The sequence below is a fragment of the Trichomycterus rosablanca genome, chromosome 2 (assembly GCF_030014385.1).
Source record: "Trichomycterus rosablanca isolate fTriRos1 chromosome 2, fTriRos1.hap1, whole genome shotgun sequence".
Taxonomy (NCBI): domain Eukaryota; kingdom Metazoa; phylum Chordata; class Actinopteri; order Siluriformes; family Trichomycteridae; genus Trichomycterus; species Trichomycterus rosablanca.
This window is the reverse complement of record NC_085989.1, coordinates 44222093-44294181: the sequence shown is the minus strand read 5'-3', so window position 1 is coordinate 44294181 and position 72089 is coordinate 44222093. Positions and strand designations below refer to the sequence as shown.

General features: G+C 38.5%; 4 protein-coding genes across 5 annotated transcripts; all 4 read right to left on the bottom strand.

Moving 5' to 3' along the window:
* Nucleotides 1–4530: 4530 nt before the first annotated feature.
* On the bottom strand, nt 4531–10621 carry LOC134309226 (nuclear body protein SP140-like protein). The gene is made up of 6 exons (XM_062990870.1): nt 10558–10621; nt 9254–9393; nt 6067–6114; nt 5597–5626; nt 4745–4792; nt 4531–4647 (listed from the first exon to the last, which is right to left on the bottom strand). The coding sequence occupies exons 1-6, from the start codon at nt 10583–10585 to the stop codon at nt 4615–4617; spliced, it is 327 nt and encodes a 108-aa protein (XP_062846940.1). The 5' UTR covers nt 10586–10621; the 3' UTR covers nt 4531–4614.
* Nucleotides 10622–23377: 12756 nt separating this feature from the next.
* LOC134309225 (uncharacterized) lies at nt 23378–27257 on the bottom strand. Of its 2 annotated transcripts, none has more exons than XM_062990868.1 (6): nt 27116–27257; nt 26686–26939; nt 24898–25008; nt 24631–24775; nt 24257–24301; nt 23378–24167 (listed from the first exon to the last, which is right to left on the bottom strand). In XM_062990868.1, the coding sequence occupies exons 1-6, from the start codon at nt 27201–27203 to the stop codon at nt 24076–24078; spliced, it is 735 nt and encodes a 244-aa protein (XP_062846938.1). In that variant the 5' UTR covers nt 27204–27257; the 3' UTR covers nt 23378–24075. The 2 variants fall into 2 exon arrangements, with proteins under 2 accessions (XP_062846938.1, XP_062846939.1); XM_062990869.1 differs by having other exon boundaries at nt 24257–24298.
* An 11719-nt stretch (nt 27258–38976) lies between these two features.
* lrfn4b (leucine rich repeat and fibronectin type III domain containing 4b) lies at nt 38977–42057 on the bottom strand. Its single transcript, XM_062986614.1, has one exon. The coding sequence runs from the start codon at nt 42055–42057 to the stop codon at nt 38977–38979; it is 3081 nt and encodes a 1026-aa protein (XP_062842684.1).
* Nucleotides 42058–43625: 1568 nt separating this feature from the next.
* Nucleotides 43626–59422, bottom strand: LOC134301751 (ankyrin repeat domain-containing protein 36C-like). The gene is made up of 9 exons (XM_062986601.1): nt 59279–59422; nt 51607–51781; nt 50589–50798; nt 49381–49587; nt 48401–48607; nt 47511–47657; nt 45771–45914; nt 44544–44639; nt 43626–43684 (listed from the first exon to the last, which is right to left on the bottom strand). Exons 1-9 carry the CDS (start codon nt 59420–59422, stop codon nt 43626–43628), a joined length of 1389 nt encoding a protein of 462 aa, XP_062842671.1.
* Nucleotides 59423–72089: the final 12667 nt, after the last annotated feature.

Below are 72089 nucleotides of genomic sequence, written 5' to 3'. Positions count from 1 at the left end.
AGCAATAAAAGGCTTTCCTTCAGTGAATTATTGTTGATAAGGTGCAGGCCTGATTAAAGAAACTTGTAAACCAGCATATAGACAGCCAAATATTACTCTTACTCAAAAATGAAAGTGAAAATGGCTTTACTTTCTTAGTGCTAGGTTTGACATTTATATATTCATTATGGTTCAAAGACGTGAAGTAAATTTTAAAAAGACCAGTACGTTTCTACGGGTTAATCTGAAATTCATCCATTAAAGCACACATACATATTTACACACACATATACACACTCTCTTCACTCATTGTGCATACTACTAGTCTGTAATTACTCTTACCTGATTAAAATATGATTTCTGATCCAAAATTTCCAGCTGATATAAATTTACCACCGTTGCTTTTTGTTTACTTTCTTCGTCTCTTTTTTCTCGGTGCTCCTGTTGTTTTCTTCTCATCAGCTGGGTGAACAAACGAGTAAAGAAACAGAGACAGGAATGATTTGCCTTTCACTCACCTGGTAACGCCCTTTTACCTGCTGCTATTAAAATAAATCTAAATTTAAAGGGAAAGAATATGGTGATCAGTGATGTTGGGTTGCTCTTTTTAATATCAGATATCAGGGTCAATAAAGTATCCATTCATTCATCCATCCATTAGTGGTGGTAAATTTGGTTAATTTTATAGACTCAGGTTAATCTGAGTCACTCAGTAATATGATCTGGTTCACTTGCGTCAGTTGAGTCACTTGTACTGACGTCTTGATTGCGATTGATTTACTGCATGAAAATGCATCCAAATATCACTTGTCTTCCGTGCTCTAATCTTCTGTAAATAAATCCTTCTCTCTTAATTCTTTCACACCTCACACTTCTTTTATCAGTGACAAGTTGACACTTTTTTCTAAGTGGAATCTTGATCATGGGGGAGAGGGGGTGGACCCACCTACCATGGGGGCTATGATACTCCTTAAGTGGTACAGTACTAAAGTAGCCTGTAAGCATTTGCATTATAATAATAATATAACTATATTTTGTTGTTGTTTTGCTTACAAGAAAATATGCTGTATTACTAATCTATACCTTGACTACTGATAATAATAATAATAGCATGTGCATAAAATCAGGCACATAACGAACACCAGTGTGTTTAACTGCTTGTTTATTGGAAAATTTAACTTATTACTTATATTCACAGACTGAAGTCGGTTCAGCCAAATCATCTGAGTCTGCGGTGTTTCGGTGAGCCTGCTCACCCGCCTTGTGCAGCCAGTCAGAGGACTCATAGGATCCGGGTTAACTGAGATTTCGGACTCGTGATTCCTGATTCAGTACAAAGATTCGAAACATTAACCCGGATGATTCAGGAATTATTGATGATTTTTTCATATCATATTTGAACTAAATTTCTTGGTGGATCTGACATGAACTTTTTCAACCACCTGAGGCTAAAGCCCATAGGTTTGGGGCTGCTATGACTGCAATACCATTACTGATGGACTGCTGGATGTGATGGGAATCTGCAGTGACTGCACTTACAAGGTGCAAAACTCACCAACAAAGTTGATTTTACCACAGACTGAATTTAAATATTAATACTTGTGAATTAATTTAATTTGAATTATTAATTACTTTCATTATGTTTTTATTTGTTATAGCTTTTTAATCTCTGGGCCACCCAAGGAGGATGGGGGTTCCTGTAAAGTCTCAAGGTTTCCTTTTTAATATATTTAGGGAGTTTTTCTCCTAGAATATGTTAAGTTGATTTGAGACCATGTCCATTGTAAAAGGCACTATACAAATGAATTTAACTAGACTAGACTTGACTTGTCCATAGGTATGTCACCATTTGCCAGATTAGGTACCCTCTGCCTTTGTTCTCCAAGCAAGAAGCTGATGTTGGCATCTCTTAAGCCAGCAGTTCATCTAACGCTGCAAAAGAATAGGGCCGGAGGGCTTGCAACACCGTTAAGGTCTAAAATGACCAACAATTCTAGAACAGTTTTGAAGAAGGGGTAAATCCATCTCTATAGATTACAATCTACCCGGTCAATGCGGATAAATCAGATATTACACATATTATGCTTCAATCCAGTACTGTGTAGCCCCTTTAGCCCCTCCTCTAATCCCCAAACCCCCACCCCAACTAGTAGCTGGTAGTCTGTCAGGTGTCCGCTCAACATTCAACATTCAGGTGAAGTGTAGTGCCCAGTAACTAGTCGATTTGGAGGCATACGGCCCAATACTGTAACAACTAATCCTGTATTTACATTAGTTTACAATTGATCCTATTTTCACAGGAATTTAAACTAATTCTGTATGCACAGAAATTGAAACTGATCCTGTATTCACAAGAATTGAAACTTATTCAGTATGCACAGAAATTGAAACTGATTCTGTATGCACAAGAATTGAAAGTAATCCCGTATTTACAGGGATTTAAACCATTCCTGTATTCACAGGAATTTAAACTAATCCTGTGTGCACAGGATTTAAAACTGATCCTGTATTTACAGGAATTGAAACTAATCCGGTATGCACAGGAAGTGAAACTGATCCTGTATTCACATGAATTTAAGGTAATCCTGCATTTACTGATTATACCTTAAATGTAAGAGATTCTTATTGTCAAAGTTGGACCACAAAATATAAACAAAATTCACTAACTGACTGAGTGTTACCCAGCAACAGGCTAGATTTTAAGGTGTAATTGAACACTCACCTACATGGCATTAAAATATGAAATGTAAATGCGAATGCAGTTTTTTCTAACAGAAACGTGGCTCACTGGCAACATTCCAGATGCTAACTTGAACATTCACCTCTGTGAGAGCAGATGGTTGCACCATCTAATGTTTACATCATGTACACATCAGATAGTACAACCCAGGACATGTAACAGTATAGAAGGTGATCTGCTGTGATGATACTGAACTGCTAGCGATGAGTCTATGACCCTATTATATGCTCAGGGAGTTCTCTCTCACCATTGCTGTATGTGTTTATGTTCCACCATGGGCTGATGCAGAGACTGCCTGTAACGTCATACTTGCAACCATTGTGAGGCTTCAGACCCAGCACCCATGCGCTGCTATTTCAATAACAAGCCTTAGATAATCTGTGATGTCAAGAACCTCCTGAATTTAGGGACAGTGGTGGCCTAGTGGGTAGAGCTTTGGGCTATCAACCGGAAGATTGACGGTTCAAATCCAGGCTCCACTATGCAGCCACTGTTGGGTCCTTGAGCAAGGCCCTTAACCCTGTCTGCTCCAGGGGCGCCGTACAGTGGCTGACCCTGCGCTCTGACCCCCAGCTTCCAAACAAGCTGAGATATGCAAAGAAAGAATTTCATTGTACAAACACCTGTACACCATGTATATATGACAAATAAACTATATCTTCTAAATAAGAAGAGGGCCTTCAAAAACAGGAACCAGGAGGAGCTATGAAGCATACAGAAGGAGCTCAAAGTCTGCTTGCATGAGGCAAAGGAGTCTTACAGGAGGAAAGCAGAGCAGAACCTGCAGGAGAACAACATTAGGGAGGTCTGGGATTCAACCTCTTTTAAAATCACTTTCTTGCCCTGTTTCAGAACTAACTGCTAGTGTATGTCCAGTCATCACGCCCACATTTTGTTTTGTCCCATTCTTCCTGCAAATACAGCTTCAGATGTGCAACAGTACGGGGTCGTTGTTGCATTTTTTTATTTCAAAATACTCCACACATTATCTGTTGGGGACAGGTCAGGACTGCAGGCAGGCCAGTCTAGTACCCGTACCCTCTTCTTCCACAGCCATGCCTTTGTAATGTGTGCAGCATGTGGTGGTTGTGTGTGTGTGCCTTGTGATGGACTGGCAACCTGTCCAGGGTGGTTCCTGCATTTTACCCAGAGAATCATACCAACCGCCACCCTGAATCGGATAAACTGATGGTAAAACAATGACTTAATGAATGGAAATTTAATGTTTGCACATTGTTTCTAAATATTAGCTACAAATACGAAAACATGAATTTTGTTTATTCATTTAGATGTTAACAACAAAGTTATGAAGAAGTATAAAGATTTTGAGAAAGATCACTGCTAATGTCAGATGGTTTTTTTATTTTAATTCAGATATGTATACTGACCATTTTCATTGTTAATTGGTGTTAGAGAAAAATGGCTTGAAAGATTTTCAATGATACTTCCATATCCTCTATATGTTAAAACTGATTAACATAGTAAGTACAAAAAGATTACATTTACAACAGATGCTTTTGTCTAATGCAACTCACAATTGTACAATACAATGCAAGCAGTTGAGGGTTAAGGGCCTCACTCAGGCCCAACAGTGGTAACTTGCTGATTTGTGGAGCTTAAACCAGCAACCTTCTGCTAATTAGTCCAGTACCTTAACCACTGAGCTACCGTTCCCGAAAACTGATACCATATTATTAGTAACTAATTGCTAATATGAATAATGATAATGAAGAAGTCTAAACATGCATATTTGTCAAAACTTATTAATAATTGAATAAATAAATTATTTTTAAACATTTTATTTCCATATATACAACACATCCAACCTATTTTAACCAGGTCACTAGTATTGAGTAAAATATTATATCCCTTTTCATTTTGTTTGTGCTGATCCTTCACAACTGAATGTTGACAGTCACATTCTGAGTCTGCAATGAAAGAAACAATTTTGTTTACTGAGCAAAATCAACTAAAAAGAAGAAACAAAAAAATGTAAAGATTTAAATATTAACATGCATATATCACCTTCTGAAGGCTGCTACGGATTGTATGTGAACGCTGCTGTTGGTCATCCTTATGAAAGGAAAAAATGAAAGGGGAGACCATTTTTAATACATTCACAACTTGAAAATGCAATAAGTACATTCCTATTTTTTTTTATCAACCCACTACCACCCCATGAACTAATTGATTGAATACACATTCCACAGTTACCATGGTCTGTTTTACAATAATAATAATAATAATAATAATAATAATAATAATAATAGTAAGAAGAAAAATAAAAACACACAAACTATTGGTCTATGACTACTAGTAAAAAAGATTTTATACACCAAATCATATAATCAGCATTACATTGAATGAACAGCTGAATTTTTTTTTAACATTTCTTAGTATGGCACAATATGGCACAGGCACAGACATTAATATAATAGGTGAGCAATGGCTGCAAATTTATTAACTTCAACAAGCTTCTGATCAATAGATTGCAGTTGTCTGAGCATCTGAAAAAGAAAAAAGGAATGTCCTAAAGAAGTCCTGATGAATTTACATGGTCAGTTTCACTTTCGCATTACATTTGCAAATTACATTTGAGAAAAATGCTAAATAGAAGCACGACAAGCATTTGTTTGACACAAAATTAGCACTCTTAATTATAGATTTTTTGAAATATTAAAATAGTCGAGTATGTAATAGGTGTAAAAATATAGTTAAAGCAACTAGCATTATGTGCAAGTATATTGATTTTCAGAAGTAAAACTGACATCACTTTTGGCTTTTGCAAGAATGAAAACAGAATATTGTCTTACTGAACAGAAGCATTATAAAGAAAACACTGTGAATTAAGATAAACAGTAAAAAGGTGAACAATACCCTCTGAACTGTGTTATTCTTTGTGCGACGCTGCAGATGGTCACCCATATAAAAAGGAGAAAAAGGTTTTATTACTCACAGTTAAAAAAAAAACATTTTAGTTTGCAATATGTATGTGCATGTATGTGGCAAACAAAGATCGGGCAAAGAAAGTCAGTACGGGTTGTCCTGCGATAAGTGAGCTTTTTGTTTGTATTTCTACATAACCAGTATTGTTAAATCACCTTTATTAAAACCTCAATTTATACACATTTAGGCAGTTTTTATCATTTCTGTTGCTAAAACATATTAATACAAAACACTACACGATTAAAAGTTGTTTGTAAGAAGTCTATCATAATTATATATTTTTTTTCTACAACAGAAAGTTTACAGTCACTTTCTGTAGCTGCAAAGACAAAACAAACAAATATTATTCTAATAAACAAAATGACAAATAAAAAGGACAAAAAGTTAAATAGATGCATCACCTTTTGGACTGTACGTTGCATCATGGGTGCACACTGCAGATGGCCACTCTACAAAAAGAAATGTAATGTACTATAATACTCACAATTAACAAAAGTAAACATCTGAAAACAAAGGTTTTTTTATATGGTGCCTTGCTTAAAAAAACACAGTTTTAGCAGAAACTGTAATTAGTGTACAACTATTTTATTATGCTATAAAAATGATTTTAGCAGTTTAAAATAAAAAGAAATAAATACATAAAATTAATCTTGAGTAAGGCAAAGAGTAAGTAAATAAAAATAAAAACCTCATTTTAATTTTAGGGATTTTTTGTTTAGCTGCCTATATCAAGATATAGTATAAAAGAAGCATCCATCATAGACTGTGCAGGCAAGAATGGGTCGTGATTCACCACTTTGTGTCAAACTTTGTGAGAGAAATGTCATTCAGGTCAAAGACAATGTTTCTCAGTGCAAGATTGCAAAGAATTTAGGTCTTTTACCATCTACAGTTGATAAAATCATAAGATTAAGGGAGTCAGGGGAAATCTCTGTGTGTAAAGGCCAAAGATGAAAACTGCTGCTGAATGTGTGTGAATCAGGTCATCTGCATATATCTAAAGGTATCATTGATGCGGATGCATTTACTGGTGGAGCGGAAAGCTGCTAAAAGGACTATTCCATGAATTATTCTTTAACATTTTCTCTTCATCTGTCTATGTTGTCCTGAGGCCTTCATGCATTCAATGGACCCCTTCATGCTTAGGGTCTGTTTAATCTCAGAGTTTTACAACCCTGCACCTATGCCATTTCCCATGTACAGTATGACCTCAAAAGCCACGAGTGTCACAGCTCAGAAGAACTCTGTTCCTTCATCTCAAGGGATAACTTCTTTTACAATCTCTTTATGGGAAAGAGGCACCAGAGACTAGTACCAGAAGATTAAAGACAATTTACCCTCCATTCTGTATGTAAATCAACCCTCCTTTACTACAGAATAAAGTATGGACTTTCAATTAACAGAGTGAGCGTGTTTTGGAGAGACATATGCTGCCATCAAGACAATGTCTTTTCCCAGAAACTCTATGTCTATTTCAGCAGGACACTGCTAGGCCTAATTCTGCCTCTCATTCTTATTGAAAATGTATTACATCATAAAAACAGGGACGCCCACAGATTACTGAGCAGCTCAAGGCTTGTATTAAGCAGGAATGGATGAAATTCAAAAATATTAAAAAGTGTAATTAAAAGAATCAGATGATTTGACCCTGTGGTAAACATGCCTCTGTTCCAGCTTTTTGTTGGGAGCAAAATTTCCAAATTGGAGATAAAACGACTACACTCAACAATTAGGCAGGATGCCCACATACAGTGGGGCCAAGAAGTATTTAGTCAGCCACTGATTGTGCAAGTTCTCCTACTTAGAAAGATGAGAGAGGTCTGTAATTTTCATCATAGGTACACTTCAACTATGAGAGACAAAATGAGAAAAAAAAAATGCAGGAAATCACATTGTAGGATTTTTAAAGAATTTATTTGTAAATTATGGTGGAAAATAAGTATTTGGTCACCCACAAACAAGCAAGATTTCTGGTTCTCACAGACCTGTAACTTCTTCTTTAAGAAGCTCTTCTGTCCTCCACTCGTTACCTGTATTAATGGCACCTGTTTGACCTCGTTATCTGTACAAAAGACACCTGTCCACAGCCTCAAACAGTCAGACTCCAAACTCAACCATGGCCAAGACCAAAGAGCTGTCGAAGGACACCAGGAAGAAAATTGTAGACCTGCACCAGGCTGGGAAGAGTGAATCTACAATAGGCAAGCAGGTTGGTGTGAATAAATCAACTGTGGGAGCAATTGTAAGAAAATGGAAGACATACAAGACCATTGATAATCTCCCTCGATCTGGGGCCCCACGCAAGCTCTCATCCCATGGGGTCAAAATGATCATGAGAACTGTGAGCAAAAATCCCAGAACTACACGGAGGGACCTGATGAATGACCTGCAGAGAGCTGGGACCAAAGTAACAAAGGCTACCATCAGTATACACACTACGCCGAGAGGGACTAAAATCCTGCAGTGCCAGGCATGTCCCCCTGCTTAAGCCAGTACATGTCCAGGCCCGTCTGAAGTTTGCCAGAGAGCATATGGATGATCCAGAAGAGGATTGGGAGAATATCATGTGGTCAGATTAAACCAAAATGGAACTTTTTGGTAAAAACTCAACTCGTCATGTTTGGAGGAAGAAGAATGCTGAGTTGCATCCCAAGAACACCATACCTACTGTGAAGCATGGGGGTGGAAACATCATGCTTTGGGGCTGTTTTTCTGCAAAGGGGACAGGACGACTGATCCGTGTTAAGGGAAGAATGAACGGGGCCATGTATTGTGAGATTTTAAGCCAAAACCTCCTTCCATCAGTGAGAGCATTGAAGATGGAACGTGGCTGGGTCTTCCAGCATGACAATGATCCCAAACACACCGCTCGGGCAACGAAGGAGTGGCTCCGTAAAAAGCATTTCAAGGTCCTGGAGTGGCATAGCCAGTCTCCAGACCTCAACCCCATAGACAATTTGTGGAGGGAGTTGAAAGTCCATGTTGCCCAGCGACAGCCCTAAAACATCACTGCTCTAGAGGAGATCTGCATGGAGGAATGGGCCAAAATACCAGCTACAGTGTGTGCAAACCTGGTGGTGAAGACTTACAGGAAACGTTTGACCTCTGTCATTGCCAACAAAGGTTATGTTACAAAGTAGTTGAGTTTAACTTTTGTTATTGACCAAATACTTATTTTCCACCATATTTTACAAATAAATTCTTTAAAAATCCTACAATGTGATTTCCTGGATTTTTTTTTCTCATTTTGTCTCTCATAGTTGAAGTGTACCTATGATGAAAATTGCAGACCTCTCTCCTCTCAAGTAGGAGAACTTGCACAATCAGTGGCTGACTAAATACTTTTTGACCCCACTGTACTGTTGGGCATATAATCTTTTATATCAGTCTTCTTTTTTATTTTTATTAATAACTTTCTCCTGGTCAGGTATTTCACTGAAAAACACTGGGTGCAAGGCAGGAATACAGTGGACAGGGCAGCAATCCAGGGCTAACAGCAATCCATGGCAACATCCAAGCCTTGGCCATATAGTGCATATTTTATTCAAAATTTTATATATGGCATCCATAGTGACATCAAACATTTACCTCTATAAGCTCTTTCAGTGTTATGTTATTGTGGCGAATGCTGGTTTTCCAGTTCTTGCTGTTTCTTCTTCCTGAAAGCCTCTCAAAACTATTTGGGGTGTACCAACGGCCATTTGACTTACACTTAATACACTTGACTCCTGTAAGACCAAAATCAAAGTCCATTTTAATTAATCAAAAGAATAATTATTCCAGCAGTGTAGTAGATTGTCACATAGCCAATCAAGAAACTGTTCAAAGTTCAAAATAATTCGACAAATAGATGGTGAAAAAAACACAACTTCAAATACCTTAAGGATGCTCGGCAATGATCAGTTATGTAATGGCAATCTTGAGGTTTTAATAAGTTCTGTTCTTTTTCTTAGACTAAACATATTTTTTTTCAATAAAAACATACATCTGAGTCACTTTAATGTATAACATGGAATTTCTTTTATAATATAGAGTGGATTTAGAAAATATTCAGACAGTTTAGAAATGAAAGAAGTTTGGCACAACTTCCATCTAGTTTGGCACAAGTTGGCCATCTAGACAAACTAAGTATTCGGGCAAGAAGGGCCTTGGCAAGGGAGTTAGAAATTAAGGAAGTTCTGTACAGAGATGGGAAAACCTATTGGTTGAACAACCATTTCTGCAGCTCTTTATAAATCAGTATAAATCAGGCCTTGATGGCAGAGTGGCAAGATGGAAACCACTGTTAAGTAAAAGGCATATGACAGCCCAGTTTTATGCAGGCAACGCACATCACCTGGCTAATACCCTCTTCGTAGTGAACCATAGTGATGGCAGCATCATTCTATTTGGGTGCTTTTAGAGGCACAACTTTTCAATTAGTAGCCCAAAGCTCTAACCACTAAAAGAAAATCTCAGACTTCAGACTTCAAAGTTCAGACTTAAACATCTGTGGTGAGACCTGAACATGGCAGTTCTCATACATTTTTTTTCATTTGATAGAGCTTTAAAGGATTGGCTATGAATAATGGGGTAAACTGCTTAAAGCTGGTGTGCAAAGTTTGTATCAAGGAACATTTGCAGTTGTAATTTCTTCCAAAAGCGATTTTACAAAGTATTTAATAATGGGACTAAATACTTTGTAAAAAAATAATAAAAAATTACATTTTTGATTTATTAACAATTTTTCAAAAAACATATTTTCACTGTCATTATGGATGATTAAATGTAGAATAATGAGTAAAAATGGCAATTATATTTATTTAAATGTATCATATCTATTAAAAATTATTAGAATTCTTATTTGTCAGGATTTAATAATTGTAAAGAAAAAGTTTAATACATAACTGTACCTTTGAGTAGCTTGTTTTTATGCAGCATGCCTTCTTTATCTCCACAGGTAACAAGAAGTTGATTGTCATCTAAGAAACATATATGCATAATATTATTAAAAGAATCTATACACAGCATGTAATTTTCGTTAAAAACAATCTAAATGTAATTCAAAACCAATTTAATAGCACTCGCCGGGGTTGTTTTTGTCAGCACCAGTTCTAGTCATCACGACTGTGCTGTTATGATGAACAGATGCAGTGAATGATCCTGCTGCTGTGTAGGCTGAATCCGCTTGATTGAAGGATGTCGATGCCATGCCACTGGAGCTGCTGCTGCTCGGTTGCGATTGGTCAGTGGTGTCTGCATCGATTAGATCTGCATTGAACAGTGTTCAGATGCTCCATTAGCCATTAACTCACTACACTGTAAAAAACCACCTATAGGATCTACTCAAAAAAATTGAGGTAACAATTTGCACCCAGTTTGTTTGGGTAGATTTTACTCAAATTGAACATCTCTGAAATACTAAATGAAAGTAGGTAAAACCTACTTAAAACATTTTATTACACAAATAATTACTTTAAAAAAGTGTGTAACATTTATTCTTCAATTGCCAGTAGATAATATTAATCTATTTAATAATTATATCTATTAACTAATCTATATAACTAGCCATTACTCATTCAGGAAAGCTTAGCTTTAGCTAAAATTACTGTCTACATAATATTCAGTATTTATATTGTAGAATTAATCATGTCTTAAAACAAAGAAAACAAGCACAAAAGACCCTCTGTACTTAATGCATAGTTTACTGAACAACTCAAACTCTTATAAATATACTAAACACAGATTATTGTTGCATCTGTGTCAAAGAAACAGATGAAAACACTTTTATTGAGTCATGGGGATACCACATTCAATCATATCAATGTATTGCTCAGCATAGCTGCACCATTCCCAACGCTGAGCAGCCCGGTCACGGTAGATCTGGATATCACTGCCGCAAGTCCTTCTGGGTAAGCTCCGCCCCCTTCTAGTCCACAGCAGCGGGTCGCTACCCAATGAATATGGTTAACATGAGATGTTTTTAAAATTATGCAGCGCTTATGCTAATTATGTCTAATTAGGTACAGAAACTTAATTGAAGCATTATCTATAAAACATTTAAAAGACAAAACCAAAACGTTATTGTGGAATTAATTATATTCTCCAAAGTTCTCACTAGTTTTACTCATTTCACTTTAACAGTGAAGATGGTGCATTGCTTCCACTTAAAACCTGAGCTGAATGTATATACATCAATACATCACATCAATTAGTTTAAATTCTTGTCTTGCACAGCCGACTACATATCTTGTGATAAACCTTAAATACATTATGCAATAAACAGAAAATATGGTAAATACCAACCTTACATCTAACACCACAGTCTGACAGAGATGTGAGGGGAAAAAGAAGCTCGTAACTTCCCGGGTCGTGTGCATGTGCACAATGCGGTGCAGAACCAACAGTTTTTGAGTAAAGTTTATTAAATTTTTTAAGGTTGTTGTTGTTACTTTTAACAAATAGGTAGTATGGGTAAGATTTACCCGTTGTTATTTACTTTTACATGCTGACTAATAAACATAAGTACATTTTAAACAATTTGTATGAGTTTTTTCTACAACCCTCCAAAATCATTTTTTACAGTGTACTGAACTCACTACTTTATTCTGCTGGTTACATACTTAGTTATATTTGTCTTACAAATTTGGGTTCTTTTCTCTCTAGACAGTGACTGAAATGTTACTCTTATTGATTTAGCTGAAGCTTAATCTTTTAAAATATCTTTCAAATATGAACATGAAAAATGTTTAAGGAGTTGTTCCTTGTCAATGTTGCCTTGCTTGTTTATTAGTGCTTTTGGACTCTCTAATTAATGTCATTAACTCATCCTGGTTAGGGTCACGGCAGGTCCTGGAAGCACAGGGTGCAAGGCAGGAATACTCTGGACAGGGCACCAATCCATTGCAGAGCTTGATATTCTCCTCTCTTTCTCATCAGACATAGCCAATAATTGCTATTATTACATGTTTGGCATTTAGAACATTGGAAGACAATTTGCAGGGTTAAAATATATGTACAGCACATCTTATATTAGGTTATGTTGCTATATGTTACATGATGATTTTGATACCCATCACTAAGCTTTCAACACAGTTCTGGTATACCTGACAGAAATTGTACAATTATACTGGTTTTCTGATTTTCTTTGACTTTTTACACTCCACATATTGTTGTTTTGGGATAAAGGTAATTTCAAAAGTTTTATTTTACACTTATTTAGCCATGACAAAAACAGATTTGATTACTGAAATTTGGGTCATTGCCTTTTTGGAACATCCAACATTAAACCACTTTAGGGACTTTAGGGCAAATGTGTCTCTAAATCAACAATTGTGAATTTGGCCTTTTGGTTTAGCTCTTGGGTTTGGAAGACACATTAGGGCTGGGCGATATGGATAAAAAATAATATCTCGATATATTTTAGCTGAACGGCGATATACGATATATATCTCGATATTTTTTCATCCCATACAGTAATAACAAAAAGACACTTCTGAGACAAAGTACATGTTCCAAATGTTATACAGGCACTTTTATTAACATTCAGCTGTAGATGAACATGAGAAATTCCTCAAAAATAAACTATTGGCATATATTAAATCAGGGGTCACCAACCTTTTTGAAACAGAGGGCTACTTTAAGGGTGCTGAGTAAGCCAAAGGGCTACTTGTAGGATACAAACTTCCTGAATACCAAAGTTGCACGGTTCACCTTTAATGATAATATTATGATTAATAATAATAATAATAATAAATATTTATATGTGAAGAGACTGTCTGATCACATGTTAATTATTTCTTGCAATAATTATTAACAATGATTTACCATGGCAGGAAACACAGACATATTTAAACATGTAACATTATTTCTGTTCATCTCAATCAGTTTCAATATTTGAAAGTCAGCGCGATCTCATCTCTGATATTTTTGTAAATATTGTTCCTGACGGTTTTGTATGAATGAGCACATTTGTAGCATTTTGATCAAAATCACACAATTTTTATTTTTTTATTTTTACAAATTATGACTTCTGTAGCATTTTTTTTTAGGAAATCATTAACAGTCCCATCTTCAAATAATGTCCCGTTTGTACTGATCCCGTTTGTACTGATCACTACTTTTGTTTTAGAACAAATCATGAACTCTGTCCCATGTTTATACAAATGATCAGTTAAGTAAGATTTTTTAAAAGCTACGATTTAAATGGACGTTTCTGTGACACGTACTGAAGCCTCTCTCCACATTGTGCCGCTCTCTGTCGTCGTCCCGCGAATGAAACACTTTTCCTCCCAATCACTGTGAAAATATTAAGTTCTCTTTTGCTTTTCTTGTGTGTGTTTTCATTATTATTTTTTCGGGGTAAAACCCGCATCTCGCTCCCCATAGTAGCTGCGCTCGCTCGCTCGCTCGTCTCAGCGTTCTGCGCCCGATATAAAACTCTGCACCCAGACCAGATCAAATCTCATATAAACATCAAACAGTTTTGTTCTTGAAATGTTATATTCAGTATTGTCATTTTCAAATCTACATCAATGCAAGTGTTATTGATTCAAAGAGATCAACAACGAAAATATCATTTTTAGACGGAGCTCTGTAGTCACTAGAGCTGTTTAGAACATACCCTGCGGGCGACTCACGTGGTGGGGGAGGGGCGAGTTGTGTTCAGTGAGGGAGAGGGGCGGGGCAGGTGAACATGTGCAGAGACAAACTGGGAGAAGAGAAAGTCGAACTGTCGGATCTAACTGGAATGTAACATCTATATCGATATACGCGATATTGTCTTATCTTATATCGCGTATGAAAATATATCGATATATTATAAAATCTCGATATATTGCCCATCCCTAGTTCACATCCTCTCTTCAATATTGCCAACCTGTTGACTAAACTAAAAAGGAAGCACCATAACCCTGTTTAAAACATTGTCAATATGCCTTGCAAAAGTAAAGACTACTTTTTTTGTCTGGTTCCTCGACCAAGTGCCCTGATTTTTCTCTCCCTGTTTTTGTTGTGTGGTTCTAGGTGGTAAAGGGAAGGAGCATCAGGACAATATGTGCAAGCTTTTCAAACACTGTGAGTAAGTAGAAGGTGTATTCAATCTTATACTTTTTTTCCCCATTGTGTTGTCCTTATTGTGCATGTGTGTGTGTTCTAATATTGCAGTAAAAGAGTAGAGTAAAATTAGTTAGTAAATATGGTACTTGCTGTCTCCAGCTCCCCATATGTTTTCCTTACTGAGCACAGCCCCCCTTCCCTCTCTGCAAACAGCAAAGAGCTTACTTTTTACTTTTCTCATTGAATGACCATCTTTGCAACGTCTCCATCAGCTGTTCTGCTTTTTTGGTTGTCAGATAAAATAGATGGCAAGAAAAGATGATTAAGAGAAAATAGAGGAAATCTAACTATCTGACTGCTTAATCCCTCAAATCACTTTTGATAACAAGATCTTCTCTTATTTATTGCATCCCTCATTAAAAACTTCTTGGCAACTAGACTTCAAGCTGTAGAGCTTTGAAGATGCAAAGCTTGACAATGCTTGTTGAATTTATACCCTCAAACTACTTTAGACAATTGGAGCTCAGTGTACATCCCACTTCATAATATACATTACAGCATTGTTTAAGTTAAATGCCAGTAAGGCTTAGCTAATCAGAGTTTCTAAAAATTTCCATCCCTTTGTGTGGATGTTTTGCACAACCCTCCCTAATTTGCATATGTTTAAAAAGAAGCACAGTCTGTGTGTGCACTAAGCTCATATCACATGAACTAATGCTTAAGCCTATGCTTCAGTTTTTTTTATAAAACACTTTATACAAATCAAGCAGTTAAATTGTACAACAAAACCCTTAAAATGTAAAACTGATAGGATGACTGACCTTGCTGAAGCTCATTTTTGAGTAAGAGCAGTGGAGGATATTTCTTTAGGATGTCATCCTTAAACGCAAACCTCCAGAACTGCCTCACAAAATTGTCTTGGTTCTCCAGCTGGCTGAAAATCTGATCCAAACACTGCTTCATTACCTCCTGCAGAGAGAGATTAGGGTTTATTTAAATACAGTAGACCCTTGAGTTACGAACCGTTTACCATACGATCATCAGAATCAGAATCACTTTATTTCACTTTATTTCACCATTTTCTTACACAAACGAGGAATTTGCTTTGGTGATACACACAATAATACACACAATAGTCCACATAGTAATACAAACAATACACATAATAGTACAGATAATTACACATGTATGACATGTAACAAAGAACATATTTAACAGACCCGACAGCACACGGACTGTTAACCAGTATTTACCAACATTTGCCCAAGAGAACAACTTTGGTTAAAAGGTGTTACAGCTCTGGGGAAAAAGCTGTTAGCGTGTCTTGATGTGTTTGTTTTTATTGTCCTGAGTCTTCTGCCAGATGGAAGAGTCTGAAAAAGGTGATGTCCAGGATGAGAGGGGTCTGCTGTAATTTTGCCGGCACGCTTCAGCACTCTGCTGTTGTAAATGTCCTGAAGCGTCCTGATTATACGCTGGAGTTTGGCTCGTTCATGTGATGTTGAGGAACCAAACCAGATGGTGATGGATGATGTAAGGATGGACTCTATTATTGCTGTGTAGAACTGGATCAGCAGACTCTGTGGCAGGTTGAATTTCTTCAGCTGTCTCAGGAAGAACATTCTCTGCTGAGCCCTCTTGGCGATGGAGAGCGTGTTCTTTTCCCACTTTAGGTCCCTGGATAAGGTGGTGCCCAGGAACTTAAGTGACTCCACCACATATAGCCATTTATTGTGAGAGGGTGTAAGGAGGGCACGTTGCGCCTGAAATCCACCACCATCTCTACAGTCTTTTGTGTGTTGATCAGCAGGTGGTTGGAGACCAACTGCTCGACTTCCTTTCTGTAGGCAGACTCGTCACCATCGGTTATGAGGCCCACCACAGTGGTGTCATCAGCAAACTTAAGGATCTTTACAGCTGGTTCCTTAGAAACACAGTCATTGGTATAAAGACTGAAGAGAAGGGGTGAAAGCACACAGCCTTGTGGTACACCCGTACTTAGGTTCCGCTGGTCTGAAATGTGTTTTCCTAGCCATACCTGCTGTGTCCTATTTGTCAGAAAGTCCATGATCCACCGGCAGATGGCATCCGGCACTGACAGCTGGTACAGTTTGACCTGCAGCAGCTCTGGCACTATGGTGTTAAAAGCCGAGCTGAAGTCCACAAACAGAACTCGAACGTAGGTTCCTGGACTGTCGAGATGCTGTAGCATGAAGTGCAGGGCCACGTTGACTGCATCATCGACAGATCTATTTGCTCTGTATGCAAACTGCAGGGGATCCAGTAAAGGATTTGTGATGGTCTTCAGGTAGGCTAGGATCAAGCGTTCGAAGACCTTCATGACTACAGATGTCAGGGCTACAGGTCTGTAATCATTCAGTCCAGAAATGTTCGTTTTTTTGGGGACTGGTATGATGGTAGTTGTCAGGGTGGAGTTGGTGAGTTGACGGTCATTCAGGAGAAGTGGGGTCTTTCTCACCTTGTAGTTAGTGATCTCTTCGAGGCCTCTCCAGACTGAAGTTGGGTCGTTAGCAGCAATCTGGCTTTTCAGCTTTTCTGATTATTCCTTTTTTGCTGATCGGATACCTTTCTCCAGCTTGTATTTGGCCTCGTTGTAGAGAACGCTATCTCCACTCCTGAATGCTGACTCCTTTTCCCTCCGAAGCTGTCTGAGTTCAGCCGAGAACCATGCTTTATTGTTGCTGTATTTTACCCTTGTTGTAGTAGAAATACAGCTGTCCTCACAGAAACTGATGTATGATGCTACAGTGTCTGTATATTCATCCAAGCTGTCCGTCGCCTCCTCAAAGACAGACCAGTTTGTGGATTCAAAGCAGTCCTGTAGCATTTCAATGCCTTCACTGGTCCACTTCTTCACTGTTGTAATGACAGGCTTGTTAGTTTTGAGTCTCTGCCTGTATGTGGGAATGAGGTGAACGAGATTGTGGTCGGAATGTCCGAGAGCCGCACGCGTGACGGAGCGATAGGCATTTTTAATAGAGGTGTAGCAATGATCCAAAATGTTCCCTTCTCTTGTAGCACAGGTGACATGTTGCTTGTATTTCGGCATTTCTTTTGTAAGATTTGCGCTGTTAAAGTCTCCCAGGATGATGAGCAGTGAGTCCGGGTTCTCCCGTTCTACTTTCATTATCTGATCAGCCAGCAGTTTCTGTGCATCTCTCGTACGCGCATCCGGCGGAATGTAAACAGCGACCAGAATGAATGAAGAAAACTCTCTGGGAGAGTAGTACGGTCTACAGTTAATGAAAAGTGATTCTAGATAAGGAGTGCATGATTTTAACAGTACCGTTGCGTCTTTACACCAGCATTCATTGATGTAAAAGCACAGTCCTCCTCCTCTTGTTTTGCCGCTAAGCTCCGCGTCCCTGTCCGGTCGGTGCAGCTGAAAGCCGGGAAGATGCAGCGCGCTATCCGGGGTCAGCTCCGAAAGCCAGGTCTCCGTAAAGCACAGCGCAGATGTGTTTGAAAAGTCCCTGTTAGTTTGGTTGAGGAGGAGTAGTTCTTCCAGTTTGTTGTGTAGAGATCGCAGATTGGAGAGGAAAAAAGACGGTAACGGTGTTCGGACTCCACGTCGCCTCATCTTTACGAGCGCTCCGGCTCGTCTGCCTCTCCGCCGCTTTCTTGCCAGGTTGAGTAGAGCCAGCGCACCTGTTGTGAGGATTTCCCAAAACTCTGAAGGATTTTGAGAAAACTCAGAATAAAAGTTGGTGAAACATTGTCTCTGAAGGTCAGTAACTGTTCTTTGCTCCAACTGACCGAGTTTGACGCACAATGAATTACATTAACAAACAAAAACCAACACAAAACACAGAGAGCTCTCACCGAGGCAGCCATCTGCGGCGCCATCGCCGTTATCATGTTGGGTTACGAGTGATCTTATCCAACTTACGAACAGAAATTCGCGAAACATGTGATGTCACGAACAAGTTGACTCCTAGCGTCTCTCTCTCTCTCTATATATATATATATATATATATATGAGTCATTCTATAATTTGGGGTACATTCCATGTCCAATGATAATAATTATACTTATTCTAACTATTTTCTTTAAAAATGTCATATTTTACCTATTAATGGAAAACATGTTGTAATATCACAAAAACATTATGTGCATCCTATGCTTCATTTAGCTTGAAATTTGTCAGATGTTCCTAAATGAACAGTTTTTGCTCTGTCCGTTTTTTAAGTTGAGGGTGCCTTGGTTTCAAAATAATGAATAAAATTATTAAGGGCAACAACATCTATTTTTTTTATTTATTTCAATAGTTTAAATACTAAAGAAAAATAATATTTTTTAAATTGAGTTCCTCTTTTAAATAATTTAAATATCTTTATTTATTATTGTCCGCAAAAGTTCTGTCAACTATGTTACTAACAGAACTCCACTCAGCAACTCAAAAATGGTTTGTTCTAAAACTATGTGACCAGCATTACATGATATATTTTTCTCTGTGGAGGGTATATTGAACAAACTGTGGTGAATGTCCTCTTATTTTTAAAAATATTTTATCTATAATAGAACATTATCAATGAGTAAATTAATTGACCGTCAACTATGTTACATACATTGTTATGGTTACAATTTCTTTTATAATTTTAATTCAAATGTATGTTCAAATTAGACATTATTCTGTTCAAGAAATGACATGTGGTCAGCCAGGCAAGGTCTACCACTGAAGTTATGGGTCAAAATAGGGAAATTGTCAACTATGTTACCTGTCAACTAAGTTACCTAGTAGTCTACATCTACTGTCCCTTTTAAATAAAATAAAAAATAATTATGTTTAAGCTTTGCAACTAGTGGATATGTTACACTAAAGGAATATATTAACTTGAACCACTGATTGTTCTGTTGAGAAAGAACATTGTTTTTGTACTTTTTGGTGATGTGAAATGTACCCCAAATTATAGAATGACCCATATATATATATATATACAGTATATATATATATATATGTATATACAGTGAGCGAACATTTGGACAGCGGACAGTGTTTTTTTTCTGTGTTTTCTTTATATTTTGTAAAATTCAATATTAAAATAGCCCCAAATAAGGTGCAGAGAAAGCGTAGTCGTGAGAAAATGAACAAATCTATTACTATTTGGTGTGTTGTATAATTACTCCTGCCAGTAGCTGAGTAAAGTATTCTTTCTTTCGCGCAATTACACCTACAAAATACAACACTATTGAAATAAAGAAGGAAATAATAGAGAAATATGAGAGTTATTGTTGTTTCTGGTAGATACATTTTATTTAAAAAAGAAGGAAATGTATTATGGTGTATGGTACTGCACACGTACTGTACTGAAATGTGTGTGTTTTTTATGTAGAGTACAGTACTATCGTGTATTGTTGTTTATTATTGTTTATTACAGGAATGTCTATTCTATAATTTAAGATTTAAGGGAAAATATACTTGTATTTATAACAAAAAAGAGCATTTAAGACACTAGAGAGGTTAGGTAAGGAGGTGGTTTGGGAGGTCTGGCACGGATGAATTCTATTTACATTATTTCTTATGGGAAAAATAGGTTTAACTAACAAACATTTTGACCTAAGAACAGCCCTTTGGAACCAATTAAATTCATAAGTCAAGGGTCTACTGTACCTTTATTGAATCAGTTTACAAAAAATGTTATATATGGATATAGCTTTAAAAACTCTGTTCTTATGGTTGTGTTGATATTTTATTTACAATCAAGCAGCTCTAATAAATCTGGTCAAAAGTTTAATCACACTTCTAAATCCATGTTCCCCATATAATGGAACCATGGTATTAGATCTGGTCACATTTTGCTATTGTAGGAAATTAAAGGAAACCGATAAAGGAAACAGTTAACAGGTTTTAATGTCTTATTCTGATTAAATAAAACAAGTATAAACAAAGTACTTTATCTCATGCTTTCAGTAGCAATGCTGAAATTCCAGCAACTTTTTGTATGAAGCTTGTGGAGGGCTACTCAAAAGATTTGATCCACAATAAAGCGAATATGAATTGCTACAAAATATACAAAATACCAACCATGTGTATGTAAATATTTGAGCCACTAGGATTGTGAAGAAATAAACAAAAGATTAAATGAATCATTGTGTCTAGTAGTATTCTGACATTTTACATGACATTTAAAATATAGTAGTGCACTAGGATTAAATGTTAGAAATAGTGAAAAACTAAGTTAAAATGAATGTGTGTATGTAAGGTATATGTAAACTTAGGATATGACTTTAACTATATAACCAGTTCTCATATTTCAGACCAAAAAAACTACAAGTGTGTTTGTAAAGGAAGGGTTTTTTCTTGGTCTGGTTTTTCCATATCAGATATATCATTCTTCTTGAGCAAAAAAAAACTATGCAGCTCCTCATCTGTTTTAAATTCCAGTGGGTCCATTTTGTCGTTTAATAGTCTAAACAAAATGAACATATCTGAGTTATTTAAAGTTTTATGCTCTATGAACAATCCTCTAAATAAAATACAAAATACGACTAAACATGGTAGTGGTGGTTTAGAGGTTAACGTCCTGGACTAGTAATTGGAAGGTCCCTAGTTCAAGCCCCCCACCACTGCCAGGCTGCCACTGTTGGGCTTTTGACACTTAATTGCTTGGATTGTAGATGATCACAATTGTAAATCACTTTACAAAGCGCCTGCTAAATGCTGAAAATATAACTGGAACGTTATCAGACTTTTTAATAGCATGGCTAGCAAAACTTATATTAACTTATATTTATTTAATTAAAAAAGTATTGACCTTTGAATTGTAAATTATAGCATGGAACTATAATTTTCCCGTTGTTTTGTTAACCGATAAAAGGCACATTGTTTGCATTGTTTGTGCTTAAAATATAAAACATTGCTTTCAGTAATCATTATTCAAGATTCAATTAAGTTTTTTCTTAGGAGAATATCACATTATGAACTTTGTATTGTAAACTTGATTGTAAGCTGAGGCACTAATACTGATACACCCCTATTGTAGCATGTCAAAAAATTTAAGTATAAACAAATTTAACACTACAGTAGAAAATTGTAAATACTAGGTGACTAAAATAAAACTAATGCTAAATAATAGTGTAAATATTGTGCAATTTAATACTAACAGACTGTTATCAGAAGTGTTATGTCTTTAAAAAGCACACAGAATGGCAAACGACAAGAAGAATTTTGAGCTGTGGTCGTGCTGTTACTATCTTGTTGACCTTTACCAAGAAATGATAGTGAAAGTTACTTTTCTTACTATGTTGGAGTGAGTTAATGGGTGAGTTAGCAGGTGTCCCTGTTGTTCCATTGTTTTTAGGTGGTACTCTAACCAGAATAAAGTGACATTAAATTAACAAACTCTTACCTTGTAAATGATAATAATATATCCAGTCCAGCCGATATAATGTGTCTTTTTATTTGTTTGTCTCCTTCCTGGGTATACCTGTCTCTCTAGGTGTACGTCTACTATCGTCTCAGCACCAGTGACCTCTGTACCCTATAGATGGGTTATATTTTAATTTCATATGCAGTTATGTAAGTTAGTACAAATAAACTACAGCCTCTCTGTACTACTTTCCTCTTCTCACCCACAGCTGTGTGTATAAAACAAAAATGTCGGCTACAAATCCTTGTACGCACGTGGCCACACCCTAATACGCAAAAGGATTACTCACCTTTAACCATTACTCAACTTAACCGTTTCCATTCCACATTCTTCTTATTAATGGGAAATCTGTTTCATAACAAGGGCTGGGTATGTGTTATTGTTTTACCCCAACTGTTTAGTACACAACACCATTTGGACAGGTGAAAGCTAATGTGCTACTTATAAAAAATGTAAAGCCTCTTTTTGAAAATCCACAATCTCTTAAAGTGTATGGAGATCACCAAAGTTATATAATAAATGATCAAATTGGAAACTCAAAACCTGCTACTTTGGTAATGCATCACCCTTAAGATCCATTATTTCACCAGATACCATTTTGCTTTGACCAATCTTCACTAGGTTTTGGGAAATAATTGTGTAGCTGTTACATGCATGGATCTGTATCGAGCACATAAATATGTACTCAGTGCAATGGACGTTGATAGAGACAAGAACATCGATAAGCGGCAACCGTTGACATCGTAGTCATGGCAACTAACTTTGACCTTTGCTAAGAAGCTATGTCACAAAAGAACGTAGAGTAAAGTCGGTAGCGTAAACAATAATAAATAGAAGTTAATTCTCTTGCAATACAATACAGAAGCACTGTTGTAAGTAGTAGACATTTATATTCTCAGTTGGTTGTAAATGTTTAGCGAGTATGTTACAGCATTTCAGTTATGAATTTATCGTAATTGTGTAATTAAATATGTTTGTCACTTAACTACAGCTATGTGCATGTACTGTAATAAGTTTTATATTGTTTGTATTGTTTGTATTTTGTAGTTTTACTCTGTCTGAGAAAGGGGGAAAGACTCTTAGCGAGGGCAGAACAATTGTCTTAAAATACACTGTAAAGTCCTACATTAACTGCATCTCCCACAATGCATGCTGATTTTGTGACCTGCAAAGTGACCGCATCCTGCCACTAGATGATGTTGAGAAATATTTAAAAATAATCCCAAAGTGTACAAAAAGAAAAAACTGAAGCAGAAGGAAGGTAATTTAATGAAAAATGGGAAAGTGAATAAAAGTTTGTGCTTCAAAAAGAAAAACCGGTACGTCTCTTTTGTTATGAGCCATATCTATGGTAAAGGTGTACAATATAAATGTACTGTAGATATACAGAAAAAATATGACATTTTGACACCAAACACAGATTTTAGCCTCCAAGAAAAACAACAAATTGTCCAATAAAGTGGGTACATGATTTCTTGGGTCATTGCTGGGGTTTAATCTTGCAAGTGTTTTTAAACCTTGCACCTGTGTAGCAGAGGTCTAAACCTTTATACCTTTACCACACCAACAATGTGCTTACTTGATTGATGATTACAAATGTTGCTGTCTCACTTTTGTTACATTTTTTACATGCCCAGTAAACTAAGTTATATATTTATGATTTGTCCACTTTGTAAGTATAAAACAATTACAATACAATTGTAAAATTGATACAATTATACAATGATCCCACACAACATTGAAAGTGACTACATGAGTATTTACACATAATACAACTCACATGGAACTTTACAGTGTGTTACCATTAGTTTTAAAAGTCCAGTAACTCTCATTTAGTTCAGATCAGATCAGCCACTAATAAAGGCTGCTTCTCCCTAAGGATTTTATAACCCCCTGATTTTTTTACTTCTGTGTTAAGATAATTGTACAGGGTCCTCATTTGTTCTTGGGAGATTTTTTCCACTCTAATCATGTCAATCTTCATTACTTATTCCTTAGTAAACTGTCTGCCATTTCCATTACTGAAGAGACTCTCTGAATTAGAGCTTCTCTGTGTCTGTCCACAAATTCTGCCCCTGAAATAGAAAGAAAAATACATTTGTACAATGAACTCTGCTTTTGTCCTGTAAGAGTATTGAAAGAATATTTCTGCCAAACGTCTTGCCTGCGTTTTGAATATTAGATGTGGCTGCATCCTGACTACAACCTGCTGTGAAATAACAAAAAATAGTGCTTTGTCACTGACATTGCATAACTTATATCAATACATGTTTTCTAATGAGGAAGGTCGTGTTTTGCTAATGAAGGGTGCTTGTCCAAAGTAGAACAGTACTGTGGCTAAAAAGCCACTAATAAAAAGGAAGTGAAGGAGAGTAACACTAGTAGCCAAAATAACAAAAACAAAGTAACAAATAAAAGACAAAAAATTGAAGCCTGCAACAAACAAAGTAGATAAAACAAGGACAGCACAGAACTGAGACTTGATTAAAGATAATCTTAAAATGAGGAATGCTAATAGGCGGCACACCACTTGTTTACCTGTTAGAGAGAGCTGTCGTGGCTTCCACACCTCCTGGTCATTTTCATCCAAAAGACCTACTGTAATTTCTTCAACCTTGGTATTAATGTGTACGCTAAATGTGGGGTGATAGTTGGGGCCATAGTCTGTATCAAATGTTTTAATCTATGAAAACCAACGAGAGTTGAAATCATTATTCAAATATATCAAATGTCAACATTGTTTTTCCACAGATTGCTGCAGTGTTAATACATTGTAAATAAGGAATTGTGCAGGCTGTAGTTTACCTTTGGCTGAGGTTTACCAGTATCACAGCATGGTTTGTATTGTGTCCAAGGGGTTAGTTGACATCTGGAGCTGGTTGTAATGTATGTACAGCTCTGATGATGTTTCTTTACCTTTAAGAGGAGGAACAAAATAAGTAGTATCTAACTTTAAATTCCAAGGTTGTGAGTAGCCTAGGGTAGTTGTAGCTTAGCGCTTAAGGTACTGTGATTGTGATGTGATTGTGATGTGATTGTGATGTGATTTGGTGATGGTGATTTGGTGATGGTGAGGGTGAGGGTGATTGATGTGATGTTATTGTGATGTGATTGTGATTGTGAGTGATGTGATTGTGATGTGATGTGATGTGATTGTGATGTGATTGTGATTGTGAGTGATGTGATTGTGATGTGATGTGATGTGATTGTGATGTGAGGTGAGGTGAGGTGAGGTGAGGTGAGGTGATGGTGATGGTGAGGTGATGGTGAGGTGATGGTGATGGTGATGGTGAGGTGAGGTGATATAATTTAATATAATATAATATAATTTATAATATAATATAATATAATATAATATAATATAATTTAATATAATATAATATAATATAATTTATAATATAATATAATATAATATAATATAATATAATATAATATAATATAATATAATATAATATAATATAATTAATATAATATAATATAATATAATTAATATATTATAATATAATATAATATAATATAATATAATACACTGCCTGGCCAAAAAAAGGGTCACACACTCTAATATTTTGTTGAACCGCCTTTGCTTTGATTACAGCATGCATTCGCTGTGGCATCGTTTCCACAAGCTTCTGCAATGTCACAACATTTATTTCTGTCCAGAGTAGCATTCATTTTTTCCCAAGATCTTGTATTGATGATGGGAGATTTGGACCACTGCACAAAGTCTACTCCAGCACATCCCAAAGATTCTCAATGGGGTTCAGGTCTGGACTCTGTGGTGGCCAATCCATGTGTGAAAATGATGAAAATGATGTCTCATGCTCCCTGAACCACTCTTTCACAACTTGAGCCCGACTTCCACTTTTTAATAATGCATTGGGACAGTTCTTAACCCGATTTTAGTAGTTGTTAATAATTTGACCTTTCTGAAACAGATTAACATCTTTTCCACGACCACAGGATGTGTCTTTCAACATGGTTGTTTAACAAATGAGAAGCTACTCACTGCATCAGTTAGGGTTAAATCACCCATGCAGTTATTGTTCAATAGGAGGCTTTTACCTATTTGCTTAGTTAAATCCGGGTGATGTTTTTTTTGGCCAGGCAGTATATAATATAGTATGATATGATATGATATAATTAATATAATATAATATAATATAATATAATATAATATAATATAATATAATATAATATAATATAATATAATATGATATAATATGATTAATATAATATAATATAATATAATATAATATAATATAATATAATATAATTAATATAATATAATATAATATAATATAATATAATATAATATAGGTCCCTGGTTTAAGTCCCACCACTGCCAGATCATGTCATTGTTGGGCTCTTGAGCAAGGCCCTTAACCCTTAATTGCTTAGGCCCTATACTGTCACAGTACTGTAAGACACTGGATAAAGTGTGTCTGGTAAATGTAATTCAGTTTATCTTGAAATTATCCTGACATTTATCTTTGAGGTTTTACAATGTCTAAAAAGGTTACCACTTTTTAAACACTTCATGTTTAAGCAACATTCGGTGTGAATTAAGACATAAAATACATTAAAGCTTGTTACCTCTTCAACTGGCACATTTCCTGGCACCAAGTGTATGTATAATTTACTTATTTGTATGTCAGTCAGTTCTTCATGGAAGAACAAAACCTGTGCATTGATGGGTTTTGTGGGAAAGAGCATATTTTTCAAAAGCCCAAAGAGAGAGAGCCCCTGGACATCTATGATCACATGTGAGTCCGTCACTTTGAGAGGCTGTATGATCTCTAAATTAACACCAGTGAAATGTGCCACAGCCAGTTTAACTGAATGCTCCCCTGTAACACAAGTATAACAACAAATACATAATACATAATTAATTGAATTACATTTTTGTATATTAGTAATACATTCTAAATAAAATGACCAAAAATGTATAATACACGCTTTATAACAGAAGTTGTATAATCAAAATACAAACAGTAAATTCAGTATGAAAAAAAATAAAACATACCTATATTTGTCTCACAGTGTGGGAAGTGCAGATGATGAATTACACCTTTAAAGCAGTCAATTTCATACAGGGGTCCTGCAGGCTGCATTTCACCTATGCCCTTCAAATGACTGCTTTCCCAATTGGCTACTCTGTACTGCACTTCTGCTTTCCCTTTCATCTTAAAGATAAGGTTGGTCATTGTACACTGAAAGTGACCAGCATTAGAGCACGAAAACCTGCAGAGCAAAATACCAGCTTTTAAATTTGTAACATTAAAGAAGAGCAGGTCATCTATTAAACAACTAACTGTTATTTGTGTGAGGGGTAAAATGAAATAAGCTGACATTGTACCTGTACACATGACTGCCATTAAATGTTGTTATTTTAGGAGTGAATACTTCTGCTTTTCCTAAAAGCTGTAAAAAAAATAGTTAGAAAATCCAAACTTTATCCAAAGTTTATCAAAACTTACCATTCCTTTGTAAAATGTATTTAAACATTATTACATATTTTACAAAAACAATAAAAACATCACAACATTCTTATCTATGGCATCTGTTAATGGTTGTAATTGGATATAAATTGGTAGCTTTGCCTGACTCACAGTGAAGTTCAGTGTCTGCCATTTAATCTTGTCATTTTCATTATATTCATTAATTTATTCATTGTCTGTTTTACCACGGCTTTGTCCCGGTCAGGTTTGCAGTGGGTACAATTCACAGGGTGAAAGGCAGAAAAAAACCCAAACAGGTTGCAAGTCAATCACAGGGTAATGTTTTTATTGAATACAATTTAGGAAAGAGCCTTTCCTGATCCAGCATGGATGTGCACTGTTTAATATATAAATAATAGATAAAGCCACTAAGATCATTTGTAAATGATAAGTAGAATCAGGGAAAAGGTAAAACAAGACAATCCCATTCTGATTGGGGAGAAAGCCCACTAAAGTATTTTAAACTCTTGACTGGTAAAAACCAGATTGGGGTTCTGGCGCTTGTCAAGGTTTCTTGTTTCTTTAGAGCTGGCAGTGATGATGGAAATGTCGTGGACAGTGACTACACTTCAGATAAATGGCAGATGATACACCAGACAATTTTATTCTTATACGGCTGTTTACAGAAAAACAAATACAACAGTTTAAATCTGAATTAAATGTTAAATCTTTGTAAACAGTTATCTAACATGATTTTTCATAGTAAAGAAGAGAAAAAAAAGTCATAATCCATATGTTGTGTTGTAACTCTGTTGAGGGTTTTAAAACAAAACAAAAAAACCAAAACACCAATGCAGATTATTTTTATTTTGTATTTTAAGTTTTATTAGGTTCCAGCTCAGAGGTGACACATTCTACTCTCCTTTCTCACCACCACACTTTCTGTGAATCCATGATGCAAGTCACATGGTCAAGATTGCCAGTTCCTGTAGCAAAATAAAACACCCTCTCATTCTATCTGACCCACCTCCAATCTTAAACTTGGGCATAGTATTCTACTAGTCAGTAGCCTTGCCTTTTCTGAACCAGACAAATCCATACGGCCAAACAGTTCCAGTTTTGACTAGTCACTCCAAAGAACTGTCCCAGGACTATCCAAATTCTTTTTGGTGTATTTCAGTCAACTTATGTGTTTCATGGTCAATAGTGGCGGCTTAGTGATCTCCATATTGTTGCCATTTACTCATTTCTTTTTTTTTTTAGCCAGGCAAGTTTGCTGCTGAGCCATATGTTTACATTTTGTACAATTCTCCTAGTGGTGTCTCTAGGAATGTTCAAGGTTCTTATTATATAGTATATAAGGTTCTTAAATCTTATAATACCCACTTCTTGTTTGGTGCAATGAAATGATCCACTCTCTCAACTCTTGTGAGCAGTTCCTTAGTTTACCATGGTTGCAACACACATTGACACTTAAAGCTCTGGGTGGTGTTTATGTAACACATTTTTAAGTTTCCATTATCGAGGTCATACAGACTAGCAGTAGGTCTACAGTATACAACAGAAGTGAGTACACCCATGTGCAATCACTTAAATGTCAAATAATTAAAAATTGTATCAACTTACAGTAACTGTATTAATTCTGAGTTGAACAGTAGGGTGTTTGTTCTAATGTAAAAAATAGAAGAAAAAAAAAACTAACAGTTTAGAATTATTTTAATAACAATAAAGGGCCCACAGTAGGTACTTAATGCAACAAAAGTCAGTACACCTTTCATTACTGAGATTCAAATCTTTTTTTCAATTTTTCCACCCTTAATTTTGATGGCAGGCTTAATCCTCGTCGGGATGGGAGATACCAATGTTGCACAAATATCTGGAGAGATTTTCTGCTATTACTCAGAGACGTTTTTTTTTTCAGCTGCTCTTTGCTAGAGGGGTTGCTTTGCTTTACCTTTAAAATGCCCCAAAGGTGTTCTATTGGATTCACAATTTTTTCTTCTTCTTTAGAAACCCTTGCATTATTTTTGCAGTGTGCTTTGGATCATTATAATGTTGGAATATTCCTCTTTTGCCAAGCTTCTGGAGACTGGGAATCATCTTGTCAGCCAGTATTTTGGTATATCCACAGGCATTCATGGTGCCATCTATAAATGTCATCTCCGCAACACCTTTTGCACTCATGCAGCCCCATATCATCTGACCAAAGAGCTCCCATGTGCTCCCAATATTTATCAGGCTTCTTTTCATGTTCCTTAGCAAGGTGCAATATTGCAGTTTTGTGCTAAAGAGTAAGCAAGGGTTTTTTTTTCTTAGATGCCGTCCATATAGATTGACGTAATGCAATGTTCTTTGCACTGTCTGAGCTGTCACTAAAACTCTATTTCCACTGATAACCCCTGTGCCAAGTCTGAAGCACTTGCCTGTCTCTTTTTCAGAGGTAGATTGTGCCAGTAGCAAACTGCCCGTGGCATCATTTTAGGAGGACGGCAACTGCAGCTCTGATTAGTGGTGCTACAACTCTTTCTATAGCTTCTGATCACTGCTGCAACAGTCTTTCAACTGACTTTCAGTTGATCACCAATCTTCCTGTATCCTGTTCCATTTTTGTGAAGCCTCACAATCAGATTTTTTAATTATTTTCCATGTGGAGCCACTCAGGTGTATTCACTTTTGTTGTCAACTTAGAAACAATGCAATACTATGTTAAAGAGTTGATTCAATTTTGAGTGATACTGCACAAAGGTGTACTCACTTTTGTTGTATACGGCAGAGGTCCCCAACCACCGGGCCGTGGACCGGTACCAGTCCGTGGGCTATTTATTACCGGGTCGCACAGAAGGAAAGAATAATTAAAGATTGCTAGAAAAGCAGTTTGCACTCCTTCTGTTTCGGGTGTTATTGCTTTATTGCCTTATTGTCACCCCTATGTGTCTCGTTGTAGCGATAAAAGCTCATTTTACACCGTTTGTAAGCAATGTTATTATATCTTCCCTTTATTATATCTGCAGTGATATAATGCCTATAAACAGTAATATGTGGTGATGATATATTACTGCATAAGTGCTAGTTTAAAACCATATCTATAAATGTAGCATTTGTCTTAAACTTTACATTCTCTGTGCTCTGTGTATCTTACTTCTACTGATTGTTAACAGAATTACCTCTTGTGTTACACTTTCCTCTTGAATAACCCAGGGATCCTCAGTGGGAATGTACATATCACATATGCCTGCAGCACACAAACACACATGCTTGAAAATATGCTAAAAACTAGGGTTGTATTTCGTAGCATGAAAATAATAATGTCAAACACAAATTTTGCTTGTAAAAAAATTAACTTTGTGTAAAGTGTTTAGTCACCAGAAAGAGTTTGTGCCTTTGAGTAGGGTATTTCATTCAAAAAACTGGATTAGTCATAATAATGTGTTGAAACCAGATGTGACAGAAGTACACAAGTTCCTTACTTAAGTAAAAGTACTAGTAATCTGGTAGAATAATTACTCAAGTAAAAGTTGAAGTATGCATATTTTTTTTACTCAAGTAGAAGTATAAAAGTACATCACTGTAAACGTATTTTAAGTAAAAAAGTAAAAGCAATTTTAGAAAAAATCATTTTAAATTCAGTTTTGTGAACAGGATATCTTTTTTGTTGGAGTTGGAGGTACACAAGCACCATCACACAAAAGCAGCACTTTTTACACTTAAGTTCACATGAGTCCACTTCAACCATGTCAAACAACATCTACAAAGAAACCCAGAATGTCTTATTTAGTGCTCTTAAAATAAATAAATAAAATTAAAAATAAATTTGTGGTTCACTTTCATAGATCGTAAGCGGTTCTTGCAGCAAGCACGGAGAGACATCTGAGAAAAGAAACTTGCACTTTGCTTCATATGAATCGACTCACTTATATCAATACTGTGAACAGAGCACCTCCCACTATACACCTATCTTAAAGACAACAGTCACCAGTTCATCTTCACTGTTAGCTCTATTTAAGGGGGTTTTTTTCAGACAGAAGTGGATAACATTAAACGTGCGTGTGTGTGTGGTCAACAAGATTAATACCCCCCCCACCCCACCCCCCACTTTACATTCAGTAGGATTCCGATTTGCGCATCATTAGGTGCCTGAATAGAACTGAATAGAAATAGAGCTTCATTAGGTGCCTTAATAAAAAGTAGATAAAGAGATAAACAGATCAAATCAATAAATAAATTTTTTTAGTTACAACTAAAGTAACAAGCCGGTTTCGATATGTAGTTCGATATGAGTAAAAAGTACAGATTTTTAGTGAGTAAAAGTAAAAAGTATAAAGAAACAGAAATAAAGTACAGACACCTAAAAAAACTACTTAAGTACAGTAAAAACTATTTAAGTACTTGTTACTTACCACCTCTGGTTGAAACAAAACAATTTAATACAAACAAAAAAATAGAATCTCATAGAACTTTGTTTATATAACAACAATTATTATCTTTAAGTACTGGCTAAATTCTTCTGAATTACTGTGTTGACTAACACTACTGTAATTACAAAATATGTCAATTTATAATGCACACATTTACTATATGGTCATAAGAATGTGGAAACTGTTTCCTAATGATGTTTCAGCCACACTCATTGCTAACAGATACAAAAATAGTCATTTAAAATAAATGAAAAGGCTACAAAGAACAGTTGTACAATAAAAACATTTTTAACAAGCATTAATGATATTACAGCAATAAATCTGTGCTATTTGAGAAACATTGTACTGATCACCTACCTGTCACAGAAGGATTAACTGGTGTTCTTTTTTCTTCATGTTTCTGTACACTAACATCCTTTAAGCTCTGCTTCTCTGGGTCATCTTCACTCGATTCATCCTCACTAGAAATTAACACTGACAAAAACAATGAAGCAACACACAAACAGATATAAAACAATCTTGTACGAAATCATTAATCATTAATATGTCAATTTATAATGCACACATTCACTATATGGTCATAAGAAAGCTTTTCTAATGTTTTTTTAGGTGTTCTAGACACACCCAATTCTAACAGATACAAAATTGGTCATACTAAATAAATGAAAAGTATTTTTAGGAACAGTAATATAATACTAATAATAAAATATAAAAACAGGAAAAAATCTGTCCTATTTTAGAAACATTGTACCGATCACCTACTTGTCATAGAAGGATTTACTGGCGTTCTCTTTCCTTCATGTTTCTGTACACTAACATCCTTAAAGATCTTCTTCAGGTCATCTTCACTCGATTCATCCTCACTAGAAACTAACACTGTCAAAAGCAAAGAAGCAACACACAAACACAGACTGTATAAGGCAATATCATACAAAACAATTCACAGAAACTCGTCTTTTGGACAGAATGGCATTCTGGGTTATCATGTGATTACATACTAACTGAACAGAGCTTAATTAGCAATGTAGTTTAAATACTTTATCTCATAATGATCTAGTGTTTTATATCAATATACATTATTAAACTTATAGACAGTAAAGGTGAACCACACAGATTTTTAATGGATGATGAAAATTCTGATTAGAACCTAACTGGATGAGAACAACAAATTTATTTTGCTTTTTTTGTGGGTCGTAAACTCGCACTTAAGAACATTCTTACATTTACAAGTGTTTCCCAAAACCCTTTGTAACTAACATAGTGCTTAAATTCGTTACGTGAAGTCTGACCTAACTTCTTAAAAAAAAAAAGATAAATGCAGCTTAATTGCCTTAAAAAAAAAACACAGTCACACTGGTTCTATGCACAGCTTCATAAAAAAAAAAAAAAATAAAATAAAAAAAAAATATATATATATATTTGTTTGTATTTGTCATATATATATATATATATATATATACACACACACACACACATACACACATTTGTACTCGGAATTAAATTTGAACTATGAATGGCTAATATATATGTGCCGATCTTGGTGGTAGTAGCAAATATTCAGGCAAGAGCTTTGAAGGCCAAAAAAGATCTGGAGAAGATCTGTATGGAGGAGTGGGCCAAAATCCTTGCTGCAGTGTGTGCAAACTTGGTCAAGAACTACAGGAAACGTCTGACCTCTGTAAAGGTTTCTGTACCAAGTATTAAGTTCTGTTTTTCCATTGTATCAAATACTTATTTTATGCAATAAAATGCAAATAAATTATTTAAAAATCATACAATGTGATTTTCTGGATTTTTTTTTTTTAGATTTTGTCTCTCACAGTTGAAGTGTAACTACGATAATAATTACAGTCCTCTCCATTCTTTGTAGGTGGGAAAATTGGCAGTATATCAAATACTTATTTTCCTCACTGTATATACGTATATATATATATATATATATATATATATATTAGGGCTGTCGAAGTTAACGCGATAATAACGCATTAACGCAATCTCAATTTAACGCGATTTAAAAAAATAGTGCCGTTAACGCAAATTCTAGTTCATGTTGAGACTTGACTGGTAGAACCAACGTTTTAATGTCTGACTTGCCACCGTTGTTCATTTGCGGTTTGTTAAAATAATATAACTGAGCGTCGTAGGGATGCACTTGCATAATAAAGAAATAAATACACGGTATATTCACAAGTTGTCGGGAGCAAAACACTTTATTAACTTAATCTGTTACGGCACTGAATACCGGAGTCAAGCACGCTAGTCCATGAACTATGGAAGCCCCAAAAGGGTCAAAACACACTCACTTCGTGTAGAAACGTCCACTTTTCACACTTCACTTAAAAAACCTTGTTTTCTATAACGTTTACACAGATTTTATTTAATGCGATTAATCGCGATTAACTATATGAAATTCTGAGATTAATCGCGATTAAAAATTTTAATCGTTTGACAGCCCTAATATATATATATATATATATATATATATATATATATATATATATATATATATATATATATATATATATATATATATATATATATATATATATATATACACAGTATATAAATACATAAGAAATGCAGATCATTCATTAAATTTGGACTATAAAACATGCAATGTTGTATTTCAATGTTTAAATTATTTTATTCCATTGAAAAAAAATAATAATTGTATTGAAGAATGTGAGACATTTGTTGATGAACACATCTAAATAAAATAAATTAAATGCTTGTTCAGAGGAAGGCCCAGGTGATGACCCGGGGACTGCTGCAAAGTGAAGGCTGCACAGGATGAATGTAGGCTGATGTGGGGTAGATGGGAACTTTAAACATACATCTGCTCCCCAGATATCTGTTCAGTCGCTGTTGGGCCTAGTATTCTCAGTGTTGCTTTCTCTTCCACAGTAAGTCCTGTTGCAGATAACTGACCTCCACCTCTCTTATTTCTCTCTTTCCTGAATTGTGTCCCCGTTTGCACTGTAGACTTGTCATGCTTCTGGATTGAAAGGTTAATTGTGCGTCTTATGAATAATTAGCTTTTTGTGATATAATAATGAAAAATTATGTAGTAATCAGTGATTGAGTTCTAGACCTGCGGTGCCTTTTCAGAGGCGGAGTCAACAAAGAACTACTTAAACCTCATTCATAGTTTCAGAGTCTTAAGAGGGCTTTTGGGAAACAGCCGAAAACATTGGCGTTCTTAAAGTTACGTTGTTCCTAAAGTTGTTTGTAAATCACTAAGATCAATCGTTATCAGGAAACGCACCTCTAACTTATAGTTTAAATTATATAAATATAATGAAATTAAATATCATGCTCAATTAAAAGTAAGAAACAACTAGCTAATTAGCATGATACGTTTAAATGATGCTAATTTTAATAGATACTTTAATAATCATTATACAATAGCATTATACAACAATGAAGGTAAACACTATAACAATGGTACCTGTACTTTACATATACTGGAAAACAGTAGGAATATACTGGATATACAGTATGTAGCAGGTCCAGCACCATAAAAAAATACACATATGTGGAGACACTCAAGTCATGCACACATGTCTCTTCAGCGCAGTTATAAATGTGTGGGTAAAATACATTTGTGTTTTGTTCTACGTAGATATTTTAGAGCTCTGTTTCTTCTGCATGTCCTACACAACGTCTGTAAGAATATTTTAGGTGCTTTTTTATAGTTTGTAATTTATAAATATTAAGAGTCATTTCACTGATTAGTAATTATTGGAAAAGATTCAGTCCTGTTATTGTGACAAAGAGAGGTTTGATTTTGGTAACAATTTGTTTAAATTTTTAATTCATTACTTTTTATTATATTTATTTATTTTAAATAATTGTACTTCTTTTATTTATTTTAGTTAGACTAGATAGTTATTTAATTATGCAATACAAATATATTTACATTATATATTTATTACCTATTTCTCCGAAGTGCACCAATAATTCTGGAACTTGCTGTTAATATAAGATGCAAAATGCTACAAACTCTGGCACCCTATCTAGGTATTAATAATAATAATAATAATACAAACATGTACATATGAGAAAGCATGTGCACTAACAGCAACTGGAGTCTGAGGGAGTCATTTTCTGATTCTGCAGGAGGAAAAATCACATATTAATTATATATATCAAAATCACAGTTTTAATATATATATATATATATATATATATACACGTATATATATATATATATATATATATACGTATATATATATATATATATATATACTGTATATATATATATATATATATATATATATATATATATATATATATATATATATACATGTGTATATATATATATATATATATATATATATATATACAGTGTATCACAAAAGTGAGTACACCCCTCACATTTCTGCAAATATTTTATTATATCTTTTCATGGGACAACACTATAGAAATAAAACTTGGATATAACTTAGAGTAGTCAGTGTACAGCTTGTATAGCAGTGTAGATTTACTGTCTTCTGAAAATAACTCAACACACAGCCATTAATGTCTAAATGGCTGGCAACATAAGTGAGTACACCCCACAGTGAACATGTCCAAATTGTGCCCAAAGTGTCAATATTTTGTGTGACCACCATTATTATCCAGCACTGCCTTAACCCTCCTGGGCATGGAATTCACCAGAGCTGCACAGGTTGCTACTGGAATCCTCTTCCACTCCTCCATGATGACATCACTGAGCTGGTGGATGTTAGACACCTTGAACTCCTCCACCTTCCACTTGAGGATGCGCCACAGGTGCTCAATTGGGTTTAGTCCATCACCTTTACCTTCAGCTTCCTCAGCAAGGCAGTTGTCATCTTGGAGGTTGTGTTTGGGGTCGTTATCCTGTTGGAAAACTGCCGTGAGGCCCAGTTTTCGAAGGGAGGGGATCATGCTCTGTTTCAGAATGTCACAGTACATGTTGGAATTCATGTTTCCCTCAATGAACTGCAGCTCCCCAGTGCCAGCAACACTCATGCAGCCCAAGACCATGATGCTACCACCACCATGCTTGACTGTAGGCAAGATACAGTTGTCTTGGTACTTCTCACCAGGGCGCCGCCACACATGCTGGACACCATCTGAGCCAAACAAGTTTATCTTGGTCTCGTCAGACCACAGGGCATTCCAGTAATCCATGTTCTTGGACTGCTTGTCTTCAGCAAACTGTTTGCTGGCTTTCTTGTGCGTCAGCTTCCTTCTGGGATGACGACCATGCAGACCGAGTTGATGCAGTGTGCGGCGTATGGTCTGAGCACTGACAGGCTGACCTCCCACGTCTTCAACCTCTGCAGCAATGCTGGCAGCACTCATGTGTCTATTTTTTAAAGCCAACCTCTGGATATGACGCCGAACACGTGGACTCAACTTCTTTGGTCGACCCTGGCGAAGTCTGTTCCGAGTGGAACCTGTCCTGGAAAACCGCTGTATGACCTTGGCCACCATGCTGTAGCTCAGTTTCAGGGTGTTAGCAATCTTCTTATAGCCCAGGCCATCTTTGTGGAGAGCAACAATTCTATTTCTCACATCCTCAGAGAGTTCTTTGCCATGAGGTGCCATGTTGAATATCCAGTGGCCAGTATGAGAGAATTGTACCCAAAACACCAAATTTAACAGCCCTGCTCCCCATTTACACCTGGGACCTTGACACATGACACCAGGGAGGGACAACGACACATTTGGGCACAATTTGGACATGTTCACTGTGGGGTGTACTCACTTATGTTGCCAGCTATTTAGACATTAATGGCTGTGTGTTGAGTTATTTTCAGAAGACAGTAAATCTACACTGCTATACAAGTTGTACACTGACTACTCTAAATTATATCCAAGTTTCATGTCTATAGTGTTGTCCCATGAAAAGATATAATGAAATATTTGCAGAAATGTGAGGGGTGTACTCACTTTTGTGATACACTGTATATATATATATAACAGTAACATTTTATTAAGAAAAGCAATGAAATCAAAAGAATAAAAACACAATAAAAAGGGATAAAATAGGTTACAGCACCTTTTCAACTTTGCGTCTCTTTGTGGGTGGACCCTGCAAACGACCCTCCTTCAAAAAGTAGAACATGTAAAAATCATCATGATTATCAATATGTGATTTTGATATTTTAATACATTATTGTTTGTGTACAATATGTGTAATATGAAGTAGGTATAATACACATATCATGTATTGCACTTTATTTTATCCTTATTATGACCTGCAGTGATAGTAATACTGCACCTCTATATGTTTCTGCAGTGTAATATTTTGCCAGCGGATACTGGATTTCCAGTTCTTGCAGTTCCCCTTTCCTGCAAACTTCTCAAAACCACTTGGTGTATACCAGTTTCCCTCAGACAGAATACACTTTTCCCCTACAGGAGCAAAATTAATTAACACTTTTGTTATGAAGCCACAGAGAGCATACTACTGTACAACAACATGCATCCTGCTAACCTGAGTGATTCATCTCACTCATGTCTGTAAGGGGGTTTGCATGTTGTTCCTGTGTTCTTATTTGCCTTGCCTTGTTGTCAGGACCAAGGGTGCAATAAACCCAGGCCCCCCTAGTGGTAACTCCCAAGTTGGAACCACTACACTAATAACAGACCCAGGTGCAGAGACTCATTCAAAAGGAATATGATTTATTGACTTTTTATCTTATTAGTAAATATCTATTTACCAAAACAAAACAGGGGCAAAAGCTCAGAAGATATCAAACTTACGGTGCAGTATATAAAGAACAAATGAGGACAAAAGCACAGAGGATCTCAGCAAGGACACCAACAAACGTCAAAGATTCAACAAAGACTAACAGGAAACAAAGGTTTTAATATACAGGTTAATTAGACACGAAATTAGACACAGGTGATGCAGGGAGCAAACTGGCGGGAAACTAGAACAATGGCAGGCGGGGCTAAGACAAACACATGGCAAAGTAAAACAAAGAGTCCATAAAGAGTTCCTAGTGGCCTCTAGAGGTCACCACAAACCTTAACTCATGACAGGACTCCCTCCTCTAGGAACGTCTCCTGACGTTCCCTGGGCGGTCAGGATGTTGGAAGTGATAGTCCCTGATGAGATCTTTGTCCAGGATGTCCCGGGCAGGCACCCAGGAGCGTTCTTCCGGACCATAACCCTCCCAATCAACTAAATACTGAACCCTGCCGTGAACCCGGTGGGAGTCCAGTAGGCGGTGGACAGTGAAGGCTGGTTGGCCCTCAATGATTCGGAAGGGAGGGGGAACTTTGGGCACAGGAGCAAGCGGTGAGGAAAGGAGCGGTCGTAGCAAGGACACATGGAAGGTGGGGTGTATTCTGAGGAAGCGGGGCAACTGGAGCTTGTAAGTGACTGGGTTGATTCTTTGGATTACCATAAAAGGACCAATGTAACGGGGGGCAAGTTTGCGGGACTCCACCCGCAAAGGAATGTTCCTTGAGGACAACCAGACTCTTTGGCCAGGGCGGTACTGCAAGGCTGGCCTTCGATGTCGATTGGCTTGGCGCTGGTTGATTATGGAGACCTGCTGCAGTGTCCGACGAACTTTTCTCCAGGTCCTTCTGCAACGCCTCATGTAATGAAGGACTGAGGGTGCTCTGATGTCCTCCTCTTGCTCAGGAAAGAGAGGTGGCTGGAAACCAAACTGGCACTGGAAAGGGGACATCTTGGTGGATGAAGACTGGAGAGTATTGTGCGCATATTCCGCCCATGGTAATTGAGAACTCCAGGAAGAGGGGCAGTCCATCACCAGACTCCTTAGAGTGGATTCAAGCTCTTGATTAATCCGCTCGGTCTGCCCATTGGACTGAGGGTGAAAACCAGAGGACAGGCTAGCCGTGGCCCCAATCTGTTTGCAGAATGCCCGCCAAACTTGGGAGGAGAATTGGGGTCCCCGGTCTGAGACAATGTCCTGTGGAATCCCGAAAACTCGGAAGACATGATCAAAGATTAGTTTGGCAGTTTCAAAAGCAGAAGGCAGTTTCTTAAGAGAAATAAAGCGACAGGCCTTAGAGAACCTGTCGACCACTACTAAAATAACAGTGTTACCTTGAGATTCCGGAAGACCTGTGATGAAGTCGATGGACAAATGGGACCAGGGGCGGCTTGGGATAGGAAGAGGATGTAGTAACCCTTGAGGGCGTTGATGGAGAGTTTTGCTTTGGACGCAAATAGCGCAGGCCCCCACAAAAGCCTTAACATCCCTCTCCATGTCTGGCCACCAAAAACGTCTTTGAAGAAATTCCAAGGTTCTTTTAGATCCAGGATGGGCAGTCAGATGAGACGAGTGCCCCCACTGAAGTACCTGAGAACGTACCCCTTGAGGAACGTACAAAAGTCCGGCTGGACCGGTTCCAGGGTTAGACTCCAGTTGTTGAGCCCGTTTAACCGTCGTCTCGATTCCCCAGCGAATGGGAGCCACAATTCGGGAGATCGGGATGATAGGTTCTTTGTCGTTCTCCTGCTCAGCTGAGGAAAACTGCCTTGACAGGGCATCAGGCTTGGTGTTCTTTGAGTTTGGGCGATAGGAAAGCGTAAAATCAAAACGACTAAAAAACATGGCCCAGCGAGCTTGGCGAGGGTTCAAACGTTTTGCTTGCTTCAGGTACTCCAGGTTTCTGTGATCAGTCCAGACAATGAATGGGTGCTGAGCACCCTCTAGCCACTGTCTCCATTCCTGCAGAGCCCTCTTAACTGCAAGCAGTTCACGGTCACCCACATCGTATTTGGACTCAGTAGGGCTTAAATGGTGAGATAGAAAGGCGCATGGGTGTAACTTTTCATCAGAGTAGCGCTGGGAAAGAATGGCTCCTATACCTACATTTGAGGCATCCACCTCAACAATGAAGGGTCTAGCAGGATCGGGTAGAGCCAAGATGGGTGCAGAGGTAAAGCGTTGCTTGAGCTCCTGGAAAGCTGCCTCTGCCTCTAGGTTCCACCTGAAGGGGTGTCTGGACTTCTTGGTAAGAGCTGAAATGGGTGCTGCCACGGAACTGAACCCTCTGATAAATCTCCGATAAAAATGAGCAAATCCCAAGAAGCGTTGGACCTCTTTGATGGAGCTTGGAGTGGGCCAATCCCACACTGCCTGGGTTTTATTGGGGTCCATCTGTATCTGACCCTCCCTGATGATGAATCCCAGAAAAGTAGTCTCTCGGAGATGGAATTCACACTTCTGTGGTTTGACATAAAGGTGGTTTCGGAGTAACCTTTGGAGAACCTGTCGCACATGGTGGCGATGGTCCTGTGGAGACTTTGAAAAGATTAGTATATCGTCCAAGTAGACAAATACAAACCGGTTAATCATGTCCCTGAGAGCATCATTGATGAAGGCCTGAAAAACTGCTGGGGCATTTGTTAGACCAAAAGGCATAACCAGATACTCGTAATGACCAGAAGGGGTATTGAATGCAGTCTTCCATTCGTCACCTTCACGTATGCGGACCAGGTGATAAGCATTACGCAAGTCTAGTTTAGTAAAAATCTTGGCACTTTGAAGAATATCAAAAACTGTGGACATTAAGGGTAGAGGGTAGCGATTGCGCACAGTAATCTTATTTAAGCCCCGATAGTCAATACACGGCCGTAAGCCACCATCCTTCTTGGAGACGAAGAAAAAACCAGCCCCAGCGGGAGAAGTAGATGGACGGATGATACCAGAGGCTAATGCGTCCTGAATATAATTGTCCATAGCTTTGTGCTCTGGTAAAGAGAGGGAAAACAACCGTCCACGAGGAGGACTAGTACCCGACAGTAAATCTATGGCACAGTCATAAGGTCTGTGAGGCGGAAGGGAAGCAGCTCGGGTTCTACTAAAAACCTCTTTCAGGTCGAGGTACTCGGCAGGAACTTGGGATAACTCGGTAGGATCTAGAGACTCGGTAGGAGGAGGTGGAGAGCTAGAAAAGAGGCATGTAGCATGGCAGGTAGGTCCCCACTCAGATATCTGGCCTGTCACCCAATCAATCTGGGGATTATGCCGACTGAGCCAAGGAAAACCAAGGACCACTGGAAACTCTGGTAAGTGAATAAGATATAGGGAGATCTCCTCTTGATGAGCTCCGGATCGAAGGCGTAGGGGAGAAGTAATGAGGGTTACCATCCCATTGCCCAACGATCGCCCATCTAGAGCAGTTACTGAAAGTGGGGTACTAAGTTCTTTTTGAGGGATTTTAAGCCTGTGGACTAGACTTATATCTATAAAATTCCCTGCTGCCCCGGAATCCACCAAAGCCCGGCAGGAGTGTCTAACTCCCTCCCAGGAGATGGTGATAGGTAGGTAGACTCCAAGACCAGGGAAATCAGGAGAAAATGAGGCCCCCGTCACAGCCCTCCCTTGGCTGGACGGGCTTGCTCTTTTCCCACCAGCTCGGGACAGGAAACGCGGAAGTGACCAGGTTTACCACAATAGATGCAGCACTTCTCCCTCCTCCGGCGCTCCTTCTCAGCTGCGGATAGACGAGTGCCACCAATCTGCATGGGCTCTGGGCTCTCAGAGACTTGTGTTAAGGAGCCCCTAGGCAGTTCCATGAAGTCAGGGGAATTCTGAAAATGAGACAATTCCCTGCGGCGCTCCCGAATGCGGTTATCGAGGCGTATGGCATGGGAAATCAATGCCTCGAGACCACTGGGGCAACCTGCGGAGGCCAAGCCATCTTTCACCATGTCGGCAAGCCCATGGTGAAAGGCAGTGGCAAGAGCACAATCATTCCACCCACTCACAGCAGCTAGGGTGCGGAAGGTGATAGCATACTCTGCTACGGAGCCTAGTCCCTGACGCAGTGTCATGAGGTGTTTAGCTGCATCCTGGTCTGAAACGGACTGATCAAAGGTTCTTAACATAACCTCTGAAAATTCTTTAAAATCTGTACATTCAGGGCCTTGTTTCTGCCAGATAGCAATAGCCCACGCTCGGGCCTTGTCAGTGAGCAGGGTTATCACATAAGCTATCCTAGATCTCTCAGTAGGGTATGAGCTGGGTTGGAGTTCAAAAGTTAACTGGCATTGGGTGAGAAAACCCCGGCATCCACCAAGATCTCCGCCATACCTCTGAGGTGCTGGAAGGCGGAGTTCCATAGCAGAAAGTGGTGCCAGAGCTGGGCCTACTGGTGGGTCAGGTTGAGCAAGAGGAGCTGAGGGAACCATAGGAGACAGGTTCTGGGTAAGTTGTTGCAGGATTTGGTTGTGGCGAGCCAAGGTCTCTTGTTGGTCTCGTAGAGCTTGTCCGTGGGTATCCATGGTGGACCCGAAGCTGTTTAAGGCAGCCATTATCTTCTCAAAGTCCGTTACACTTATACTCACTGACTGGGGATTCTCTGCTGGGTCAGACATGGTTGAATCTTTCTGTCAGGACCAAGGGTGCAATAAACCCAGGCCCCCCTAGTGGTAACTCCCAAGTTGGAACCACTACACTAATAACAGACCCAGGTGCAGAGACTCATTCAAAAGGAATATGATTTATTGACTTTTTATCTTATTAGTAAATATCTATTTACCAAAACAAAACAGGGGCAAAAGCTCAGAAGATATCAAACTTATGGTGCAGTATATAAAGAACAAATGAGGACAAAAGCACAGAGGATCTCAGCAAGGACACCAACAAACGTCAAAGATTCAACAAAGACTAACAGGAAACACAGGTTTAAATATACAGGTTAATTAGACACGAAATTAGACACAGGTGATGCAGGGAGCAAACTGGCGGGAAACTAGAACAATGGCAGGCGGGGCTAAGACAAACACATGGCAAAGTAAAACAAAGAGTCCATAAAGAGTTCCTAGTGGCCTCTAGAGGTCACCACAAACCCTAACTCATGACACTTGTGCCTTGTGGTGGCTGGTAAATATTGGTTTGTATTGCAGTTATCTGGTTAAATATAATGTATTGCAGTTATCTGGTTAAATATTTATGTGCATCCAAAGACCCATGTGTCCAAACACCCTTTATGTTTACTGCTTTGATTGTGATGTGACTGTAGGATCGCACATGCAGCCAGTTCACTGTTGCAGCACATACTGTAGGTTTTAATACATACATTGTCACTGTTGAGCTAGTAGACAAATATGCTTTCATAAATACAAGTAGACACAGCATAATGTATTGCAGATTTTACATTTACATTTTTAGCATTTAGCAGACGCTTTTATCCAAAGCGACTTACACAGTGAGCGGAACACGATGAGCAATTGAGGGTTAAGGGCCTTGCTCAGGGCCCCAACAGTGGCAACTTGGTGGTGGCGGGGCTTGAACCGACGGGAATTGAACCGGTTTACTAGTCCAGTACCTTAACCACTGAGCTATCACTGGCCCTCTTCCGTTCTATTTTAATTTTTAAGTTGGTAGTATTTTTCTCTCCATGTACTTACAAAGAATAACTTAGTAATACATTTTTAGTAATGTAGAAGTACATTTTTAACAGTATACTTTAAATTAGGTTCTTATTTGAATGACTATTTGTAATGTTACTTAAGTAATTTATTAAAGCTTTTTCACATGTTGCTACTTTACCAGCCTCTGATCTTATATCTGTAAGTTGTTCAGAGAGTAAAGGTGAGTTCATTGCTCAGTGTTATGATACACAACTGTACCTTTGACCAGCTTTTCTCTATACAGCATGCCTGTTTTATCTCCACAAGTAACATGAATCTCCATGTTCTGCTTTTCTTCCTTCTTTAATGAAGGGACTGAGAAAGAAAAAAGTGAAGGACATTTGACATTTGAAAAAAACTACATTAAATCTAACTTACAAAACTATTTTTACAACTCATCATTTAATAATCAGTTAGCTATAGAAACATACATTGCATTACTGCTTTAGTTGCACTTAACCTAACTTGCTACAGTTTGTTTGTTTATTTATTAGGATTTTAACGTCATGTTTTACACTTTTGGTTACATTCATGACGGACGCGGTAGTTACTGGTTACACAAGATTCATCAGTTCACAAGTTTATGTTGAACACATGTCATAGACAATTTAGTATCTCCAATTCACCTCACTTGCATGTCTTTGGACTGTGGGAGGAAACCAGAGCACCTGGAGTAAACCCACATGGACACGGGGAGAACATGCAAACTCCACACAGAAAGGACCTGGACCACCCCACCTGGGGATCAAACCCAGGACATTCTTGCTGTGAGGCGACAGTGCTACCCACCGTGCCGCCCACTTGCTACAGTCAAGTCAAGTAAAATCAAATGTATTTATATAGTATATAGTATTGTATTTATAATGTATTTATATTGAGCAAGCCAAAGGCAACAGTGGCAAAAACTTCCTTAAAATTACAGTAAGAAACCTTGAGAGGAACCAGACAACTTTCTGCATATAAAACTGAAACCTCTGTGTGTGTAACTGTACCATTGTTCAATTATTACCAGCCTGTAATTACTGGACTGGAGATCAACAACACTGCATATTTCTGCCTAAAATTGTGCATTAAATACAACAGTGTATACCATAGTAAGTGCTTAAAGTAAGTGCTATACCCAGTCCTGAAGACTTATGTTTGAACCTCCAGTCACAGTCTGCAGCATTTGTTCTAACAATGTCCACATTGTTTCCTTTAGTGTTTTCAGTTTTCTCTAACCTCCTAATACATGCCTGTAGTTGGACTGGCTACTCTAAAATGTCCCCAGGTGTATGATATAAGACAAAAAGTAACATTTACAAAAACACTAAGATACATGGACGTTTGGTTAAAATATTAACAAGCACCAGTACTGCATAAGTTTCATGTCTGGATATACAGAAGGCATCTAATACATGACATGTGAATTAGTAAAATATTAAAAGTTATTTTGCTGGGACTTACGTTGCGTTTGGGTCATTGCTGGTTTCATCTGATTATTGGTGACAAGAGATGAAGGGCCTGGTTTTTCCTCTTCTGCCTCTTTATCACTATTCTTTCTCTTTATTCCTGTCTTCTTTTTCTTAGTCATCTCTTCTTGATTCAGACCTGAAATGAACACATTCCTACTCAGTTTTTATGCATCAGGAATCTTAGTGGATGCTAAAATTATGTATAGTGTTATTTAATGCAATACAATTACAGAAATATTATACTGTAAAATTTAAATTATATAAATTATAAAATTATATATAAAATTATACTGTCAGAGCTTGCAAATAAAGTTAATGTCAGTTAAGTTAACATACACTTGTAAAAGATTTAATGATTGTTGCAACTGTTCTTTTTCTGTGACTTGGTGATGACTTACATGTCAGGTATGTCACTTAAAGCATTTTCCTCATCTGTATGATTAACTGTTGAAAATTAGCCTGGAGGGTCAGATGTAATAAGTTGCTGGAACATGTGACACATATTGAGGTATTTAGCCACAAAGACATAAAGTATGTTTGGTGGAGAACATAGTTTCCCCTACATTTAAGCATGGTGTTGGTAATATTATGCTTTGAGACAGAGGTGCTACTACTGGGGGTGGGGATTGCAGGTGCACTGAGGCCCATGGCAGAGGGGGGGCCTTCCATGACATGAACTCATCTCCCTACCACACTGCCCCCAGGTAAATATGACAATATTTTTGAGTAACTTTTTTTGAGTAAATTTTTGACAATTATTTTTAAGTAAAATAATAAAATAACTAAAACACAATGAAATATGAGAATACATGTAATCAAAATATATAATATGTCACAGCAAGGGATTTTGGTAATCTGTGTAACCTGCTTAACATTACTAGACCAATGGAAAATCAGGCTAAACTTGACAACTTGTGACTACTATATACATATATATATTTGCACAGTGGCCCATGAGCTCCTAGTTACGCCACTGCTTTGAGACAGTCTTGCATTGGACACAATGATTAAAGTGCAAGATGATGCTTCAGACTGGTTTAGGAATTGCTGATTAGCCTTTCCACAAATTCTGACCATAACCCTACAGGAATTACCCTATTGTATTAGGAATATGTAAGGTACTGAGGCAAAGTCAAGTCTAGGCAAAAAAACAACAACAATGAAGCTGGCTGAACTGTAGAGTGGTTAAAATACATCAAATGCTTATTGATTGCAATAAAATGGCTAATTAAAGTAAACAGGTAGGTAGTATTTAGTTTTTTTTTTAACCCAGAAGAATAAAATAAATAAAAAATACAACGTTTTAAATAGATGCAAAGTACTTTTGGTTTACAATCATTCAGTCACAGAAAAAAACAGTTGCTAAAAGCTACACTATATAATCAAGAGTATGTGGAAAGCTGAATATAAGATTTTTTAAACAGCCCATATTCAACCTTTACTGAAACTCAAAAATACATTAATATAGAGGCAACATTTACAATAGAGCAGCAGACAAACCATGAGCATTAATGTTGAGTGCCTCTTTAACAGCCTCTACTCTTTTGGTCTGAGAGAAGATTTTAAAGTGTATGTTTTTTGAAGTGAAATCATCCCATAAATACTTAAAATCATGTATATGAACAAGCATCAGTAGTACATGTGTTGCATGTCTGGATATATTTAGGTACATATCTCTAGTACATATGTTAATCGTAAAGGTTCTTTTGCTGGTGTGTCATGTCAGACTCACATAGGGTTTGACTAATTGCTGGTTTCATCTGAATATTGACGGTAATTGAAGGGCCTGGCTTTTCCTTTTCTGTCTCTTCACCAGTTTTTTTTCTTTTTATTCCTGTCTTCTTTTCCTTGGTCATCTTTTCTGGTTTCAGTCCTGCAGCTGTTCATAAACACATACTTTCATAAGGTTGAGATATTTCATAAATATTACATATCTTCTAGATCAAAATATACATACAGAAACTTCTATTAATTTGATATAATAAGGTGTTCTATAATAAACAAACACTTCATTAAAAACTTCTTAACTTCCTGCACATACTTGTGTAGATATCACTGCCATTTTACCCATTAATTCACACTTAATTATCCAGAATGACAAAGGGAAAACATGTTTGTAGAGTTTGTGGCACTCCAAATGTAAACAGGTGAATTCTGCTTGATTTTCTTGTCCTTGAGATGTGTCTAGAACTTAAATAAAGTTCATCTGTTCTTATTTGAGTTGATTGTTTAAACATTGTTTGGAAAGGCACACACCCATATTTGTCCCCTTCCAACTTATTTTATTTGTGCATATTTGTCATGCATATACATGCATATACCTTTAATTTTACAACCCCAAATCAGGACAGTATGGAAAATGCAATTAAAATAAAAATGCAGTGTTCCTTACATTTACTTTGACTTTTATTTGATTGCAGACAGTTTGAACCTGAGATTTTTTCATGTTTATTTTGTGATAACTATGACAGTTATATATGGCAAATAAACTGTAATTATAACTGTATATACTATATTAGTGCCATCTGAGAAAGAATAAAGAAATAAATACCTTTAAAAGCACTTTACATTTTTCAAATATATACTGTAGATTTTACTATAATGTAATGACTGGAGACTTACCAAAAGTCACTTTCTTGGCTGGTTTCTTTTGACTGGGGATGACGGAAGATGAAGGACCTGGTTCCTCCTTTTCCATTTTTTTAAGTAATTCCTTAGTCAGTTCAGCTATCGTCTTTTTATTTGCTGTCCTTTTCTGTTTCTTAATTAAAGGTTTTTTACTTTTGATCACTTTCTTTGCACTGGGATTTTTTTGGGCTGTTAAAAGAGCTGTAATTAATATAATACAGTAAATATTGAATTAATGTACATCAAGTAAGTAATACACAGTGAAAGCTGTACATATAGTTACAGTAATTCTATAAATTTTATACAGAATGTATTTTGCACATAGTAAAAGTATATGTGACAGTATTTATGGGACATTGGTAGTTACTACTGTCAGGATAGAAATACTTCCTAATACTGCTTAGACAGTCAGTCAAAATAACTTCCATAATTTGAATCAATGCTTTATAATAAATAAACAAGAGGACAAACCATGTCAACAAACAATAAATAAAATAAAAATGTGGCTGCCAGTGCAGTCAAATAATTTTTAACACACTATTTGCAATGAAGTTTAGTAAGGGGTTAAATTGACATATAATATTATCTTTCAATTAAAGTATAAAAACTATATTAAATTTTTTTTGTTTTTCCACTGCTGATATGAATTTTAGAGCAGTAGAGCTAAAACAATACTGGATTGAAACTTGGCAGCCTTGACAAATCTGGCGAAGCACCACAGTAAAAACAGTCTGATTGGATCAAATGCATTAAATTTGGTTAATTTCATTTTTTTAGTTCTCTGATTGGCTGTATATGGACAAGGAAAATTGCCCACAATTATTATATTTACAGTGGATTCAAAAACTATTCAAATTCGTTGACATTTTATTTTGTTGTTGATTTGATTTTAAATTAATATGATATTGCCATTTTTACCACCAATCTACACACATACATTTAACTTTACTATAATGTAATGAATGGAGACTTACCAAAAGTCACTTTCTTGGCTGTTTTCTTTTGACTGGGGATGACAGAAGATGAGGGACCTGGTTCCTCCTTTTGCATTTTTTCAAATAATTCCTTAGTCAGTTCAGCTATCGTCCTTTCATTTGCTGTCTTTTTCTGTTTCTTAATTAAAGGTTTTTTACTTTTGATCACTTTCGTTGCACTGGTATTTTTCCGAGATGTTAACAGAGCTGCAATTATTAATAATGTAAATTTTATACAGAATGTATTTTGCACATATATATGTGACAGTATTTATGGGACATTGGTAGTGCCATACTACTGTCAGGATAGAAATACTTCCTAATACCGCTTAGACAGTCAGTCAAAATATTTGAATTAATGCTTTATAATAAATAAACAAGGGGACAAACCACGTCAACAAAATGTGCTCCTAGACATACACTCACACAATTATTTACTCACATCTATGAGTGAGTAAATAGCACCTAATTTACCTACTGGCACAGCCTTGACAAATCTGCCGAAGCACCAGAGTAAAAACAGTGTCTGATTGGATCAAATGCATTAAATTTGGTTAATTTAATTTTTTTAGTTCTCTGATTGGCTGTATATGGACAAAGAAAAATTGCCCACAATTAATATATTTACAGTGGATTCAGAAACTATTCAAATTTGTTGACTTTTTGCACATTTTATTTTGTTGTTGATTTGATTTTAAATTAATATAATATTGCCATTTTTAACACCAATCTCACACATATATTTAACTGAAACGTGTTTCAGAGTTTTTCAAATATGATCTAAAAATCAAAAACTGAAATCTCGTATTCACTGTGAGGTTTGCACATTTGGATTTGGGCAGTTTATTCCAGCCTTTATGGATGATCTACTTAAGCTCTGTTAGATTGGATTGCAAGCATCTGTCGACTGACAATACAAAGTGTTAGCCACATGTTATGGGCCTTTTGCAGTTGACATAAAAGTAAATAAATCATGGACATCAGCTAATAGTTTCAGTTTTCTAGTGTTTAGCAGCAATTAATTTTTTATTATTAAAAATGGTCTTGAACTATACACTTAAAATGCATTGTGTTAGATGAACTATTTCTTAAAGGGTTTTAAAATCGCAGTATTTAAAAAAAATTACTATTAAGAAAAATTTAAGTAATTTATAAATAGATTTTAAATTCAAATGAATGAAACAAACATCAGTAAACTGGAGACTCACATAACTCGGTCTCCTTGGCTGGTTTCTTCTGTTTAAGATTGATGAAAGAGGATAAGCCTGGTTTCTTCTGTCCTGTCTTTTCAACACCTTTCTTTATTTTGTTGGTTTTCCCATCCTTTGGTGTCTTTCTGGATTTCTGGGTTGGGTTATTCTTCTTCTTGATTGGTTTCTGTGCATTACCAATCTCATTGTTGGAGCCTGAAGGTAATCCTGCGTAGTAAATATTAATAATATTTTAATGTAACTATAACATGATTGTAATTATCCCTACACTGTAACAGTGTGTACATACTGCATGATTAGTAGATATTCTAATCTTAAAAAAGCTGTATAAAAGGTTTGTGCAAAATATTTGATTTAGCACAGTCGGATGCCCTTTCTGACACAACCCTCCTATTCATGCAGTCTTGGGACTGGCTCTAAGGGTTCACTGATATGTGTTTGGCCTAATACCTAGCAATAGCTATTACACCACATCTTTTCTGATTTGTGAGCCAAGCCTGGGATTTGAACCCCAGAACTCAAGCACTACACTGCTGTTACCAGCCTCATGGCCTTTACCATTACACCTCATAAACTCAAAATTAATTTTACATAATAGCATGTGGAAAAGTCTGGTTACACTTTAAGTTGATTCACTTAGTACCATCGTCTAGTACCATCTAGAAACACATTTACAGGGCAAAAATACAGCCTGGACAGAGTACTATGAATTGCTTTGCAGCAAACACATACATATTAAATCACGCACTCCACTGACTGTTCTACATACATGTGAGTCTGAAAATACATTGTCATAAAAATGAATTGCAACATTAAATTATCCTTATACAAAATATAAGACAAAACATTAAAAAACTACAAAAATAATAATTCAATTAAAAAGTTATGCAACACTTTCATAGTCCATGTGAATTATGAATATGTTGTTTTCATCAAAAGTGCAGTTCAATTAAATGTACAAAATACAAAAGAATGAACACAGAAATCCAAAAAGGGTCAGATATGACCACCTTACCATCCAGAAGACTGGCTCTGAGTGACTGCAGGGTAGAATATTTTAGTCGGATATGATTCTTAAAGACACAATTCCAAAACTTCTTTATGGACTGCTTTTGATTCTTTTCCACCCATTCTAAAATCTGATACACACCCTTCTGAAGTTTATCCTTACAGTCTATCATCATCACTTCCTGCAAAGAAAGAGTGTTAAGAGTGTTAGAATTTGACAGCCCAGTTGCCTATAAAAAAGAAATTCATTTATTGATACATTTTTCAGTTGCTACAGAAAATAGCTGTATTTTTGTTTCTTTTGTTCTTGTCCTGTTAGATGTTTTTATATTATATTATTATTTTTTATGTTATTATATTTTATTTTATTTTATTTTATTTTATTTTCTTCATATATGTATATTTTTAGATTTTATATCTATATTTTTAGATTTTATATCTTACTTGTATTTACATTTGTACTAATTTTTTGATTCTTTATTTACCTCATTGTTGTCACGCTTGGAGCCTCAGGGTGATCCTGTGCTCCAGTGTGCCACGCCCTTCTCTCCCCAGTCTCCAGCCAGCCTCCCTCTCCTGATTGGTTAGCTGGGGCTAATTAGCCCCAGCTGCTACTATTTAGGAGAGGCTCAGGGAAAGGCTGGTTGGAGATTATTCAGAGTAACTCAGTCTGTTTGCTCCTGGTCACTCTGTCTGTTTGCTCCTGGTCACTCTGTCTGTTTGCTCCTGGTCACTCTGTCTGTCTGTTTGCTCCTGGTCACTCTGTCTGTCTGCTTGCTCCTGGTCACTCTGTCTGTCTGTTTGCTCCTGGTCACTCTGTCTGTTTGCTCTGTTTGCTCTGTTTGCCCTGTTTGCTCTGTTTGCCCTGTTTGCTCTGTCTGCTCTGTTTAACCTGGTTAGTCTGTTTAGCCTGTGTAGCTTTGTTAGCCTGTTTAGTTTAGTCACTGTTCAGCCCCTGTCTGTTAGCTTAGTCCTTGTTTGTTAGCCTGTGTGTATTAGCCTGTCCGTTAGCCTGTTTAGTCTGTTTAGTTCTGTTTAGTCTGTTTAGTCCTTAATCCTGTTAGTCTGTTTAGTCTGTTTAGTCCTGTCCAGTCTGTTTAGTCCTGTTAGTCTGTTTAATCCTGTTAGTCTGTTTAGTCCTGTCCAGTCTGTTTAGTCCTGTTAGTCTGTTTAATCCTGTTGGTCTGTTTAGCCTGTTAGTCTGTTTAGTCCTGTCCAGTCTGTTTAGTCCTGTTAGTCTGTTTCATCCTGTTGGTCTGTTTAGTCCTGTCTTTTGTTATATTAAATCTGTTGTTTACACATCTCTGCGTTTGTGTCCGCCCCTCCTGTCCGTCTAGCCCACATAGCGTTACAGAATAATCTCCCTCATAACATAGGACACAGCGAGATGTCATTTGTTCAGGTGTTCCCTGATTTTGACTCCATGGGCTTCCCTCAGACCTTCCCGCTTAGTAGGCCAGCTCCATATGATGGAAGCGACTCATTTGTCGGAGGCTTCCTTCTTCAGAGCCAGCTCTACCTGCAGAACCTTCTGGACCCCCAGCCAGCTGAAACAGACAAGGTTCTGTTCATGATGTCTAGACTGAGGGGTGCTGCTCGTGAGTGGGCTAAGCAGCTTTGGTCTGACAGGGGAGTTGTGCTGAACACGGTTAAGGAGTTTGAGGGCCTCATGAGAGTCAAATTTTCTGGTAGAAACCCTTACGGGTTTGGTGTAGGGAGGTTTTCCCAACCTCCTGTACACATTGGTGACGCTCCACGCAGCAAAGCGCCCACTGTAGCTAATGCCCGGCATCCAGTGCCTGCTGGGGAACCTCAATTTTCCCCAGTGCCCACTGCAGATGTGGTCCGGGTGCCAGTGCCTGCTCCTATTGCTCGTGACCGTTCCAAGTTCTGGTTAGGAGCCAGCCAAAATTATTTAGGTCCTGTTTCCGGTTTCGACCCCAAGGGCTCCGGGGGTCCTTCTGTTGGTTCGCCGGCTCCAGTCCCGTGTACTCAGGTTCAGCTGAGTCCAGTTTCTCCAGGGTCCAAACAGCTGGCTTCTGACGCATATCCAGGGTCCAAGCAGCTGACTTTGGACGCCTCTCTAGTGTTTTCGCAGCTGACTTTGGACGCCTCTCCAGGATCCTCGCAGCTGAATGACGTTTCTCCAGTGTTTTCGCTAGTGACTTCGGACGCCTCTTCAGGGTCCTCACAGCTGTTTCAAGGAGTTTCTCAAGGATTTTCGCAAGTGACTTCGGACGCCTCTCCAGGGTCCTCGCAGCTGAATGATGTTTCTCCAGTGTTTTCGCAAGTGACTTTGGACACCTCTCCGGGGTTCTCACAGCTGTATCAAGGAGTTTCTCAAAGATTTTCGCAGCTGACTTCGGACGCCTCTCCAGGGTCCTCACAGCTGAGTGATGTTTCAATAGTGTTTTCGCAGCTGACTTCGGACGCCTCTCCAGGGTCCTCGCAGCTGAATGACGTTTCTCCAGTGTTTTCGCAGCTGACTTCGGACGCCTCTCCAGGGTCCACGCAGCTGAATGACGTTGCTCCAGTGTTTTCCCAAGTGACTTCGGACGCCTCTCCAGGGTCCTCGCAGCTGAATGATGTTTCTCCAGTGTTTTCGCAGCTGACTTCGGACGCCTCTCCAGGGTCCACGCAGCTGAATGACGTTGCTCCAGTGTTTTCCCAAGTGACTTCGGACGCCTCTCCAGGGTCCTCGCAGCTGAATGACGTTTCTCCAGTGTTTTTGCAGCTGACTCTTGACGCCTCTCCTCAAGGGTCCACGCAGCTGACTCCGGACGCCTCCTCTCAAGGGTCCACGCAGCTGACTCCGGACGCCTCTTCTCAAGGGTCCTCTCAGCTGACTCCCGAAGCCTCTTCGCCAGGCTCACCGCAGCTGACTCCCGAAGCCTCTTCGCCAGGCTCACCGCAGCTGACTCCCGAAACCTCTTCGCCAGGCTCCACGCAGCTGGCTCCTGTTCCCGAGTTGGCGCATCCCGATGGCGCTCCTGTTCCCGAGTTGGCGCATCCCGATGGCGCTCCTGTTCCCGAGTTGGCGCATCCCGATGGCGCTCCTGTTCCCGAGTTGGCGCATCCCGATGGCGCTCCTGTTCCCGAGTTGGCGCATCCCGATGGCGCTCCTGTTCCCGAGTTGGCGCATCCCGATGGCGCTCCTGTTCCCGAGTTGGCGCAGCCCGATGCCGCTCCTGTTCCCGAGTTGGTGCCCCCTGATGGCACTCCTGTTCCCGAATGGGCGTCCCTCGGCGACGCTCCTGTTCCTGAGTTGGTGTCCTCCGACGGCACTTCTGTTCCTGAGTTGGTGTCCTCCGACGGCACTTCTGTTCCTGAGTTGGTGTCCTCCGACGGCACTTCTGTTCCTGAGTTGGTGTCCTCCGACGGCACTTCTGTTCCTGAGTTGGTGTCCTCCGACGGCACTTCTGTTCCTGAGTTGGCGCCCCCTGATGGCGCTCCTGTTCCAGAGTTGGTGTCCTCCGACGGCACTCCTGTTCCTGAGTTGGCGCCCCCTGATGGCGCTCCTGTTCCAGAGTTGGTGTCCTTCGAAGGTGCTTCTGTTTCCTCGTTGGCACTCCCAGATGGCGCTCCTGTTTCCGAGATGACGCCCCCAGATGGCGCTCCTGTTTCTGTGTTGGCGCCCTCCGATGGTACTTCTGTTCCGGCGATGGCGCCCCCCGACGGCGCTTTTGAACTCTCGTCGGCGCTCCCCGACAGCGCTTCTGGTCTCCTATCATGCCTACCGCAAGGCATATTAAATTACTTCAAATATGCCCCTCAGGGTCCAGGACCTCTTTGTTTTTGGTTTTTTTATTTGGGCACGCCAGGAGTCGTGCCTTCAGGGAGGGGCCTACTGTCACGCTTGGAGCCTCAGGGTGATCCTGTGCTCCAGTGTGCCACGCCCTTCTCTCCCCAGTCTCCAGCCAGCCTCCCTCTCCTGATTGGTTAGCTGGGGCTAATTAGCCCCAGCTGCTACTATTTAGGAGAGGCTCAGGGAAAGGCTGGTTGGAGATTATTCAGAGTAACTCAGTCTGTTTGCTCCTGGTCACTCTGTCTGTTTGCTCCTGGTCACTCTGTCTGTCTGCTTGCTCCTGGTCACTCTGTCTGTCTGTTTGCTCCTGGTCACTCTGTCTGTTTGCTCTGTTTGCTCTGTTTGCCCTGTTTGCTCTGTCTGCTCTGTTTAACCTGGTTAGTCTGTTTAGCCTGTGTAGCTTTGTTAGCCTGTTTAGTTTAGTCACTGTTCAGCCCCTGTCTGTTAGCTTAGTCCTTGTTTGTTAGCCTGTGTGTATTAGCCTGTCCGTTAGCCTGTTTAGTCTGTTTAGTTCTGTTTAGTCTGTTTAGTCCTTAATCCTGTTAGTCTGTTTAGCCTGTTAGTCTGTTTAGTCCTGTCCAGTCTGTTTAGTCCTGTTAGTCTGTTTAATCCTGTTAGTCTGTTTAGTCCTGTCCAGTCTGTTTAGTCCTGTTAGTCTGTTTAATCCTGTTGGTCTGTTTAGCCTGTTAGTCTGTTTAGTCCTGTCCAGTCTGTTTAGTCCTGTTAGTCTGTTTCATCCTGTTGGTCTGTTTAGTCCTGTCTTTTGTTATATTAAATCTGTTGTTTACACATCTCTGCGTTTGTGTCCGCCCCTCCTGTCCGTCTAGCCCACATAGCGTTACAATTGTAATGTCACTGTGTGATGTTTTTTGTCATAATTGTTATTGCTGCTGCGACACCATAATTTCCCTTCGGGGATTAATAAAGTACTCAATCAATCAATCAATCAATCAAATACTGTCTACTGTCTACTTTTCAAAAACATGCCTCTAGGCCAGCGGTGGGCAAACTCTGGCCTGCGGTCCACATACGGTTCATTAGGCTGTTTAATCCAACCCACGGAGTATTTACAAAATTGTCCTTAAACTGCAGTAATTTCACTTTTTTCCTGCAATACCCCGCGTTTTAACTGATTTCAATACATGGGGCACGCCAAACACTACCGACTTTCATTCGTCACATTTGCCATCGCACTGAGCCCTACTAACCTGCGGACCGTACCCCTCTGGAGTTGCCTGAACTGCTGAATGCTGAATGCTGAACTGGTTTTGTTTAGATGGCGATACACCAAGTAGAAACAAAGATAAAGAAAATAAAAAATACCCATATACACATACACACGCACGTGTAAACGTGCACATCTGGCACGGAAATAAAGGTTTAAATGTGCTGACTTTGTTCATCAGGGAAAGTGCAGCAGGGATGGGAGGGAGGACTGAGTGGTTAAGTAAAGGAGAGTAAGAGAAAGAAAGTGGGACAGTCTGACAGACACAGAGATACTGAGAGGAGAGCCTTTAATGTGTTAATTCGTGTTAAACGTTCACCGCCCAGACTTGGCCAATACTTCAGGTTTAACAATGAATGCACCAAAGAAAAGAAAAATTTACATAGAGTTTTTAATAATGAGTGGACAGCTAAATAGTCCAGTCAAAGGAGGTATGTCTAATTTGTCAAGAAACTGTTGCTGTTTTCAAAGAATACAATATCAGCCGCCACTTTTCCACCAAGCATGCTAACTATGCTAGCAACGTGTCAAGGCAAGAAAGGGCAGCTACTGCTAAGAGGTTAGCAGCCAATTTACAGGCTCAGCAAAATATTTTTTTTCTGACAGTCTACTATTCAAGAGTCAAGCACCAAGGCAAGTTATTTGCTTGCATTCAAATTAGCAAAGGCCAGCAAGCCTTTCTCTGAAGGGGAGTTCTTGAAAGAATGCATGGTAGAGACAGCGAGTCTCTTGTGTCCAGAGAGCAAAAACTAATTTGAACAAATTAGTTTACATTTACATTTTAAGCATTTAGCAGATGCCTTTATCCAAAGCGACTTACATTACAGTTACAGTAGTTACAGTAGTTTATAATGCAGAACAGTGACTCGCCATATAGAACTAATTGATGAAGACTTGACCAGCAAGTTAAACAAAGTGAGTAAAAAAGCAGAGTCATTTATTAGAGGGATTAATTAGAATTTTGAGATCACGGAGGAGTTTTTGGCCATGGAGTCCATAAAGGGAACAACACAAGGAGTGGACTTGTATGACAAGTTGTCAGGTGTCAGGTAAAGCTACCATGGTGTAAACTTGCGAATGTCACTACAGATGATCACCAAATTTGACAGGAAAAACTGTTGGGCTGCTGAAAAGAATCCAGGATAAGGTGAAAGAGAAAAACCCGGAGTTGGATGTAATTTTCCTACACTGCATAATCCACCAGGAAGCACTATGCAAGTCTGTACTTCAGCTTGATCATGTAGTGAAGGTAGTCATAAAGCTTGTCAACTTCATATGAGCAAGGGGACTTAACCATCGTCAGTTCATTAAATTCCTTGAAGAAATGGATGCTGATCACCAGGACTTACTTTACCACTTTAATGTCCGTTGGTTAAGTTTGGGGAAAGTTTGTCAGCGAGTGTGGGAGCTCAAAGGAGAGATAAGCTCAATGATTTTCCTGAGCTGAGCAATACAGGCTGGCTTTGTGATTTTGCATTCGCTATAGACATATTGGCACACATGAATGTGCTGAACACACAGCTACAAGGAAAAGATACATTTGTGCATGATATGTAAATGTGAAAGCCTTCAAAGCCAAATTGACTTTATTCTCAAGACAGATTTCAAACAACTCATGCAAAGAAATACAGCAAATCACTGGGGGACCTGCACAGAGAATTCTGCTGTCGATTCCCTGATTTTGAAAACACTGAAAAGTCACTTCAGCTGGTGTCATGTCCCCTGTCAGTGAACCCTGAAACAGCACCGCAAGAGTTGCAATTGGAACTGATAGATCTTCAGTGGGACACAGGGTCTTAAAGGAGAAGCTCAACTCGCTGAAACTGGATGCATTTTATGCTTCACTTAACAAAAACAAGTTTCCAAACATCCGACAGATGGCGGAGAAGATGCTGGTGTTGTTTGGCTCTACCTGTGTGTGTGAGCAGACATTCAGCGTGATAAACATCAACAAAATACTTTTCATTTCCATTTTAAATTCTGCAAAACTTTTGTAAGTACACAATTAGAGCACACTGACAGGCAGCATGTCTGTCTGATCTGGCAGCTGCTCTGACCACGATTGATGAGCTTATAACTGGTTGCAAACTACCGGCCTTACAAGACATCTACCACTCTCATCGCCTCACCGTGCACATGGACTGTTTACAAGACTGCCATCCGAAAGACGGTACCGCAGCATTAAATCTAAGACTGGCAGCAATGTTGAACAATATGTAACTGACCCTCCTTTTAACTTATTCCACCACTACTCACTACTCACACATACACACACACACACACACACACACACACTGTGCATGTGCAATATCACTAATACAACTGGACTAAAGATCTGTTACGCAGTACTATTTATCAGTCACACAAGGAATCGTTACACAAATAGCTGTAAATGTTAGTCTTTGTTTACATGAATTATAATCATCTCTGATTATTACATATTATTTTATAATTACCACAATTTTCATTCTCTCTATTTCATTCATTTCTCATTTCGTTTGAACATTTGTACAAATGACAAATAAACTTGAAACTTGAACTTGGATTTAACCTTGTGTGCATGATATTAGATAAAATGTCATGTCCTTATCCTTAACAAATACAGCGTTCAATTGGATAGACAGGATTGCTTTTTTACTTTTCACTTACCTGATAAAGGTCCTCAGGTACCAGATCATGGTCTCGGAGCTGGGTGAGAAAAATCCCTGGATCCTCCATGCAAGATATCCATGTCTTATTGCAGCGCAAAAAAGCAACCAGCTCCTCATCTGACACATTATCCAGTGGATCCATTGAGATATTTCTTTAAATAAAAGAATTCAGGTTATTTTGTCTGTTCAATACAACACCATGAGTTAGTTAAAAAGTCTCATATTTGCCCATTTACATAAGATCCACTAATAATGCCTTGCTTGCCAGACTAAAAATGAACTAACTATTAGTATCTAACAAAAATTTTATAGGCCACAGTCATTTATCATTAAATATGCTTTATTTTGTTTTTTCAAGGTTATGCACATTAGGTGATAGAGCTTTTAATGCAACAGGGTCAAAACTCTGGAGAGAATTGCAAATTGTATTTTTGTTTCTTAAGAAAAAACATCTCTTCGAAATTTTGCAGAAACCTACATCAAGTCTGCCAAAAGCATGTGAGAAAATATGTTATAATGTGTTGAACTTAATAGAGTATGTTTGATGCAAAAACAACACTGCCCCTTACCAAAAGAACAACATACACACAGTGAAGCATTATGGTGGGAGCACTATTGTGAACATTTCAAAATATCAGTCAACTTTTGGAAAAAGGTGTGGAATAGCCCAGCCAGAGCACAAACCTGAATCTAATAGAATAACTATGGGGTGACCTTAAAAGGGTTATGCACAGGAAATGCCCTCACAATGCCAAGCTGATAGGCTCCCACCCAAAAGACTGAAACTGTCATAAAATTAAAAGGTGCTTCAACAAAGTTTTAGTTTATGTGTGTGCGTGTTCATACATCCACATTATTGTATTTTTTTATTCTCCACCTTAAAATGTTGTACGTTTTTCATGGAATTATACAGATTAAACTGGTCTTTTAAAACTGGTGACTTTTTACACCAACTATAAACTATAAATTATGCCTTTGATTTGTTTAAACATTATTTAGCATTTTTGTGCTTTACAATATAAACATGTTTCAGTAATCATTATTTAATATTGAATGTAGTTCTGCTAAGTTTGTAGAATAACACATCATGAACTTTGTATTGTAAATCAAACTTAATTGTAAGCAGAATGCCAAAATACTAAGCATGAACAAATGAACAAACTAGGTGACTAGAATAAAATTTGAATGCTAAATATTAGTATCAATGTTGTGCAGTTTGATAGTTATGGTCTGCGTTCTCAAAAAAAGCACGCAGGGTGCCGAAAGGTGGGAACTGAACTGTGAGCAGGTTTTAATCTGTGGTGATATTGTTGCTTTCTTCTTTGCTTTGACAAAGAAATGAAAGTGAAAATGACTTTTCTCCCGATATGTTTGAGTAAAATAATGGGTAAGTTAGCAGTTTGCCTTGTTGCATACATTGTTTCTAGGTGGTGCTGAACCTACCAAACTCTAACCTATGATCAATGGTTAGTGTAATGAAATAAATTGAAACCTACCTTATAAATAATGATAATATATTTTATCCACAAATCCAGTCACTATCGTCTCAACACCAGTGATCTAATTGCCCTATAGATGTGTTATATTTGTACTTCATAAGCAGTTACGTAAGTTGGTACAAATAAAGTACAGCCTCTCTGTTCTACTTTCCTCTTCCCACTCACAGTTGTGTAAAAGAAAATGTCAGCTATGAATGCCCTTGTAGGCAAATGGCCACACCCTAATACACAAGGAATTACTCACACTCTTCAATTCCACATTTCAAATTCTGTACTGGGTGTGTTACTGCCAGTTTCACCCCATTAGCTTCAGTAAACTGTTTATTACACAACATCATCAGGACAGGTGAAAGCTAATGTGCTTTCTTTAAGACACGTAAAGTCAGATGTGCTTCTTTTCAATAATTTAATCTCTTTACACCAGTGAGAGTCAGTTATGATTTCTTGGACTCTGATCAGAACTCTGGATATATACAAATAAACATTTATCAACAATTTTTTTTATCACTCGGAGACGAAGGTATTGATTATGTAAAAATCAGAAAATTAGAAAGTCTTCCTAACACTTTTTACTGTTCAGCACAGGGCTTTCTACTCCCTATGTTCCCATGTCCCTGGTAGGGTGAATTCTATATCTGTAGGGATGTAATGATACACTCTACCAACGATGCGGTGCATTCACAAAACTGGGTTCTCGATGCGATTTTTTCCCTGATTTTTTAAAACTGAAATGGAAGACACATTTTGTCCAGGTTTTTTTTTAATGATCAGAAATACTGAATTGTGTTACTACATGTTTCCACTTTGTGATGGTCCATCTCAGATGCCTCCGAGCCCAGAGAACTTGATGTTGCTTCTAAACATGGTTAACATAAGGCTTCTTTTTTGCACAGTAAAGTGTTAAGTGGCATTTGTGAATGTAACTCTGTACTGTAGTGCTTGACAAAGGTTTACCAAATCAATCATTTGTCCTTGTGGTTATATCAGCTATTGATTTGATTGTTGGCTCTTGATGAAGTGCTGTCCGAGGGTTTGGAGTTCACAGGTGTTCAGCTTAGGCTTGCAGCCTTGCCCTTTACACACTAAAATTCCTCCAAATTTCTTAAACCGTTTAATGATATTACGCACTGTGGAGGGAGAAATATGCAAATCCGTTTCAATCTTTCTTTGAGGAACATTGTTGTTAAACATTCCAATAACTTTCTCATGCATTTGTAGACAAACTGGAGATCCTCTGATCATCTTTGCTCATCAGAGGCTCACCCTTGTGTGAAAACCGATTTTGTTCCAAATCATGAATTCAATCACCTGTTGCATGCCTGAAATTCAGGAATGGAGGTATATTAACAAACAAAATCAGTTAATCAGACAAAACATAAAACATCTTGGGTTCAAACTGTCTGTAATAGAATAAAGTCAAAGTAAATGTAAGGAACACTGTGTTTTTAAATGTGCATTCTCCATACTGTCCCAACTTTTTAGAAATGTTTTTTAAAAGAAATAGTTGTACTTTTTTACCTTAACTACATTTAGTAGCTTATACTTTTACACTTCTACTTAAGTAAAGCATAGAATGCCATACAACTTTTACTTCAGCATTTTATCAGATTAGTAGTACTTACTTAATTAAGAACTTCCGACACCCCAGCTTAAAACTGGTCAGCACCAAAGATCAAAGGCATCAACAGTCCTCCTGTCCCAAGTTCACATTCATAACAAATCACAGTGAGAGACGAATAATATAATCTTTTCCAGTTCCTTCATTATTTTCCTTACATGTGCCAGTTGGTGTCGTATCTCCTGACTGCTGGATAATTTGCTGTTAATAATTAATCCAAGTAGGCAAAAGCTGTCCAACTCTTAAGATCTTCTCCTTCAATGAAAAAGTTTGTGGTTATTCCTGTTGTCATGACTTTTGACTTCTTTCTTTATAAGAACCTTCTATTTCTCCTGATTTGCAGCTGTGATCGAAGGTTATTGTTTTTGCACCGATCCCTAATGCTTCTCTCATTATATGTTTTACAGGTTGAACAGGAATGGTGACAGAATGTGAGCTTGTCTGATTCATTTGCCAACGTGAAAGTAGTTTGTTTGTATATGTTCTGTCATGACTGTAGCTGATCAGTGTAGGGATTCGTTATTCCCAACTTCCTGAGAACAATCTACAAGGGTTCTTCAAAAGGTTTCTGCACTTTTTCAAACTCTATTTATTAAGAATAAAAAAAAACATGACATCACTTTTCTACATAATCACCTTCCGATGCATTTTCCCCAGCGTCGTACCAACTTTTTAATGCCATCATCAGCATCAGCTTAAGCACGTAGCCACTGATACAGCCCAGCTTTCACGTCATTACATGAAGATCTCACTTATTCACTGTCTTAACCGCTTATCCAATCAGGGTCGTGGGGGGTGCTGGAGCCTATCCCAGCTTTTCAATGGGCGCAAGGCACACAGTAACACCCTGTACGGGGCGCCAGTACATCGCAGGCCAGACACACATGACAACGTCATGTTTTACACTTTTGGTTACATACATGACAGGAAACGGTAGTTTATCTTCACACAAGGTTCTTCAGTTCACAAGGTTATATCGAACACAGTCATGGACAATTTAGTATCTCCAATTCACCTCACTTGCATGTTTTTGGACTGTGGGAGGAAACCGGAGCACCCGGAGTAAACCCACGCAGGCACGGGGAGAACATGCAAACTCCACACAGAAAGGACCCAGACCGCCCCACCTGGGGATCGAACCCAGGACCTTCTTGCTGTGAGGCGACAGTGCTATCCACTTAGCCACCGTGCCGCCCACACATACATACATACATACATACATACACACACACGCGTACACACCCATTCACCTATAGGGCAATATATTCTTTCCCTTAAAGCTTCTTTAAAAATCCAAAAAGGTCGAAATCAGGTGGCACTAAATCCAGACTATAAGCTCTCTCTCAGTCTCTCAGACCTGACCAATTACTACTCCTCCCACCCTCACCGATTCCAACCAAAATATAAAACTTTTTGAAGATCCTCCATATAATTTAGCGTGATAAACACAGTAGAGAGCTTTGCTGTAACCTATAAATCTTCAACATAATTTCATTGGTGTGTCGGGGCGGCACAGTGGCTAAGTGGGTAGCACTGTCGCCTCACAGCAAGAAGGTCCTGGGTTTGATCCCCAGGTGGGGCGGTCTGGGTCCTTTCTGTGTGAAGTTTGTATGTTCTCCTCGTGTTTGTGTGGGTTTCCTCCGGATACTCCGGTTTCCTCCCACAGTCCAAAGACATGCAAGTGAGATGAACTGGAGATACTAAATTGTCAATGACTGTGTTTGATATTACCTTGTAAACTGATGAATCTTGTGTAATGAGTAACTACTGTTCCTGTCATGAATGTAACCAAAGTGTAAAACATGACGTTAAAATCCTAATAAACAAACAAACAAACATTGGAGTGTCATATAAGAGCGATTATATGATAATGATAAGAACTTTGACCCATGCTTATGGATCTGCACTTTTTTGTACATTGTAATTGTTCCTTTTTTGTACTTGTCAATTGGTTGATTCATTCAATAAATACAGAGTTCTCTAAAATAAAACAGCGACCCAGGCTACCGAGAGGGTATCAAAGCAGCTACACCAGAGGCGAGGCCTTTATGTTAGAAGAGCATCCTGTGGTGAGCAATATATCCACCAGGGGGGCTGCTTAGCCAGCAATAAATACTGCCAGCAACTCAGCAGCTACAATGAAATCAGAATGTGAAAACTTCTGCCAGAATCTCATTGGAGAGTGAGCAATCCAAAGTGAGCTGGTCATGAAGATCAGACAGAAAGTTACCAGCTATTTTAAAAGGGCGATATACTAGTAGCATGAACATGGTGATGGAACCACAGATTCATAATGCCAGATATTACTATGATGATGTATTATAAAACATTAAAGGTACAGCAGTGGACAATAGCCAGACCACCACCTTTTCCTAACGAACAGGGGTTGGACGAAAAAAGTATAACTTAGGGAGTCAGAGTGTTTAAGTGGAAGAAATCTCTGAGAGTAGAGTAAAATCCAGATTTTTTATGAATACTTTCTTGGTGTGAATTGTTCAAAGTGAAGTTTGTTATGCTGAAAAAATGCCCCTGCAGAAGGAAACAAAATGAGCCCAGCTGACACCTCAGTTGTAGGGGCAGATGGAGAACCAATCACTGTGGGAGAGGAATGTTGGGGATGTTAAGCTATTACAGAGGGTACAAGACTTATATTGTTCAGTGGTGGCACAGCAGCTTTCTTGTGGTTTCTGTTGCCAGTTTCCTTCTCTTGGTTCTCTGACAAGCATTTGGTTTGTAACTACCGGGTGGATTAAGTAGCTGGCGAGATGATGTGTTCTTTAAATTAGTCTCTCTGTTTCCCATGTTTCTTGGCAGTCTCGTGTTTCTACCCTTAAGTTTCACTTTAGACTGCACTCTACAGTTTGGTTTTGTGCATTTTATGAATTAAATTTTACTTATTATTATTTTCCCCTTTTCAGCCACAGCATTGTTCTGCCTCGGTTAAGTATACTGCAATTGGGTTCAACCAATAATATTGCAGGTGTGGGGTTACACCTCGTGCCTCTGTCAAGTGGTGCTCCTCCTCTGCTGACAGAAGGACTCAGTCATTACATGAACCATGCAGGACTTAACCAGGATGAGCAGCTTTAAAAAACTAATTTAAAAAAGTCTTTATAATATCCTTAATGGAGAACACCTCTCACCTACTGTATGAGACAGGAGAGATATTGCACCTCCTTTCTTCCTTCTGCTGGCAGACTCTACAAATATCCAGCACCGCCCCAAGCACAAACAATCATCACCATCACAGTAATTTATATGGTTTATATCTGCACTCATTTAATATAAACCTGAACCATGTGCAATGCCTTTTTACAACCTGTGCAATACCTGCTGTACTTTGTGCAACACATTTTATAAAAATTTGACTATTTTTTTTAATTTTTTTATATATCATTTTATATATCTATACATTTCTATTTTTTTAAATATATGTGTAAACACTTTTGTATCTCTATTTTCCTGAAAGCTGATGTAACATTGCAAATTTCCCCATGTGGAATAATAAAAGACCCTCTTATCTTATCTTAAACATGTTTTTACTTCATCATGGGTGATTCAGTGTAGATTTGTGGTTAAAATGTATAATTACATCCGTTTAAAATCAAATTACCAACAGTGTTTAAAAAGTCTATACTAGGCCGCTCAGGTAGCGCAGCAGTAAAAACACATGCTGAAACCAGAGCTGGGATCTCGAATACATCGTATCAAATCTCAGCTCTGCCTGTTGGCTGGGCTGAGAAGCCAAATGAACAACGATTGGACTGTTGTTCAGATATGGGTGGGATTAAGTAGGACAGGGTCTCTCTCTCTCATAACTAATGCAATTACGACCTCTGCTGGCTGATTGATGGTGCCTACACAGAGATGAGAAAAAGAGTGCTGTCAGGGTGTGTCTCTCTGTACACAGTGCTGAGCTGCACTGCATTGTCAAAGTGTAGGTGATAAGATGCATACGGCATGCTGCCCATGTGTCAGAGGGGGCGTGGGTTAGCTTCGTTCTCTTTAATCAGAGCAGGGATCGGCATTGGTGGAGAGGAAGCATGACGCAATCGGGCAATTGGATGTAAAATTTAAAAAAGTATATACTATATAAACTATATAAAGAATGCATTCATGACAGTTTTCTTAAATCGTTAGTGGATAATAAATTAAAAGTTCCAGAATTGGAACCAAACATGGTGAATCAACATTAAGTCATTATGCATCAAGTTATTAACATCAAGTGATCTCAGATGTACTACTATAACTACTATAAAACTACTATAAAAACACATGACTGTTGAAAGGATGGGAATAGATTGCTTTCATGGCGCCCCCCGAGGCGGACGTGTTTGCTCGCTCTGCACAGGGATGTAACTTTTTTCGACTTTTTTTTTCTTTTTGTATGTATATTTTTCTCATTTTGAACGTGGTGCATAAATGCCTTGCATTACGGACATACAGCAGACAGGCATTATTGGATATCGCTGCACATAACTTTGAGTTTACTGGTTATATTCCGTCGGAGCTGCAACTCATTGTGCGCTCACATAGCCACCGTCGCTACACCCAGGAAGGCCCAGAAGCTCCGGCCTCGAGTGAGTACGCGGACCCAAGGAAAGCGCTTCGTAGGCGGCGACGTAAGCGAGGCAAGAGAGGCGGGCTCCATGCTAGGCTAAAGGCTCGCGCTAGCCGACCACCGCTACCCAGCCTCTTGCTAGCCAACGTACGGTCTCTGGAGAACAAGTTGGACGAACTAAGAGCCAGAATTACATCGCAGAGGGAAATAAGAGAATGCTGCGCTCTGATTTTCTCTGAAACCTGGCTTCTAGAGAACGTCCCGGACTCTGCCGTTCAGCTCGAGACTCATTCATTACACCGTGGAGATCGGACTGCAGCCTCCGGTAAAACAACAGGAGGGGGTGTGTGCGTGTATGTTAACAACGCGTGGTGTAAAGATGTACAGACTGTATATAAGCACTGTTCCCCAGATCTGGAGTTTTTATTGCTGAAATGCCGTCCCTTTTATTTACCAAGGGAATTCATGAGCGTGTTTTTGGTCGCTGTTTACATCCATCCGCGGGCTAACTACACAGCGGCGCTAAGTAAGCTCTATGACGTCATCAGCGCGCTGGAGACTAACCATCCTGACGCTGTTTTCATTGTTGCGGGTGATTTTAACCAGTGCAATCTACGGACTGTATTAACTGAATACCACCAGCATGTGAAAATTCCCACCCGTGGCAAGAACATCTTAGACCACGTTTACAGCAACATACGTGGTGGATTTAGGGCTGCACCCCGCCCTCCATTTGGAGAATCAGATCACATCTCTTTGTTCCTGTACCCGGCCTATAGACAAAGACTCAAACAATCAAACCCTGTTAGCAGACAGGTTCAGCTATGGACATCAGAGGCTGAGAGCACTCTACAGGACTGTTTTGCCATAACAGACTGGGATGTGTTTAGAGAGGCAGCCACTATGGAAGACTCGTCTGTGAACATAGATAACTATGCTGAGTATGTGACTGGGTACATTGGCACTTGCATTGAGAACATTGTGCCCACCATAAAAGTCAGGAAATTCCCTAACCAGAAGCCCTGGATAAATGGTGAGGTACTGCAAATGCTACGAGCACGCTCTACTGCATTTAGATCTGGTGATGAGACTGAGCTCAAAGTTGCACAGTACAGACTGAAGAAGGCCATAAGATCAGCCAAAAGACAGTATAGAGAGAAAACAGAGGGATTTTACTCCACTACTGACCCCAGGCATATGTGGCAATGTCTGGAACAGATTACAGATTATAGGTCCAGGCCCAACAACACCATAAGCGCCTCAAACAGCCTTCCAGACGACCTCAATGCATTCTACACCCGCTTTGAGACGTCGACCCCCACTAGCCCCACAGAGAATACACACACCTCCATTACGCAACCCTCCTCCCCCTCACCAGTTGTCTCACCAGCCCAGGTACACAAAGCCCTGAAGAGGATCAACCCCCGCAAAGCTGCAGGACCTGCCAACATTCCTGGGCGGGCCCTCAGAGCATGTGCTAACGAGCTGGCTGATGTTTTTACTTCTATCTTCAACCTTTCCCTCAGACAATGTACAGTTCCCACCTGTTACAAGACCACCACCATCGTCCCTCTCCCCAAGAAGAACCCCCCATCCTGTCTGAATGACTACAGGCCAGTAGCACTCACTCCAATCATTATGAAGTGCTTCGAGAGAGAGGTGCTGGCCCACATTCAGAGCAATATACCAGGCACTACAGACCCCCTACAATATGCATACAGGGCCAACAGGTCTACCTCGGATGCCATCGCCGCAACCCTTCATGTCTCTCTCTCACACCTGGAACATAAAGACTCCTACGTCAGGATACTCTTTATTGACTACAGCTCCGCCTTTAACACGGTTATACCTCACAAACTTACACATAAACTGTCATCTCTTGGACTACACCCCACCATCTGTGACTGGCTTTTAAACTTCTTGACTGGCAGGCCTCAGTCTGTTAGGATTGGAAACAGGACATCAACCAGCATAATCACCAATATTGGTACCCCGCAGGGCTGTGTCCTCAGCCCTATCCTCTACACCCTGTTTACCCACGACTGTGTCGCCTCCCACTCCGACAACATCATCCTGAAGTTTGCTGACGACACTGCTGTGATAGGTCGTATCACTGGAGGAGAGGAGGCAGCCTACAGGAGTGAGGTGAACAGTCTGGTTACCTGGTGTGTGGACAATAACCTTACACTCAACATAGACAAGACCAAGGAGATGATAGTGGACATGAGGAGGGAGAGGAGACCTCATCAGCCACTGTTTATCCGGGACCTTGAGGTGGAGAGGGTGAACAGTTTTAAATACCTAGGGGTCCACATCAGTGATGACCTCACTTGGACACTAAACACCACACAGGTGTTAAAGAGGGCTCAGCAGCGGTTGTATTTCTTGAGGAGGCTTAGGAAATTTGGCATGTCACCCAAAATACTCAGCAACTTCTACCGCTGCATCATTGAGTCCATCCTGACCAATTGCATCACCGTGTGGTACGGCAGTTCTACTGTGAAGGATCGCAAACGCCTGGAGAGAGTGATAAAGACTGCATCGAAAATCACCAGGACGGCACAACCCTCTCTCCAGAGCATCTACCATCACAGAGTCCACAGGAGAGCTGCATCCATCATCAAAGACCCCACCCACCCCCAACATGGACTATTCACACTTCTACCCTCAGGCCGGAGATACAGAAGTGTGAAATGCAGGACAACAAGACTAAAGATCTCTTTCTTTCCCACAGCAATCAGACTCTTAAACAGCTGAGCTGATTATTCATAGACACTATCACACTTGCACACAATACTTGCACTATACCACATATGACTGTTTACAGGTCTACATACATTTATGTTTACACTACTGTCTTACATATGACTGTTTACAGGTCCACATACATCTGCACATGTATGTTTACACTACTGTCTTACATTTTGCACATGTAACTGTACTGTCTGATTGCAATATATCTGCTCTTTTTTTGCACAATGTACATACTTTTATTCATAACCGATTGCAATATATCTGCTCTTTTCTTGCACAATGTACATAACTTTTATTTCTTAATTTGACTTTATATTATTATTACCTATTTGTACCTTGTTACATCATGTGTGGACAGCAAAATAAGAATTTTATAAGAATGTATAAGAATACAGGGAAACACGTTTCCTACTGTACATATGACAATAAAGCTTTGAACCTTGAACCTTGAAATAGTACAGGAGGTTGTGCTTTCATTTGCAGAAATATTTTATTATATGCATTAAAATGCAGACAGTAGTACAAAATGGAATACATACATACAGTAGGTGCACAAGCATAGATAAATTACAAAAAATGAACAAAAATCCCTCATTGTCACATCTGAGGCTGCTGGTTCCCCTCTTTGCCAGCAGAGAGCCCCCTCACCTGAGTACTAGCTGGCAGCTTACCTGATCCTAATCAGCGGCTATCTCGGAATCTTTAAAAACCTAAGAGTTTTCTGATTTCTCTTGCATTTCTGGTTTTGACCCTTGCTTTCTGTTTTATGGTTTATCGATTGATTTTCTGTTTTGGTTTGTTTTAATTGGATTTTAGCTTGACCCTGTTTGTTTTTGACTACTCTTGTGATTCAATAAACCTGCACTTGACTCCTCTACCTGGTCCGAGTCTTTCTGGTGACAGAAGACTTTGCCTTAACATGAAGTCAGCAGTATTATAGGACAGGATGGCTAGACAGGAGCAGAAGATGGAGAAATTACTGAAGACCTTGTAGGGGTTCATGAGGCAATTTAACAACCATGACCTGGCACCCTCTCCTCCAGCTCCCCAAGCTGTGGTTGCTATGGGGAATCTTTGATGTGAAATTCAGCCAAGTAATCATTCTGCCGCCAATTACACATTAGAATTTCACACAGTAGAGGCTGAAGTAAACCTGCTGTCCTCACAGTGTTTCATCGAGGATTGAGGACCTACAGGCTGAGATTACAGGTATCCACTTAGTGTGGACACTACAAAAAGTCTGACACCAGAAAGACTCAGACCAGGTAGAAGAGTCAAGTTCAGGTTTATTGAATCACAAGAGTAATCAAAAACAAACAGGGTCAGTACCGGGTAATGAAGCCAAAATTCAATGCAAACAAAACCAACACAGAAAACCAATCGATAAACCGTAAAAAAGAAAGCAAGGGTCAAAACCAAAAACAGAGAAATCAGAAAAGGCTCAGAAATGCACTGCATAGCAAATACAAGACTTTACAATGAAGCAAACAAAAAACATGGTTTTTAAAGATTCCAAGATGGCCACTGATTAGGATCAGGTGAGCCACCAGCCAGCTAGCACTCAGGTGATGGGGCTTTCTGCTGGCGAGGAGGGGAACCAGCAGCCTCAGATGTAACACTCATTAAGAAAGAATTAGTTTTAACAAAGCCACATGTGGTGGTTGGGTGGCACAAATGAGCTAGCCCACTGCCTCAGAGATTTGAACGGTGCTATCAGCGGGTCAGGTGTCTACATACAGACACATGACCCTGGCCAGATTATTAACATAATTAGAATTAACATAAAAGAATATTAAATTAGAGTGTGTTGCTACAGTAATTGCTACAAAATGTGTTGCAACCAGTTATTAAAATAAGATGGCAAATACAATCATACTTCATAATACAGCTACATTCATGTGAAAAAATTAGAACACCCCATGAAAATCTTTGTCTTTTTGAACATATTTAAACATATGAACATTTGAGCTTCATTTGAACAGTACTGAGAGATGGAGCTTATATAACTAAACATGGTGAGATCTAAAGAGCTATCTAAAGAGCTCTCAAAAATTCAAAAACAAAAATGGAAATTTATTGTGAGGAAAAAGTTAGGATACCCCCACATTTATTACTACTTAAAATAGAATCAGGTGCACCACATCAGCTGCAATGATTACACTACTGTTAGAGGACATTAAAGTTTTATTTAAACCTCATACATCAGTTTGGTTTGCTCTTGACTGTTAAAGTGAGTGTTATCACAATGGTGAGATCTAATGAGCTCTCTGATGCCTTCAGAAAGAAGGTTGTAGATGCATATGAGTCTGGGAAGGAATTTAAAACAATTAGAAATCAGCCATTCCACTGTCCAGAAAATCATTTACAAGGGGAGAAC

What these genes read in the sequence shown, in the direction of transcription:
- LOC134309226 (XM_062990870.1), bottom strand. Translation starts at nt 10,585, where the DNA reads ATGCTGCATAAAAACAAGCTACTCAAAG. An exon ending in TAAAAACAAGCTACTCAAAG is followed by an intron (nt 9,394 to 10,557) that starts GTACAGTTATGT and finishes TTGGTCTTACAG; the next exon opens with GAGTCAAGTGTATTAAGTGT. An exon ending in CACTGAAAGAGCTTATAGAG is followed by an intron (nt 6,115 to 9,253) that starts GTAAATGTTTGA and finishes TTCTTTTTGTAG; the next exon opens with AGTGGCCATCTGCAGTGTGC.
- LOC134309225 (XM_062990868.1), bottom strand. Translation starts at nt 27,203, where the DNA reads ATGCAGCCTGCAGGACCCCTGTATGAAATTGACTGCTTTAAAGGTGTA. An exon ending in CTGGTAAACCTCAGCCAAAG is followed by an intron (nt 24,776 to 24,897) that starts GTAAACTACAGC and finishes TGGTTTTCATAG; the next exon opens with ATTAAAACATTTGATACAGA. An exon ending in ATCTAATATTCAAAACGCAG is followed by an intron (nt 24,168 to 24,256) that starts GCAAGACGTTTG and finishes TTTCTATTTCAG; the next exon opens with GGGCAGAATTTGTGGACAGA.
- lrfn4b (XM_062986614.1), bottom strand. Translation starts at nt 42,057, where the DNA reads ATGGTAACCCTCATTACTTCTCCCCTACGCCTTCGATCCGGAGCTCAT.
- LOC134301751 (XM_062986601.1), bottom strand. Translation starts at nt 59,422, where the DNA reads ATGGATCCACTGGATAATGTGTCAGATGAGGAGCTGGTTGCTTTTTTG. An exon ending in AGCCAAGAAAGTGACTTTTG is followed by an intron (nt 48,608 to 49,380) that starts GTAAGTCTCCAT and finishes TATTAATTACAG; the next exon opens with CTCTTTTAACAGCCCAAAAA. An exon ending in TAGAGAAAAGCTGGTCAAAG is followed by an intron (nt 43,685 to 44,543) that starts GTACAGTTGTGT and finishes TGTTTGTCTTAG; the next exon opens with CCCCGCCTGCCATTGTTCTA.